This window comes from Pelodiscus sinensis, chromosome 13 (genome assembly GCF_049634645.1).
Source record: "Pelodiscus sinensis isolate JC-2024 chromosome 13, ASM4963464v1, whole genome shotgun sequence".
NCBI classification, from domain to species: domain Eukaryota; kingdom Metazoa; phylum Chordata; order Testudines; family Trionychidae; genus Pelodiscus; species Pelodiscus sinensis.
Genome location: NC_134723.1, coordinates 1494356 through 1562722, shown reverse-complemented (window position 1 = coordinate 1562722; position 68367 = coordinate 1494356). Strand labels below are relative to the sequence as shown.

The following is a 68367-nucleotide window of genomic DNA, read 5'->3' as shown; positions in this document are numbered from 1 at the left end:
GCCAGCGCAATTAGCAGCTCGCTTCCTCTGCTGGGGATTTGTGTCTGAATCCCGTTTTGTTGAAAATAAACATAAATCCAGGCCGGCCCCGACACTCCTGGTTCTGCTGTGCCCTGGCTGCTAAATCGGTGCCTAGCACAGCGAGGGAGAGAGCTGGGCCACAGGAACCATCCGATGCAAAGCTGCTGTGTGGCGCTCCAGACCCCACGTGCAGGTAGCCAAGCACCCAGCCGCGCAGACTGGATGACAGCGGCACCTTGCTGGGAAGATAATCACCAGGCCCCATTCCACTCCTCACAAGGAGACTGATGAGTCCTGCTGCATGCCCTTGCCAGTGGGATGCGCACCAATTAAAATCTCATTTATTTTCAGATCCCTGAGTTACGGCTAACAACTGAGATTCATCGAAGGAAAACGGTAAAATCGAATTTCCTCTTCACCTCTGATATTGTTTCTGCCTCGCTCCGCTTGCACTGTGAGTGATCCGTTTCTCTTTGCAATGAGTACAAATGTGATCAGAAACTCCCGTGATCAGGGCTCCCGGCACACTGAGGAGATGCTGACCCGCCAGTCGCAGGGGCATTAAAAATCAGGAGATCAAAAAAAACCCCACATAAATCTCGGGTTCTTGTAATGTCCAGTCCAGTGCTGGAGCCTGCAGACTGCTCGTGGTGCCTTACGCTTCCATTGCCTTTCTAATGTGTTTTCGTTGAAATCCAAAATGAAACCAACCTGCCGCTGCTTCCTCACCGGGGCCATTGACAACCCCTGAAACAGCAAGTGGCCATTTCGCAGGGAGCGTGTCCAGCAAACCGCCCCGCTTGCTTCTGTGAAACGCTCTGAGGCGCAGGGCTAGGTGCTGCGCTTGGGCCTGGGTGTCGGAGACGCTACCTCACTGTCTCCTGGGACCCCGGCACCTCTGGGCCCCCCTGGGCCTTTGCCATCCGGGTGCTGAGAGACGCCCTGAGCAGACCAAAGAGATGGCTCTTGTGAGCACCCCCCATCCCAGGGCCTGGGCCTGCTCTCCCTCTCGGCCGGGGGTGGCCGGTCTTTGTGACTGAGCCCTCCAGCCAAGCCGCGCAGTCGGTGTGTGAGACAGAGATCGACCCCCTTCGGGACGTACGGCCACGGCCGCTCTCAGGTCCTTTGGCCTGCAGCCCTCTCTCTGGGTCACTCCTTAGCCAGCCCAGCAGGGCCCGTCCCCGCATCTCGGCCCGAGCGGAGTCAGGCGGAGCCAGGAAAGCGGGACTCTAGCAGCCTCTCTGAGCGTCTCTGCTGGGAAACGGAGGGGCAGCTGCCCAGGGCAGGTCCGCAGGGCCCACGGCTGCAGTGTGCAGTGAGGAGCTACAAGAGGCACAGAAACAAGGACGTGGCTTCTTCTTGCTCTGCCTTCAGGCTCCTGAGGCCTCTGCCTGTCAGGTGGGGGAGCGCTGGGAAAAGTGGCCGCTCAACTTTATACGGCTTCAGAGGGAGCCGAGAGAGACTGGAGCAGGAAAAACAACCAATGGGCTGGTAGCACTTTAAAGACTCCCAAACCGCGTGGATGGGATCATGAGCGTTCGTGGGCACCGCCCACTTCCTCAGGTCACCGGAGTGTTGGGACTCCAGAGCCAAGAATAAAGAGAAGAGGGAAGGGGGGGAGAAGGACCAAACATTGAAGGGGAGTAAGAAAAAAAGACAGAGAGTTGATAAGCGTCAGAAGGGAGAGCCAAGCGAGTCTGTAACAGGAAAAACTGAAACAATTAGGCTATAGCTACACTATGAGTTTTCTCGGCCAAAAATATGCTAATGATGGACTCATTTGCATGAGTCCCAATCTCATTTGCATATTTTCTGCCGATCCATTTTTGACTGGCCGGCACCTTCTCGTACTCCCGTCGCTGTTGTGTTTGTAGCCCAGGTCCCTTGGCGTGGTCCCATCCCTAGGTGGAAGTGGACATCGGAAACACGCCCGCCAGCAGCTGAACGCCAGGCGAGGGATGGGCACTGAGGCTGGGCTCAGCTGAGACCCTGGCACGGTTTTAGCCCAGCTGCCTTTGCAGGACCGGCAGCTGGGAGTGACGCGCTTGGAGAGAGGTAACCCTGCCCCTGGCTCTTTGCACTCTGGCCTGGTCCTAGTGAAATGCAGCCAGGCAGGCTGGCCTGTTGGGAACACGCTCTGTGAAGGGGCACGGTCATGCAAGGACCTGCGGCCAGCTACCTGGTGTCCAGCGGGGCCAGGGGGGGCCCAGGACAGCCCCCAGTGGGGAGCAGACGGAGCATCACTGCACACTAGACAGCTCGGCGCCCAGCAGGAGGCAGAGGAGGGGCACTGTTGGGAGCTGGGGGTCACTAGCGCCCGGGGTTTTCCAGAACAGGGGCTGTGCCGCCTTCCTATGCCGAGAGCCTTCCTATGCACTAGTTAGGCCTCAGCTGGAGTACTGTGTCCAGTTCTGGGCGCCACATTTCAAGAAAGATGTGGAGAAATTGGAAAGGGTACAGAGAAGAGCGACAAGAATGATTAAAGGTCTAGAGAACATGACCTATGAAGCCAGGCTTCATGAACTGGGCTTGTTTAGTTTGGAAAAAAGAAGATTAAGGGGGGACATGATAGCGGTTTTCAAATATCTAAAAGGGTGTCACAAGGAGGAAGGCGAAAATTTGTTCCTCTTGGTTTCTGAGGACAGGACAAGGAGTAATGGGCTTAAAGTGCAGCAGGGGAGGTTTAGGTTGGACATTAGGAAAAAATTCCTAACTGTCAGGGTGGTCAAATATTGGAATAAATTGCCAAGGGAGGTGGTGGAACCTCCCTCTCTGGAGATATTTAAGAACAGGTTAGATAGACATCTGTCAGGGATGGTGTAGACGGAGCTTGGTCCTGCCTTGAGGGCGGGGGGCTGGACTCGATGACCTCTCGAGGTCCCTTCCAGTCCTATTATTCTATGATTCTATGAGCGGAGAGCACAGCGGTCCCAGCTCGGCTGCCTCTGCCCTGGCATGTTTGCAGCCTTCTCTTCCCTCCCGTCCCTTTGCCGCTCAGGCAGTTAATCACGCCGGGTGTTGGCGGCAAACACGGTTATTGGCGCCTTTCGTCAGGGAGAGACTATTCCTGTGTTGGCAGTTACTTAATTACCAGCGTCAGAGTGGCAGGCCACAGCCCCCCTGAGCAGAGGAGCTCAGACGTGCGCAACAAACAGCGTTCCAGCCCGGGGGTCCCACGGCTTCCCTTCCCCGGCACGAGAGACTTGCTTTTCGTGGGCGTGCAGGCCAGGGACTCACGGGGATTTGGGTGCCCGCCGTATCAATCAGGCTGATCTGGAGCACTGGCCTCTCCCCATTGCTCCTGCGGGCTGTCAGTCTTGGGGTCCTGATTTCTTATAGACCCTCCCCCTTCCTTTTAGCATGGGGAGCCAACCAACCGCTGCCCCCCTCCCTGTGTTAGTGAGGGGGCAGCAGCCCCCTTACAATAGGCTACTGTGGGGAAGCTGCCATAAATCAGAGCAAAAACGTAAAAACCAATGAATAGTCTGGTAGCACTTTAAAGACCCACACAACACGTCGATGGGATCGTGAGCTGTCGTGGGCACCGCCCACTTCTTATGACCGGACTGTGGGAAGTCCAGATCCAAGAATAAAGAAGGGAAGGAGAGAGGGGGGAGGAGAAGGAAAGAAAGAGGGAAGGGGGGGAGAAAAAAAGAGAGCGAGTGAGTGGATCCCTTCAGAGGGAGAGCCCAGTGAGTCTGTACCAGGAAAAACTGAAACCACAACAAATGGTCTAGTAGCACTTTAAAGACTAAACAGTCACCGAGGCTGGGCAGAGCCGTTAGCCCCTCCCTTGTTTTCTTGCTGGGTAAGTCATGAAGCAGCCGCTTTCACACTTTTTACGGTGACCCAGGTGAAGAAAATGTTTGCTGCAAGGACCCAGTATCACCTGAGTAGAGTGTGGGCTCCGGGGTGGGGCTGTGGAGGGAGCTTTGGGGTGCTGGAGGGGGCTCTCGCTTTGGGGGGGTCAGAGCTGGGGTAGGAGGGGCTTACCTTGAGTGGCTCGCGGGGGGGGGGGGCGCTAAGGCAGCTTCCTGCCTCTCCTGGCACCACAGACCATGCTGCCCCCAGAAGCAGCTGGCTGCAGGTTCTCAGCCAATGGGAGCGCAGAGCTCTTGCTCAGCGCAGGGGCAAGAGCCCTGTGTGCTCCCCCCCCCATCACACCTAGGTCTGCTGCCGGTGGTGTCAGCACAGGCAGGGATCTGCCTTAGCTCCCCCCCCCCCTCCCCGCTGCTCACCTGATCCCCCTGCAGCAGCGAGACCCAGCGCCCGACATCCTACCCCCAGTCCTGGGTCCCGATCCCTGGTTTGAAAACCCCTGAATTAAAGTGACCAGGGGCTGCTCTGGCCCGAGACAGCCCAGAATCCAGCCCAGAGGCAGGCCACCGCCGGGGCTGCAGGCACACGAGTCGCAGCTGTGTGCTGACTAGCCCAGGGCCTGCCAGCTGAGAGCCACTGGGAGAGAAGCCATTTTGGCATCCTCCTCCCCCACCCCTGCTCTGGGCTGCGCCTTGCTCTAGCACAGTCTCCCCGGCCGCCCAGCGAGCAGGCCGGGCGCTGACACAGACGGGGGAGGCGCTCCGACACGCTGGCTGGCGCTCAGGTACCAGTGAGAGGCGTGCGCCAGGCCCCGCTGCACTCCTACTCCCCTAGCGCCACGGCCCCTCTCCCCGGGTGGCTCCCGAGCGGTGGAATGAAGCTGGGAGGTCGGACCCGGCCTCTGTTTGTGGCGGATGGACTCGGGGGCCATGATCTAGCGCGTATGCTAGGAGATCATCGCGTCCTCCGGTCCGTGCCTTGCACTGACTCGCACGCCGGGAGAACGGGGGTGCACGGGTGGCACTTTTAGAGCACAGACTGAAAACCAGCCCCCGTCATGTCCCAGCAAGGAGATTATGGAACCGGCATGCTGTGCTGCCCCTTATCTCTGTACATAACGTTCCGATATTTTCCATTTCAGGTTTTAATAATGGGCTTGCTTTGTTGCCCTTCTTTTATTTGCGCCTGTAAATTTGTTTGAGTGAAATTATGGTAAAAAGATATTAAATCCCATGATGCGTAGCCGTCAGCGCTCCCAGCGTGGCACCTAATCACAACAGTGCGAGCTGAGCTGGGGCTTTGTGCTGTGAGCAGAGCAGGGGGGAATTGCTCATCACAGGATGTGGTCATGCTAGGTTAGTTTCTACTACCTCGTGGCACAGATTAAAGGGCACAACACCTCCCAGAGGTGCCTTGTTTGAACGCCTGTGCGTGCTCTGCTTTGGGGGTGAGCGTACACTCAGATAGGGTTGTGTTCTCAGGCCCGCTTGGGGAGGGGCAGGTCTTGGTCCAAACACCCATAGTTGCCTGTGAACAGCGTGTTGTGCATTCTTCACAGGCGCTCCTATTTCCCAAAGGGGAAAGGGGACACCCCAGCCGCTTGCCAGAGCACCCCTCCCACGCCCCGTGGCTCTCACCATATCCTGCCACTGAGAACCTGCCTGTTGATCTGTGGGCTCCGCTGCGGACAGAGGCAGCCAACTGGGGAGTGTCAAAGGGAAGTTAGGAAGGGCGTGGGAGAGGCCCCGTTCTACGTGGGAGTGCGAGGTGGCCAGCCGTGGAACAGTGGTGGCCACCTGCCACAGATGAGCCACGTTCCCTTTGCTGCCTGAAGCCAGAAGCAATTACGTTTTTCGCCCCACTGGCAGAGGTTCTTGGGCTGGGGGCAAGCGGAGACGCTGCTAAGAATCAGAGAAGCGGAGACATTCCTAGCCAGTAAGTTCAGGAAACACCAGCCCCCTGGGTTCAGGGAAGGGCGGAGCTGGCCACACAGGAATCAGTGTGAGAGGGTCAGAGATGGGGCCTGGTAGTTCATAACCCGCACTGGCAAGTGGTCATGGCAGCGTGCTACACAGCTGGACACAGCCTGGGACCACCAGAGAGGGGAAAGAGCAGGAGGAATTCCATGTCGCTGGTTCCCAGCTCTCCCCTGCACACTATGGAAGAGACCTTTCAAGATCCCACAGGCCCCAGGGAAGGGAGAGATGACAGGACACACGTGGGTGGCAGCTTTGCCCAAGCAGTAAGAAAACCAACCCCTCCCCTGCTCCCCAAAAGTGACAGGGGGTGTCAGCCCCACGACATTAGGCAACAGACAAAAGTAATTGGAATGGCTCATTTCTGAGGGTAAATTTGCTCTGGCTGGTGTGACTGAACCATGGCGGGGTGATGTGCACAACCGGAATGTGGCAATCAGAGGCTACAGCCCATTTAGGGAGGGTTGAGCAGGGAAAAGCGGAGGGGGAGGGGCCGTGGCATTGCCTGTTTCTGAGTCACAGATAACATGGAGAACAAAGACCCTGGATGCTTATGGATCAATGTTCTAACCGATCCAGCACTGCATAGCATGCTAGTTGGTGTCTGCCGCAGGCCTCCTGATCACACTAGGGAGCAGGATGGCCATCGCCTGAGGCACTCTTCTACAATGTGTAGGGGGAAAAATATGATCATGAGGACGTCAGGTGCTGGAGGTCTCGTGGTGTCAGTGCTAAAGCTTTCTTGGGATTGCGAAATGTTATGGACGGCTGTTTTCTAACTCTGCCAACATGGGGGATTTCTGTATCAGCCCGTCTCTTAACAGGCACAGAGCAACCAATGACAGAACCAAAAGTTTAAATACAAGTTATCATAACTTAATCACACGTATGGTGTGCAAGCGGAATCACTTGAAGAGCGGTAATATCTATACTTGGTGCTTTAATAGGGCTGATTTCTCAAAGCTGAGAGCAATTATGAGCCAAGTCAGCTGGGAGGAAGAATTTAATTAGCAACCTGTGAATGATAATTGTAATAAGAACACCTTGCCAGAAGCCCCAAAATCCACCATCCCACAATGGAGGAAGAAGTCTGTGCTAGTTACAAAACCAGCCTGCTTTAGCAGGGGAGTGAAGGCATCTGTAACTTTTTTTTTCAAAGTATATAACAAATGGAAGAAAGGAGAAGCTGACAGTAATTAATATAAATCATAAGTTAGGAATTGTAGGAAATTGATAAGAGAAGCCAAGGGACAGAAGGCAAATTCCATTGGTAGCAGAGTGAAGGATAATAGTGTAGAAGCCGTAGAAACCATTTTCATGTTTAGCTAGAAGCCATCTTGTATATCAGAAACGATTTCAGCTTTTCTCTCAAGCACGTAGACCAGAGTGAACTTTCTGTCACCCCGTGAGAAGAGGCCTACAGGATGGGCTATTGGTATGTGTTAATTGGGCTGGTTGGGACAGGAGATGTACTCCCTCGCACCTGTCCGCCATCTTGTTGATAAGGTTTGGTTTTTCCAAATTTAATTGAGGATTTCTGTAATTGGATGCCCTGACGTCAGACTGTTTGGCTAAGGGTATAAAGATACTAGGATTGATTGTATTAGCAGCCTTACTGGGTCTGGCTCTGCTGTGACCACGTTTGGCTCATGCTGTGCTTTATTAATTAATAAAGCTGTTTGTTAGCTGCCTAAACACAGAGGAGCGTGTTTTTGCTTCGACAATAGAAAGGGGCAGTTTAACCATACTGGGAACAAAAGAATCCTGACATTGGTGCCTTACAAGATGGAAATGGTAGAATTTCCCATAATTGTGCGGAAAAGGGAGAGGTTTTAGTAAACATTTCGCTTTGGTGCTTGGGGAAATGTCAGGTGATGTGGTTATGGCGATGTCAACACACCTTCCATTCCACTCATACCTGTGGAGAATGAAACTCAGAAACTCCTACAGTGCAGCATCCTTCAATCAGCAAACCCAGATAACTGGGACCCAAGAGTTTTCACTGAGCTGGCTGAGGGGTTCACTGCCCCCATTTAACATTCAATTTCAGTAATCCCTGGGGAAGTTCCAGAGGACTGGGAGAAAGCAAAGGTTGTACCAGTTTTTAAAGAGGGTAAACAGGCTCACCCAGGCACGTATCAGCTTGTCAGTCTGGCATCCATCTTGGCAAGATAATGGAGCAGCTGCTATGGGACTCAGTGAAACAAAGGCAAGCAATGTAATTCATGCAATTCAACATATGTTTATGGAAAACAAAGTCTGTCGAGTTAACACGATAGCTTGTTTGGACGAGATTACAAATTTGGCAGATAAAAGTAATAGCGTTGACATGAGCCACTTAGACGTCTGTAAGATGTTTGACTTGCTGTTTCGATAACAGACTAGGAGGATATCAAATAAACATGGCACGCATTAAATGGATTAAAAACTGGCTCACTGACAGATCTCCAAGGGAAAACTCAGAAAACAACCAATAGTCCGGCAGCACCTTAGTGACTCACAAAACATGTTGGTGGGATCAGGAGCTCTCATGGGCACAGCCCACCTCTTCAGATGACTGGTAGCTGGGGGATCATTGTCGACAGGGTCTGTTTCCAGTGCCGTCCTGCAGAGATCCGGTTTTGGCCCTCTGCTATGTAACATCTGTGGTGGAGTGTTAGTACCTTGTTGGTTACTGTGCTTGGCTGTGGGTTGCGGGTGACCCCCACTGGCAGCTGTCTGTAAGCACGGCCCAGCAGGGGGCGCCCTACCGCCCTAGGGCAGTGGCTAAAACCAGTTCTACAAGTTAAGGAAAGAGGCTGGACAAAGGAAGTGTGCGCTGGGGAAGGGGCAGTCTTGGGCTGGAGCCATGATGTAGACAGACTGAGGTTGCTGGGGCTGGGGGTGATAGACCCCTAACCCAAGGGGTCTGAAACACCCTGGCTCCGAATCCTGTAATCATGCCACGTCTGTGCTGGGCTGTATCCCGGAGAAGCAATAAACCCCGCTATTCTACGGCTGGCAGAGTCTGTTCTTGCTCCTACGGGGGTGCAGGGTTGGGGGAACCCCGACTGCGCCACATCTCAATCAAAGACCTGAACGAAACCCTAAAACCGTCACTGAAAAAGTTTGCAGTTTGCACACATTGGAGAGTGGTAAATAACGAAGAGGCCGCTCGTTAAGCATCACCTGGATCAGTTGGCGAAGGGGGCTCAGGCAAACAATCCGCAGTTGAATGCGGCTCAGCGTGAGCGTGGACATCTGGGAACAAAGCCCGGGGCCGTACTTTCAAGACGGGGGATTTTCTCCTGAGAAGCAGCGGCTCTGCCCGAGATGTGGGGTGCTGGTGGATAACCAGCTGGAAGGATTAGCACCCTGCCGCCCCGTGGTAGTCGCAAGAAACTCAGCAGAGAGCGCTTCACAAAGGTGGGGCTGCCTGGCTCGCAGTCCGTAAGTACTTACATGGGTGTGGGGGCCGTCTGCCCCACGCTGGCCTAGGAAGGGTTAAATCCCGCTCTGGGAGGGCTGGGGCTGCAGCTGTGGCAGGTAGCAGCCAATCAGGGCCCAGCTGAGACTGTATAAAGAAAGGCTCCTGAGAGGCAGACACTGACTAGCTCTTGCTCCAGCTGGGGAGCAGGAGGGGAGGCTTCCTGGGACAGAGCAGGGCTGGGGAAAGGCAGGCAGAGCGGGGGAGCCTGGCCTGGCCCCGCCCCACTCCCGGGCTGCAGGGGCTGAATAAGGCCTGAGGTAGCAGGGCTGCAGGGAGGCAGCTGGGGCAGGCAAAGGCAGCAGGTCCCACGCCCCCTGGCCTATGATGAGTGCCCATGTCACACGGCAGTTTGCCCCCACGGAAGGAGCTAGATGACGACTGGTCCTGGGTCACTGAGGCAAGGGGAGCAGAGGGGTTGGGGTTCCCTGAAGGAGAGGACCCCAGAGCGTGGGGAGGAGCCAGAAGGGAGGGCGGTGCGGGCTGAGAGGAACGCAGGTCCTGAGGGAAGGTGGCAGAACCATTATGACATAGTCAGGTAACAGTAGGTAGGGTACATCCACACTGCTCTCTAAAACCGAAAGAGGATACGCAACTCCACGCAAATACACAATTCCACGCAAATACGCAACTCCACGCAACTCCACGCAAATACGCAACTCCACGCAAATACGCAACTCCACGCAACTCCACGCAAATACGCAACTCCACGCAAATACGCAACTCACGCAAATACGCAACTCCATGCAACTCCACGCAAATACGCAACTCCACGCAAATACGCAACTCCACGCAACTCCACGCAAATACACAACTCACGCAAATACGCAACTCCACGCAACTCCACGCAAATACGCAACTCCACGCAAATACGCAACTCCACGCAACTCCACGCAAATACGCAACTCCACGCAAATACGCAACTCCATGCAACTCCACACAAATACGCAACTCCATGCAACTCCACGCAAATACGCAACTCCACGCAACTCCACGCAACTCACGCAAATACGCAACTCCACGCAACTCCACGCAAATACGCAACTCCACGCAAATACGCAAATACGCAACTCCACGCAACTCCACGCAAATACGCAACTCCACGCAACTACGCAACTCCACGCAAATACGCAACTCCACGCAATTCCACGTAAATACGCAACTCCACGCAACTCCACGCAAATACGCAACTCCACGCAAATACGCAATTCCATGCAATTCCACACAAATACGCAACTCCACGCAAATACACAATTCCACGCAACTCCACACAAATACGCAATTCCACGCAACTCCATGCAAATACGCAACTCCACGCAAATACACAATTCCACGCAACTCCACACAAATACGCAATTCCACGCAACTCCATGCAAATACGCAACTCCACGCAAATATGCAACTCCACGCAAATACGCAATTCCACGCAATTCCACGCAAATACGCAACTCCATGCAAATACACAATTCTACGCAACTCCACGCAAATACGCAATTCCACGCAACTCCATGCAAATACGCAATTCCACGCAAATACGCAATTCCACACAACTCCACACAAATACGCAATTCCACGCAACTCCATGCAAATACGCAACTCCACGCAAATACGCAATTCCACACAACTCCACGCAAATATGCGATTCCACGTAATTCCACGCAAATAGGCTATTTTGAAATTTGGTGCGTCTACATGGTGCCAAGTTTTGAAATAAAGTGCTATTTCAAGGCATCCCTTCCTCCTCCTACAGTGAGGTTTACAGGGATGGTGCGTTCCTTGGACACGGGGTAGCTATTGTGGGATACCAGCCTTGTAGTGCAACATACCCTGAGACAGTGGCCGGAAGGGGGCGCTCCAGCACTGAGCAGCGCTAAGTCCCGAGCGACCAGCAGGAGGCGCTGTGGCACTGAGTCAGGCCAGGTTCCAGGGGGAAGGAATATTTAATAACAAGCCCTGCAGCCCGGCAGAGGAAGGTCTCACACGACCAATGGCTGGAAGCTGAAGCCAGACAAATCCACGCTGGAGAGGTGGTGTGCGTTTTGAACGGTGAGAATGATTAACCATTGGACCAGGGTCGGGATAGATTCTCCATCACTGACAAGGTTCAAATTGGGACTGGTCCTTTTTGAAAAGCTCTCGCCCAGGAATTACTCTGGAGCACGTTTGTGACGTGTGCTCCGTGGGAGGTCAGACCACATGACTGTAATGGTCCTTGCTGGCCTTCCAGTCGCTGCATCTAGGCATTTCCTGGAGCGACGGGAGCCGAGGCAACCCTGTACCGCAGCACGTTTCGCTCCCCTGCTGCCTGCCGCGCTGACCCTGCGCTCTGCCCGAGACTAGGATGGGCAAAGCGATAATTAGGGAGGAGCGCTGGACAGCAGGGGCTGCGCGCGATGGAGGACCTGAAGACAGGCATCAAAGAGAAGCCCTGCAGCAGCCAATCAGCGCCCCAGCAAACCTATAATCATGGCTTGTCCCTTCAGACTCGCCGGGCGGCTCGCTGTGCATTTTAACACGGAAATAACCTCTCCTGGCAGGGCCAGCATCCCCAAGGCAGTTTCTGCAGCATCTTCCTGTGCACAGGCCTGCCCCCGCCCCCGCCCCCGCCCCCGCCCCCGCCCCCGCCCCGTGGCTTTCGTTTGGCCCAGGCTTTCATCTGTCACGGGACAGTTGCCTCATCTGAGAAGTTCAGTGCACAACAGTGTCTCTTTCTGGGGCAGCTCCGCCAGGCTCTCTTACACCCTCCAGGAGCAGGCCTGGCAGGAACGGGCGCTAACGAGAGCAGGGGTACCAAGCGACCCTTCCCAGAACTCGGCCGAGACCTGGGCAAATCCCCACCGTGCCCTGGGGGATTCCCAGATGCCAGTGTTTGTTTTCTGCCAAATCAGGGCGCACACCTGGTCCTGGATTTTTTTCCAAATGAAGGCGTCTGTCATTGTTCCCTTTGACGTCCTCATCCTGACTTCGGGGCTGGCTCTTGGCACAATAGTCCAAGCCACAAAGGCACAAGGAAACCCTCTGTCGGGCTCCAAACGTCCCAGCAAACAGTTCCGTTTCCGGGGATCAGCACTCTGCCACAGGAAAACTCCTCTGGCAGAAAAGCTTTGCAGCCACCTCTGCAGCTGTGGGTGTGCTGGCTCCCGCTGGAAACCCAGCCCAGCTCCTCCTCTCTTCCGAGACCCCAGCACTTTGGGCGACTTTCTGTGTCCATAGAGTGAATGAAAGAGCCATTTGACTCAACCCACTGCGGCTGCTGCTGCTAACGGAGCTTTAAAGCTTTTCTCAGGCAAAATCACGGCTCAGGCAGCTCTAAGAGACAGCCTAGAACAAGGTGGGCTTAAACTGCAGCAAGGGAGCTTTAGGTTGGACATGAGGAAAAACTTCCTGCCTGTCACGGTGGTTAAACACTGGAATAAGTTGCCTGGGGGGTTGTGGAATCCCCATCTCTGGAGATATTGAAGAGCAGGTTGGACACACACCTGTCAGGGATGGTCTAGACAGTGCTTGGTCCGGCCGTGGGGGCAGGGGACTGGACTCGATGACCCCTCGAGGTCCCTTCCAATTCTATTGTTCAGTGATTCTATGATTCTGTGCCAACGCAATTCACTGGTTCTTCCCACATTCCTAGGACCCACCAGCTGGTGCAAACACCAGCGCCTGCTGCCAGGGCTGTCTCATAGGGCTGCCTGAGCCGTGATTTTGTCTGAGAAAAGCTTTAAAGCTCAGTTAGGTACCTGAAAACAGCTCTCATGTCCCCTCTCAGTCTTCTCCTTTCCAAACTCAACAAGCCCAGTTCTTTCAGTCTCCCCTCATAGGTCATATTGTCTAGAGCTTTAATCATTCTTGTTGCTCTTCTCTGGACCTTCTCCAATTTCTCCACATCTTCCCTGAAATGTGGTGCCCAGATCTGGACACAACACTCTAAGGCTACGTCTAGACTGGCAGGTCGACTCCTGCACACCGAGAGGTGAGTGCCTCAGGCAGCCATGATGCGCCTGGGCCGGGCACAGATCGCGGGCATGGGGCATGCTGCTCTAGGGGCCCATGTGCTCTGTCTTGGGGCTTTGCTTGGGCAGGGGCTGGGTGGATCAAAGTCAGTGTCATTGGGGGGAAGCAATCCGATTGCATGTAAGTGTCTTTGCATCGTAATCTGGGGCGTCAGGGGGAGAGGCCAGTGTCCAAGGCCAAGTTGCACAAATATGGCCCTGTAGGCCTCATGTTCTATGAAAGGCTTGACCCTGTGGGGAGCCAGGGGAAGTGCTGCTGGGCACAAGAGGACTGGCAAACTCATCACAGGTGTTACGACCCTGCCTCTGACTGCAGGAGGCGCCTTCATGTAGCCGCCAGGATCCCCACACGAGGCCATCTCATACGCCTACTTTAATAGCTTCTCCCTACCTGAGCTCTGATTGGCTCGGTGTTCAAATCATGAATATTTATGACTCCACCCACCATGGAAACTCATTTTCCAGCTCATGGAAAAACTCTGAGCCGCCCAGTAAGTACCAGCTCTTGTTTCTGGGCCCCTCCCGTCCAGGGCTTTGCTCTGTCCCCTGGCGGGGGTGCCCGGCCCCCCGGGTGAGAACGCAGCAGGAGTGCAGGCCGGCGGCGGGAGCATTGGTCAGTTACACTTGCATTGGTAAGGCTGCACTTCTGAACCCAGTGTCACTGTTCACCACAGTCAAACATCCAGGTGGAGATTTCCTGTTTAAGAGTCGGGTTTTGTTTGGAGGCCTTTATGAATTTTAACATTTAAAAAGTGTTTTTTTTCCAAAGCTACTTGGTCTGTTGCTAGAGATAAGGGTTTAAATAAATTGAGAATCCTTATGATTTATTCATCGTTTCCCCTAGAAAACTGGGCTTAGAATACATTCTCCTTTAAACAGCAGGCTGAACAGTTGCGGCGGAGGAATCTGTCATTTACATTTGGGAGCACGGTGCGCTGAGGAATAGCGAGCGACAGCGACTTCTGTTCCAAGGTGCTCCGGGGGCCCAGGAGACATACGAAGTTTGAACGTCCGTCATCTGCAATGTCTGCAACTTCGGAGTCATCCACTGATCCCTCCAGCCGTGCGGCTAATAATCAGCCGCCCGCCAGCAAAGTACCTGGGCATGTTGGCCGGAGGGCTCAGGGATGTGGGGGCCAACGTCAGGGTGCGGAAGGGGAGCAGGGTCGCAGATCCCTTTGCTGGCCTGTTTCACCAGGGTCGTATAGGAGCCAGGACAGTTCCTCTCACTAGAAGGCCCATCCCCCACTTCCAGGATGGTCCCAGAGCTGTATTCCTGGATTGTCCCCAGCAGCTCCCTCCTCCCCGTGTGCCCCGAGAGTCCCACCACGTTTCTCGGGGGATACAGGCCTGGGCTGATTCCAGCCACGCGTCAGGGTGCGTTTGCATTGCAGCTGCTCCCCCGGCAGCCTGTGAAAACCCTTCCCCAGCCCTCTCCCCTTCGCCAGAGCTACCAGCCCCGGGCGACGGGAGACTGTGGCAAGGCAAAGAGCTCCGGGCCTCCGAAAGCCCCTCGTGGGCGGAGGCTTTCGCCCCCACCCCCACGCCAGGCTCAGCCAGGAGGGGGCTGCCAGCCCAGCAGCTAGCGGCTCAGTGCTGCCGAGCTGCCCCCAGCACACGCCTCCTCCGGGCCGTGAGCTGGGGCACAAGCCCCCCGGCTCCGCTCCGGACTCGCGCTTTGCTGCATGGGGCGGACACTGGGGCTGCGGGTGCAGGCAGGCCATGCATTAACCTCCCGGTGCTGCATCCTCCGGCTGGCAGTGGGTGAACCCTCCCTCCTGTCCCTCCCTCTGGGCTCTCCAGCCAGGAGTCACCTCTCCTGCGCCCCGGAGCCACTCCAGCTCCCCCTGAGCCAGCCCCCCCATGGCACCCGCATTTCAGCTCTTTGTCCCTGGTTTTGCTGCCGCCTGCTGGCTTCTCTCAGCCGTGCCCCTATTTCGATCCTGCTCCTCAGGAGCCAGAGCTGGCAGGCTGGGATTCCCCTCCCATTGCCCAGGCGTGTCCCAGCCGGAGCACCGAAACCGTGCTGGGGGCTGTGACGTGGCCTGGCCCTGCGCCGGGGCAGCACAACGCCGGCCAGGCGATGCTGTGACACAAGGGGACGCGTCCTCCCACAGTGTGACCGGCACAACGAACACGCTCGCCCACGGGGCAACCCTGTGACTCGGCCCTCTGGGGACAGGCAGATGCCGTAGTGCGCTTACACTCGGCTGCTCCCTCGGGGGTCCGCAGCGAGAGCTGGGGACAGGGGTCTGGCTCAGAGGAGGGCCACCCTGGGAAGTCCCTGTCACGTTACTGGATTGTAAAGGGAGCAGCCGGATCATCGCTGCACCACGCGGGGTGTTCGCTCCAAAATGGGTACAAAGGGGCCGTGGGAGGTGTCCAACGAAGCCTTGTGTTCTACTGACTCTAGCTACTCGGTGCCTGTGCGACACCCGTCTGTGGAGTTACGAATTCGGCTGATACTGGCCTGCACAGCTCGGGGTAAAGAACAATTGTTCCGTCAATGACTGTGCTAATTAGCGAGGCTCCAGGGGCCATGGCTCTCCAGGTGCCCAGTACACACCTGAGGGATGTGTCTGGAAACCAGCCGGGGCAGAATGGCCGTCAGCCTGTGAAGCAGAGATAGGTCACTCCGCCATGTGACCCGCTCCGGCCAGGACGACGCCAGGAGAGCTGTATGAGGCCATGAGGAGGACTCCATCTTGCCTTCCATTCTGCTACTGATCCCAGCTGCAGCCTTGGGAGGGAGAGCGCCGGGAGAATTGCTGGCCCATCCTGACGTAGGATGGACACTGGAGACTTTCAAGCCAGCAGTTATAACATCTCTGCTAGAGCCTGCACCGAAACTGGGAGACTGGTGCGTGTGACGGATTCTCCGCAACAGCCTCACTCGCCCCCTTTCCTTTCTCTTGTTAATGAGCCTTTCGGCGGTAGATTCTACAGGACTGGCCCGGCGAGCTCTCGCGGGTGAGATCCAGAGTGTGAACTGACCGGGGATCTGGGCTGATTCTTTGGGACCAGAAAGACCCGTTGGGGGGAGGTGAGCTGGGTTCTAGAACCCTCCTCTGTGGGCAGGCCCGGGGCTGATTGGGGCACAGGGAGAGCTGGGGTGTCCGAGGGGTTTGCTCGTGAGGTGCCTGCCGGCCGGATTGGAGCTGGAGCGCTCTGTGTGACTGGTGTGTGGCCTGTTTGGGAAGGTCTCCGGTCAGGGGCTGTACGGAGCCTGGTTTTGAGCCATTCGCCCTGAGCGGTGCCCAGACCCGGCCCGGTCCGTCACTATCCCCTAGATCTTTCCCTGGAGCGTGTCCCTGGGAAGGGGGCTGGATGGAGACGCTCATGCCTGGGAGCCCAGGACGGGTTAAAAAGACCCCCCCAATTCCTGGCCTCCTGCAAGAGTAAGGAAGGTGGCTCCCACGGCTCTTGCCGTCCCTGCGTGGTGTCATCATTTCCTGGTGCGCGGTAGCCAGGCCGTTGGGGGTTCCAGGCAGCCTGCCTGGTTCCAGACCCCCTGGGTCCAGGCTACATGGCCCAGGGCAGGGCATAATCACGTCGAAGCCGCAAACCCACTGGGCAACAAGGCGCGGCCGATGAGCGGGATCCCCTTCCCCCTGGAGCTTGGGGAGACTTGCTGGCTGCCCCCCGGCTCTTGTCTAACCCCCCCGGAGGCGAAGGAGGGACGGGGGCAGCCGTTCACCAACCCTTTATTTCTGGGTACGGTCCAGTGCGGCTCAGATCCCTCAGCCAGTGTGGCTCTGGGGCCCAGGGCCGGCAAGGAGCGGGGGAGACAGACAGACAGACAGAGCCCAGGGACACAGCAAGAGCTGCTGGTTAGACACACTAACCCCACCTAGCTCCGCCCATTCGCCCTGGGCCCACCGGCCCCAGAGTCACTCACGGCAGGGGGAGCACTGTGGTCAGTGGGGCTGGGAGAAGGCACAAGGTCAGTGCTGGAAGCGATGGGCACCCAGCCGCCAGGCCCTGCTGGCAAGCACCTGGGAGGGGGCGGCTGCCCTGCACTGGCCTAGGAAGGGCTCTGCGCTGGGGCAGGGCTGGGACTGTGGAGACAGCAGCTGTGGCAGGTAGCAGCCAATCAGGGCCCAGCTGTGGCAGGTAGCAGCCAATCAGGGCCCAGCTGTGGCAAGTAGCAGCCAATCACGGCCTGGCTGAGGGATGTATAAATAAGGGCTCCTGGAGGGAGGAGCTAGACACACTTGGTCCAGCTGTGGGGCAGGAGGGAGCTGGCTGAGAGGGAAGCTGGCGGCTTCCTAGGGCTGGGGAAAGGCAGGTGGGGGGGAGCAGCACAGGGTGGGAGGAGCTCGCATTAGCCCCACTGCGCAGAGGCCAGTTAGTGGCCAACCTCCCAGTCTGGCTGCAGGAGCCTCCAGCCAAGGGCACCGACTGGCTGCAGAGCTGGGCTTCCTGCTCCTCGCTCTGGCCAGAGGCGGGCGGCTTTTCTCTCCCTGTGCTCACCGGCCCGCGCAGGAAGGGCTCCTCCTACAAAGAAAGCCTGGTGGCTGAGGGCCGAGGCGGGGGAGCGGCCGTCCGTCCCGGGGGAGCTCTGCACGCCCCATGCTGCCTGTGGCCCTGGGGCTGGCTGCCGGGCCGAGCCCACGAGGGGAACACGCTGCGGAGCAGGCAGGCGGGCGCACTCTGCATTAGGCTCTTGCTTCCCCCCTGCAGGGACGCAGCCACACGCCCGGTTATCACCACCACAGGTGAAACTTTGGGTTGTTTCTCAGGCTGTTTGCTCGGCTGCCCCCCCCCTCGCCGGCCGGAGCCCCGCCCACACGCACGCTGCCAGAAGACCCGCGTCAAGTCCCACAGCGCCAGGGCGCTTGCCTTAGGCTTCCCTTGCCCCTCTGCAGCGCCAGGGCCAGTATCGTATGCACCTAGCAGGGAGCCTCAGCTCAGGTCACTGGGACTGTCGCTCCAGCTAATGCCGCCTGCCGTTATTTCCGGGAGGGAGGGAGGGAGGGAGGTCAGCAGCGGCTCTGTCAGGAGCATCGTTCTGTGACGCTCCTTGAGACGGGCGTTCGGCAGCCACTGCTGGGTGCTCTGGCCCGACAGCGGCTGGCGCTTGGCACGACATTTGCTCTTGTCACTTGCTGTCCTGACGGGCGGCGCAGGGCGGACTGGCGCATGGCGAGATCTGACCTGCCGGCCCCTTCCCCTCGGTGAGATTCCCCCGTGGGGCTGGGGCTGAGTTCAAGCCGCGTGATCCGCCCCAGGCAGATTCTGATTTTGATCCCACGGGGGTTCAAGGGGAGCTGACCCGAGCCGTGACTCCAGGCTGTTCCCCAGGTGGCTGGTTTCCCTGCTGAGCCCTGACGGATTCGGTGTGGGGCCATGAGCACTGGGAAAAGCTGCCACCGCACCGGCAGCCCCTGGGCCCTTGTGGCCGAAGTCAGGTGGACACAGGGCATAGCCTCTGTGCAGGAGAATGTCGCAAGAGGGCAAACCCTGGCTGCTGTTCCAGACTACACCCCGGCCCCTCGTGTCTGCCTCAGGCTGGGCTGGCGCCTGCGGAGAGGGGTAACAACTGGTTCCCAAAAGGATCAGCAGCCAAATACGTCGCAGCTGTAGCTCCATCTCCCTAGTGTGGTACGTTCCATGGGTGGGGTGGCGAAATGCTGCCCTAGCCATCCCTCTCCAGTGCTGATTGGAAGAGCGTTCTGTCCAGTTCAGTTAGCTCCTGTGCTACTTTAACATACTGCAACTTCTAAAGCCCCGCGCTCCGTGGTCGCCCACGTGGCTCTGTTCCGGGGGAGTTCGCAGGAAGCCTGCCCAGCGCGCGCGCTAATTAAAGGTGAAATTAAAAACAGCGCTGGGCCTGGTGCTTCTGTCTTGTTGAGAAATGAGAATATTGCCCTAAATTAACAAGGGCAAAAAGAAAGAGACAATTTCACACCTGCACACACAGAGGTGAAGTGCTGCTTGTCGGTCGCGCTGCGAGCGGTGCCTGCTTCAGTCCACGTGGTGTCCACGTTGGAAAGCAGTGAACAGCAGCAGGGACCCAGGCCACTAGTGACCGAATTACTGATTCCCTTGTCAAGAGACTCCAAAGCCATATTGACATCCCCAGCGTGCAGAAGCATTCTTGTTCCTGCTTCCCCTTGAGCACTGGACCAGCCTTGGCTTCTCCGACACATCTGTTGCTGGAGGATTCACAGGGGGCCTTGAGACGTCACTGCTTGTTGGCTATCAGTCAGGCACCTGCACTCCAACCTAGATCCTGTCCGGCAGCACCCTGCTGCAGTGTCCCAGAGTTCCGTTGTTATCGCCGTTAACGTCTTTACTACAGATTAACTGGTCAAATCCCGTGGGACCCTGTGACGTAGCGGGGGGTACCTTGCTGGTTGCTGTGCTGGGCAGTGGGCTGTGGGTGACCTCCACTGGCTGCTGGCTGCAGCACGGCCCAGCAGGGCAGGGGATGAGTCATTATGCAAGGGGACTCCGAACCTGTCCGACCAGTGATCTCCCAGGGAGCAGAACAATGGGAAGAAGGGGAGTGGAGCCCTGGCTGGGGGCAGGGCTGGGAGTGAGGGAGTTAGGGAGGTTTCTGGCTGGTATCATGGAGGAAGCAGCCTAGGCAAGGGGCTGGGATTTAGGGGCCCAGGCTCCCCCATCTCAAGGGGGGCTGAGGCATCCTAGACCTGCCCTGGAACCAGATTCCATCTGTGCTGTGCTGTATCCTGGAGAAGCAATAAACTCCCTCTGTTCTACTGGCTGGTGGAGCCTGTCTGTGCCATTACAGGGGTGCAGGAGACGGGGGAACCAACGCGCCGTCACAGACCCGCCTTCAGCAGCGCCTTCATCGAAGGTGTGGAGCGTGTCTGACAGCCGGGACATCTCTGGGGTTTCTCTGTGGCCTGCTCCTAGCTCATGGATCCTTTCACTCCAGCTCCCTGCTGGTGCGTGCATTCGGCCATGTCTGTTCTCACAGCTCCAGGAGCCAGGAGGAAGGGCACCTGTAGGGGTGCTATTGGGTGCCTCCGAACAGCCGTCCCAGCAACAGGATCGGTGTCCCTCCCAGGCCAGACCTGCCCCTCTGATGGAGTCAGAACAGCACTTCCCCAGGGATTCAGGTCTTGTCCTTCATTACTTCTTCTTAGGCCCCCTGGGGTTGAGTCCTGCCAGCCAGGCCTTCAGTCCTCAGAAATCATTTCCATTGGGTGCTGCAGGGCAGGGGGCTTGGGGCTTTATCCCTGCAGGTGCCAGGATGCTGAGCAGGGAGGTGCCAGGGCTGCTGTGGATTTGCAAATACCTACTGGAGGTCAGCTCCTGCCGCCCACCCGTCCAAGGGTCAGGCTGCAGACCTGGTCGCAGCGTGCAGGGCTCTGTCGTTACCACACTGCATGCTGGGCAGAGCCAGGACGGCCACAGGGGGCAGCTCCACACCCGTGGGAAGGTGTGGATGGGCCGAGCACTGGTGGCATGTCCAGGAGACTGCAAATGGAGCAGACAAAAGACACAGCAGAGATGGTGCCCCCCACCTCAAAATGCACAGCCCCTGCTCCCGACCTGCCTGCAGGTCCCATGGTTATTGTGGGCGTCTCGGTACAGGTTGAATCGCTCTGGTCCAGCAACAGCCGTGGGGCAGCCTGCTGTCAGTCAGCCATGGAGCGGCCTGCTGTCAGTCAGCCATGGAGCAGCCTGCTGTCAGTCAGCCATGGAGCGGCCTGCTGTCAGTCAGCCATGGAGTGGCCTGCTGTCAGTCAGCCATGGAGTGGCCTGCTGTCAGTCAGCCATGGAGCGGCCTGCTGTCAGTCAGCCGTGGGGCGGCCTGCTGTCAGTCAGCCAGGTGCCCATCTATCCAGGGTTCGGCCAAGTTTCCCGCGGTCCCACAAAGTTTGTTTGCAGCCCCCGGTCGTGGCGCTTGGTGCCCTGTGCCGTTATGTCGCTCTCCTTTGCCCCGAACTGTCTTCTCCGTGCCCGGCAAGCAGGGGCAGTGCTGGCGATGCTGCTGGACAATACTGACCTCCCGTGGGCCGGCAAATTCTCCGGCTCGGCGCCGGCCAGGTCCCGGGTGCCGGCCAAGAGAGGTTCCACCTGTGCAATGACCGTGTGCCTGCAGACACTGGAGTGGTGCCTCCAGCCAGGGCTCAGGGCCCTGACGCAGCAGCCTGGAGCACATGCACGGAGCAGGGAGAGATCTGAGAAGACCAGAAGCCTTGGGCAGTGGGCCCGTGGCCACCTAGGAAACCCCTCTAAGGAGGCGGCTTGTTGTTTGTGTTACCGCAGGCCTGGGAGCCCTCCCAAGCCTGCAGCAGGACCCAGCGTGCTGGGCACGGGGGCAGCCCCCCGCCAAGGCCTGGCAAAGCCACTGCCCCCCTGCAAAACAGACAGCACCCCCTTCCCTCCCTGCAGGCGGCCTATGGGGCCAGCGCTTATGCTCTGGCGCCATCCAGTGGTCGCCCACGGTAGCGCACCTCTCCCCCAGAGGAGCCCCTTGTCATCCGGGTGAGATGGGGCGGCTGTGCGGGGCGCAGGGGGAGACGGCTCTGCATGCGATTTGGAGTGGGCCCGGTTTGCTTCCACTGCTCTGCCGGCAGCCGGACCCTGGCAGCTCCCAGGAACTGCGCCTGTGGGGGGGCCCCCAGGACACAAGACCCCGTGGGGAGGCTGCCGGGTGGGTCAGCATTAAACCCCCGGGCGCCTGCTCCCGAGGCTCCAGCAGTCTCCGCGTTTGCTGCCCGCACCGAGTCAGCCCAGCGTGGAAGTGGCTGGGCCCGGGGAGGCCCCAGGACAGAGCTTGGGGCACAAGAGCCCTACCAAATTCACGGCCCCGGAAGATGTGTCCCGGCCCTGTGAAATCTGGCCTGTGGGGTGCACGGGGGAGACCAGCATTTCCCAAACCGGGGGGCCTGACCCCAAAGGGACTTGCAGGTTATTTTAGGGGGGCAGCAGTATTGCTGCCCGTATGTCCACACTGCCTTCAGCGGAGGCAGCAGAGCGGCAGCTGGTGCCAGGCACCCAGCTGTGACGGGTCGGGTTCCTCCGATCCTGCACCCCCGTAGCAGCAAGAACAGGCTCCGCCGGCCGGTAGAACAGGGGGGTTTCTTGCTCCTCCAGGGTACAGCCCAGCACAGACGTGGTGCGTCTACAGGAGTCAGGGCCAGGATGCCCCAGCCCCCTTGAGATGGGTCCCTGGGCCCCTAGATTCCAGACCCCTCCTCAGACTGGTTCCTTCATGATTCCAGCCCCAGACTGCGCCCCCCCCAACACTCACTTCCTGGTTCCCTCGCTGCCCTCAACGGTCAGACCAGCTGGGTCTTAGGCAGCCCACCTGCTGGGCAGTGCTCCAGACACCAGCCAGGAGGGGTCACGCACAGCCCACAGCCCACAGCCCAAGCATAGCGCCCAGCAAGGTACTGACACCACCTCACACCAGCTCCAAGGCAGTGCCCATCCAGCAGAGCACAGAAGTGGGTGGCGATCCTGCACCATGGCATCCTTGCTCTGCGCTGCTGGCGGCGGCTCTGCCTTCCGAGCTGGGCTCCTGGCCTGCAGCTGCCACTCAGAAGGCAACGCCACCGCCAGCAGCAGTGGCAAAGTGAGCGTAGCAATAACGTAGCTGCCCCGTGCTAACCTCACGACCCCCCCGGACCCACATGACCACCCGGTGGCACTTCAGAGGTGAGTAGCTGAAACGTGACGTTTCGGAGTTTTCAAATCCTCTGACCATGACATTGGTCACAGTGGGCTGGGCCGTGCGTAGGGCCCTGCTGATCCAGCCCCCTCCCAAGGCCTGGTTTTAAAGAGGCCTTATTTGCACGGAGCGGGGGAAATCCCTGGGCAGGAGCCAATGCATGGAACCTCTGCTGCTAAGCAGCTGTAGCGGGCACGGCCCAGTGGCACACGCACTCTCAATTCGGGAGGGAGGCTAGGCCGGCCCAGGCACCAAGCGGCTTGCCAGGGCTGTTTGCACCGACAGCGACAGCGCAGGGTGCACGGTGAGGCCGCCAGCGTGGGGGCAGGAGGGGATCCAGGCAGCTGGACCTGGCTGGGATGCCAGAGGGACTATGTGGCTGCAGGGGATACAGAAGCGTTCTGCCTGGGTCGCTCTTGCCCTGCCTTGCCTCCTAGTGCCTGGAGCCAAGGGGACCGAGCAGCAGGCTACAGCAGTCCAGGGGCCGGACCAGGCCAGAGGCACCCTCCCTATGGTTCTGCATTGGATCAAATTGCCATAAATTGGCCTCCCAGCAAATGGCCAGTCGCACTCTGCCCTCGCCGTAGTCACACCCGGACCACGCGGATAGCACTGTCCCACCCTACCGGGGCGCCTCGACGGGTCTCACGCCCCTTCCTCCATCGCTCCCCCCGGGGCACCTCTCTCGGCCGCCTGTCTGTGCCAGGCCCGCCTCTCCACGGCCCCCTAGGGGGATCCAAGCCACGCGCTAGCCGCTCACGGCTGGGGAGAGTGAGGCAGAGCTGCCAGGATCCAGCCGCAGCAGACAGGCAACATGGTGACCCCGGAAATCCCCGGCAAAATGGCGCTTGTGTTCGCCCGCTCCTGGCTGAGATCCCCAGACCCCTTTCTTGGGCCCAGCCTCCTCTGCCCCTGGCCAGTCCTGCACGAGGCTCTGCCTGGCCGGGGCTGGAGCACAGACTCCCCTCCTCCCTCTGGCAGCTTCCCCAGCCACGTGGATCCCTTCTGTGCTTCCCTATCAGCCCCATGCGAGTCCCAGGCACGACTTCTCCTCTGGGGCAAGGCCCCTCGGCTTTACGCCGCACGGGGCCCCTCCATGGGCTGCTTTCCCCTTGCCCCTTGCCAGTGCCCCCAGGACTCCCCCCTCCACGCCCAGCATCGCCTCCTCCTTTCTCCATTGACTACCCCGAGAGCAGAGAAACCCTAGAACAAACCCCCAGGTCCCTGCCCCCCATTGTGGATTCTGGGCGGGTGTGCGACATGGGGAGAGCCGTGGATAGCGGACGGGTGTGTGACATGGGGAGAGCCGTGGATAGCAGGCGGGTGTGTGACATGGGGAGAGCGGTGGATAGCAGGCGGGTGTGTGACATGGGGAGAGCGGTGGATAGCAGGCGGGTGTGTGACATGGGGAGAGCGGTGGATAGCAGGCGGGTGTGTGACATGGGGAGAGCCGTGGATAGTGGGCGGGTGTGCGACACGGGGAGAGCAGTGGATAGCAGGCGGGTGTGTGACATGGGGAGAGCGGTGGATAGCAGGCGGGTGTGTGACATGGGGAGAGCGGTGGATAGCAGGCGGGTGTGTGACATGGGGAGAGCCGTGGATAGCAGGCGGGTGTGTGACATGGGGAGAGCGGTGGATAGCAGGCGGGTGTGTGACATGGGGAGAGCGGTGGATAGCAGGCGGGTGTGTGACATGGGGAGAGCCGTGGATAGTGGGCGGGTGTGCGACACGGGGAGAGCAGTGGATAGCAGGCGGGTGTGTGACATGGGGAGAGCCGTGGATAGCGGGCGGGTGTGTGACATGGGGAGAGCGGTGGATAGCAGGCGGGTGTGTGACATGGGGAGAGCGGTGGATAGCAGGCGGGTGTGTGACATGGGGAGAGCCGTGGATAGTGGGCGGGTGTGCGACACGGGGAGAGCGGTGGATAGCTGGCGGGTGTGTGACATGGGGAGAGCCGTGGATAGCGGGCAGGTGTGCGACACGGGGAGAGCCGTGGATAGTGGGCGGGTGTGCTGAGTGTGACAGGCATGTGCCCACATAAGACCTAAGAATATTTCAACCCCTTGTCCATGCCCTGGGACCGACTCACCCCCTTAGCAGGGCACATGGCTAGGGTCATCTCCAGGGCCCGGCACTGCGGTTCGGGCTGTTCTGTGGCTGGTCGTCGGGGCTTTGGGGGCTGGATTGTTGTTGCAGGGGGGTGGCTATTTGCCCCAACAGAAACGTGCCTTGTTTTGGAAAGAGTCCTGCTTCCACCGCCGTCAAGTGTTCCCCTCTCACGCTGGGGCCAGAGCCAACGGGAAGGGATGGTCACAGACTGGGGAGACCCTGGCTCTGATTTCGGAGTGACACCCCTTCTCCCTCTCAGCCCGCTGCGGCCAGGCAACCCGACGCCCCCGCCGACCTTGCTTCAGGTCTGTTGGAGAGCCAAGTTCTCCCAGGCAGGAGGGCGTCTCCCGCACACACCCGCGCTCTGGGGCTGCAAATGCTCATAGGGAGCTGTTCTTGGGCGTTGGCACAGGGCCGGCCTCGTGACCTGGGTCCATCAGAGACAGACAGCTCAGACTGAGGGCCCCAGCTTGTGAGTAAAAGATAAAAATTCGTTGAGATGGAAGAGCCACCACTGACGAGCAGGGAGGGGAGCTCCTAGGAAGGTTTTCAGAGCCGGGGGCGGGCGCAGGGATGTTCTCCAAGCAGGGGCCTGATTCCCGCTGGGATGGTTTCGCTCGTTTGCCCAGCGTTGGAATGTTCCACCTGGTCAGACGGCAAACTCGTCAGGCCTGGGGCCCCGGCTGGCAGACGTCTGGACAGCGCCCAGCACAGCCATTCCCAACCCTTGCCAGCTGGGGACCCATTTTGCCAATTCAGGAAGACTTGGTGACCCAGGGTAATTCAAAAATGGGCGGAGGCGGGAGGGGGGGGGGGCAGAGCCACCTGGGGAGACACCCGGAGACCCTTTTGAAATGTAATGGCGACCCATAGGTTGGGAAACCCTGGCCTAGCAGCTCACCGGGCAGATCGGCCCCTTTGGGTGCTCCTGCAGCGCGTCAGGAGCAAGCAGGGTGCGAGGCCGAACCACTCGCTGAGCCGTGGGGCCGTCAAACCAAAGGCCGCAGCGGTGCCACCCTGTGACGGCGCCTCGGGGAGCCCCCGCCCCTGCCCCCGTCCGTCTGCGCCAGCCGGGAGAATGGAGGGGTATTGCTGCTCCGAGGTGCAGCACGGCCTGGGATGATGCAGGCGTGAGAGGACGGGCCGACAGCCCTCGTCCCCTTGGGGGGAGGGGTCACAGGCCCCTGAACCCCCCTACACCCTACACTGATTAGTCTGCTTCCTCCATGCTTCTCCCCCCGCCACTCTCCGTGCCCCCTCCCCAAACCAGACCCTTCCTCTGTCCAAGCGCCTCCCCTGGTCAGGTGAGAACCGGTTGGGCCATTGTCTAGGTGATGTGAGGGCCCTCAGGGCGACCCCCCCCCCACATGGGCTGTGCTTACAGACAGAGGCCAGCAGGGGTCACCCACAGCCCAAGCCTAGCGCCCAGTGACTGCCCAACCGGAGTGGGCCTAGGGCCACTAGAATAGACAGCCCCCCACTACACACGTGCACACACACACACGCACACACACACGCACACATGCACACACTGTCATTGCACACACACACACGCACACATGCACACACTGTCATTGCACACACACACACGCACACATGCACACACTGTCATTGCACGCACACACACACACACACTGTCATTGCACACGCACTGTCCTTGTGATGACAGGTCAGCATGCTGCAGCGATGGCTGGCGGCTGGAGAAAGGCCATTCAAACAGCGGCTCTCTCATTACATCCCAAATCCTTCTGCTAATGCGGCTGACAAAGGCGCTCAGATCCCCCGCCCAGCGCCCCTCTGCTAACTAACCCGCCGCACCCCTGGGCCAGAGAGAAGGCAGCAGGGCCAGGATGTTCCTGGGGCTGGTTTCCCGGGAAGAGGATATTTACCATCCAGCGGGCGTCCTGGGCTCAGCTGGGGGACGGGAGCTGGGCGCTGAGCGGGGTGGAGATGGGTAAGTTGCTCCCCCCATTTTGAACAGCCATGTCAGTCCTGGCCCCTCTGTGCCCCAGCCCTAGGCCCTGGGAGCCCAGGCGTGGCGCTGGCAGGGGAGCAGAGCCAGCAACTAGAAAAGGGCCCGAAGGGAAGCATCTAAAACAAACCCAGGTGCTGGCCCGGCTCACCAAACAGCGCAGCTGCAGCTGTGGATCCCCGGGGCTGGAAGGCACCAAGATCCTGGGCCAGGGATCTGGGGAGGCGCTGGGGGTTAATTGGCACCTAGGAAGGGGAGAAGGAAGAACCGCACAGTCGGAAGGGCCTGGCACATGCCCCTCCCGTGGGCAAGAGTCCCGGAAAAAGAAAGCAGGTGCCAGGGCTTGGACACAGCCAGTACGTGCCCACGCGCCGCACCGGCACCTCCCTGAGATCATGGCTCCTTCCCCACCGGCTCCAGTTTCCTGCTTTGCTTTGTTAAATCTCCAGGCCTTGTGGACTTGGGGAGCATGGACCCGTGGTCGCCTCTGGCAAAGGGGCTACGCCTTACGCCAGCCCCATTACATGGCGGGCTCTCAGGTCCTGTGGGGCTGGGCACTAGCATAGGGGGCAGCTGCTTGTGTCATGGAAGGAGCGGGACTGGGGGCTGCCAGGGTGTGGCGGCATGTCGGGTACCCTCCGATCCTGCACCCCCAATCCTGCACCCCCAATCCTGCACCCCCTGATCCTGCACCCCCTGATCCTGCACCCGGTCTACAGCAAGATGAGACTCCTCCAGCCAGTCGAATGGGGGGTTATTGCTTCTGCAAGGTGCAGCCCAGCCCGGGTTCTATGTGGGCATCCAAGTGAGGGCCAGGCAGCCTCAGGCCCCTTGGGGTGGGGTCCACAGGCCCCCAAAGCCCCAGCACTCCGCTCAGTCTCTTCGCTCCATGTTTTCCCAGCCAGGACTGTCTCTCCCACCCCGTTGTTCAGGTGAGAAGCCCTGCTGGCCATTGTCTACCTGCTGGAGCTCAGGAGTCACCCCCACTGGGCCGTGCTCACAGGAGGCCACTGGGGAGGGAGGCTAGGCTGGAGCAGGCGTTTCCGGGGTTTGTTTTCCGTGCCACTCACCAAGCTGAACTGCGCTGCCCAAGGCCGGGCGCTTGCTGGGGCCAGTGCAGAGCGGGCGGGGCGGGGAGCCGAGGTGGCTGCTAAGTTCGGGTGTGTGCAGGGTGGCCTGCGCCTGCGGGAGGGCGGGGGGCAGGGAGGAAGCACAGGGAGGGCACCCGGCTTCTGCAATTAAAATCTAGGGGGGCACCTGAACCTGCATCCCCCCATGTCACTCAGGAGCAGTGACTCCGAGTCCTGGGGGTGTCCCAGGGACCGGGGCCGGACACTCCAGGGAGATGCTCGGGCGGGCGCGGGCCTGCGAGGCCTGGAGCGGAGGGCGCTGACCCCGGGCAGGCTCACACAGGCTCCCTGTCGCTAAGGGAGGTGTGGGAGAGTCACTGCTGATGTTCCTCATGCCTGGCCTGCCCCCCAAGCACAGGCCTGCTGACCCCCCCTCGCCCTGCTGGCCATCCCTCCCGCTGCCACCCTGTGTGCGTCAGCCCCATTCCCCTGGCCACCGGCGCAGCCGCCCCCTGCCCTGGGATGGCTCTCTGGGGGCGGGCCCAGTGTGCTGGGGCAGGGGACCCTGTGCGTGCCCGTGGGCACCACGCGGAGGCCGTGGCTGTGCGGCTCCGGCATCGTGGACTCCGTGGTGCAGTGCCGGGACGGGGAACCCACACTTCCCAGCACTGGGACGCTCTGATCCCAGAGGAGTCGGGCTTGTGGGGGCAGTGCCCAGGGCCTGGGGCCCGGCTGCCCGTGTCCCCCCCTCACTCCTGGGGCCCGCCACACCCCAAAAGCTTCCAGGAGCCACACGGCAATGGGGACCGTAATGGGGCAGGAGGCTGAGGAGGGCGAGGGGACCCACTGTTGGGCAAAGGGCCTGTCGTGGGCTGGGCACTTGCCCCAAGAGAGACCCTGTCGCTGCCCCACCCCGTACTCCTGTGTCCGGGCTGGCTTGGGCAGGGGCAGGCAGCTCGGCTGGGGAGGGCAGTGGCCTGCGCCGTGGCCTGTTCCGTGGCAGGTAGCACAGGGTCCCCCCCAGTCTCTCGTGGCACCAGAGCCCATCCTGCCTGCCCCTGGCCCGGAACTTCTCCAGCCCTGCGGGTTCCAGTCTCCCTGTGGCCAGGCCCCCAGTAGGGCCCCACTGCCAGGGCCCACGGGGCTGCCAGGAGGCCAGCAGAGTCGTGGCGGGTGCAGGGGCGGTGACAGGCCCTGGGGGTGGCGGGCACCCAGGACAGGCCAGGCCCAGGGTAACGCCAGCGCAGGGGAGAGCCTGCTCCCATTCTGCCACTTCTGGGCCTGGCCACCACCCCCTGCTCCGATGGGGCCGCTGCATGATGCCTCTGAGCCCAGCAGGCTGGGGGAGTAGGTGGCAGAGGCAGGTGCCTTTAAATATCACGGCTGCTGACAGCTCCGGTTAATATTAGCAGCCAGTGCGGGCAAAGAGGGGGCTGGCCTGCTGGCAGCATCGCTAGGCCGGGCGCCCGCCGCGCAGATGGCACCATCACACAAGCCACACAGGAGGCGCCCACGGCGAGGCGAGCCAGGCAGGGATGGGCCGGAAATGCAGCTCTCTCGGGCTCACAGGCCCCCGTGCACCCACTGCAGACGTGGGGCCAGGGGACGCCTTGAACACACCCCACGTCCTTGCAGAGCCTGGCCCTGCCGCCCCAGACAGGGCTCGCCGCAGACAGAGCTGAGTGCCGGGTTGTGCTCACCACGGGGAGGGGGCAGGACCGAGCTGGGCACCAGACAGGGGGCTCTGACTGGCCCTGGCATCGCCACGGAGCACACCACGGGTGACATGGCCAGCCTGGCCGAGCTGCTCTGGGCTGAACGCCGGAGGCCTGGCCCAGAGCTCCGTTCGGATTGTGAGACCCTCTCAAAGGGCCCAGACCCGGGCGCCGTGTCACGCCCTGCGTGCAAACTCATCGTGTCACGGGGGTGATCGCTCCCGGGCCGGGCGTGGGGGTGACACCCCAGCACAGTCGCCGGTGATTGGGGCAGACGTTCCGAACCAGCCCTGTGGCCCCTCGGGGTTAATGTTCCATGACGGAGCAGAACCCGGACCTGGCCGTTGGGTTTTTTCATTATTTCAGTTTTTCTGTTAATTTTTGTCAATAGGACCCGAATGTGGACGGATTCCCCTCTCCCCCCAGTAATGGTCTCTGGTTTCCCTGGGGGTGATGCCCTGTACAGCTGGGAGGGAAACGTACATTTCTGGGGCAAAAGGGAAGCAAAATAGCCCCGCCCAGGCGAGAGGCTGAGGAAGGGGCGTCTGCCCATTGGCCGGCCTTCGGTGAGCTCTATTGCTGGCCCGTGTCTCAGACGAGAGGCCGAGCGGGTGCTCACCGTGGTCCCCCTGGATCCGCGCTGTGCGGTGCAATGGCTGGGTGTCTCCAGCCCACCCCCAGGAGGCAGGGTTGCAGGGTGGGAGGTGGTGCGGGAGTGGCGGCGGCTGCAGACGTTGCTGGCCACATGCTCGGCTGTCCGGGCGGGCTGCATCGTGCCCATCCGCCTGCAGCTGCAGCCTGGGTGCCAGGGCAGGCACGGGTGCCCCCGGCCCTTGTCCCCTGCCCGAGTCGGTCTGCGCTGCGGTCAGAGCCCTGGCGACCCGTGGTACTAGGCCCACGCTGGCTCTGCTCCAGGCAGCACCCAGAACGCTGGCAGCGATGTCCCAGGAGCACGGGCATCACCCGAGGGCACAGCCAGGTCCCCAGAGGGCTGGGACACCCCATGCCCAGGGTTCACGCCTCTGCTTGGCGCTAGCGGGGAGCGCGGGCTCGGGAACGTGCCCAGGAGCTGCAGGCGCCCTGAGGTAGCGGAGACGGTCCCAGCCCTCCGTGCTTATCAGGTTTGCAGAGCCTCCAGCCTCGGTTCTTATTGGCCTCTGAGACCCCGGCCCCCAGCCAGGGATCCTGCTGGCCCGTCAGACGTGGCCTAGGGAGAGCCTCGAGTCACAGCCCCCCCGGCCTGCGGACCCTCCCACTGATGTGGCGACGTGGTGCCCAGGCAGCAGAAGGCCCCAGGCCCCTGTCCCGGAGGCGCTGACTGTTCCTGCTCCGCCCAGCCCCGGGGGCCCTGGCTGCATCGCTCCTGCCCTGCAGAGATTCCCGGCTGCTTGCCATGGCCTGCAGGCTGCAGGGTCAGCCCATCACAGTCAGGATCCCTGGGCTGTGGGGCAGCACCAGGAGGCGAGGGGGGTCGAGCTATTTCTTAGGGGGAGGGGAGCCTGCCCCCCCCCGAATGCCCCTCCGTCTGAGAGCCCGCCCCAGCCCACGGGACCCGGGCCGGCGTCGGATCAGCTCTCTCCCCAAGGTGGCAGCAGCCGCCCAGGGCTAGGGCACCGTGCCAGGCTGCAGCCATCAGGCAGCCCGGCGTGAGCCCAAGCAGGGCAGTAGATCAGCCCCCCTCTCCCTGCGCCCCCGGCATGACTCAGGCCGTTTCCCTGCTCACAGGAACTAATGAGGGGAATTACAATCAAGCCACTGGGCTGCTAGTTCTGCTTGCAGGGGCCCCGGTCTCTCAGCAGCTGGCTGGCCAGCGTGTTCCCAGCGCACCCGCGCCCGGCCCCACACGCAGGACAGGCCCAGCTCGGAGAGCTCGGGGCGGTGGCCTGCTGCAGACGGCCACCGCGGGCCCACGCTGAGATAACACCACGTTGCCTCTCCTGGAGCGGCCGTGCGGGGCAGTGGGCTACTGGCCTTGATTTCTTGCAGAGCCCTGAGGGTCCAGCCTCCCCTGGTGAGTCCCTGAGCTCCAGCGCGTCTCAACAGCCCAGCGGGGGGTGAGCCGCTCGGACGCGGACCCAGACGCGACTGCCCCGTGGGGCGGGTGCGCATCCCTCGGCGCGTGGCCCTGTGCGTGTCTGGGGGTCTGAAACGTCTCTGGCATGCGCTGTGGGGCGGACAGCTGAGCTCGTGCGTGCCAGGCCTCTCTCGCCCCGTCTGGCCGGGGCTGAGAACACCTGTTCCCGCCCCCCCCCCCCCCCGCCTGCTTTAAACGTCGGCCTACGCTTGTCCCGGGGCATTTCCATTTCCTGGGGCCTTCCTCGCGGGCTGCCCCCCCCCAGGGACCTTCAGGCAGACACCACAAGCAGGGGGGGCTTGCTGTCCTGGGCCCCCCCAGAGGTAGGAAAGGCTCCGTAAGCGCCCCGCTGAATGGGAGTTTGTGCACGGTGTGGCTGCTACTGAAGCAGAAGGGTTTTGGGGGAGCTCGGGGGGCGAATGGGCAGGCACAGGGCTGGGGTTCAAGTGGGTCTGCATGGTCACGGGGTGCCCGGGGCGTGAACAGCCGTACAGAGCGCCTGGCCGGCTGCGTGCGTAGGGTAACGGCCCTCGAAACGCACGAGTTCATCTAGTGCGACCGCCTGGCCTCACGCAGGCCGGGGAACTGAACCCAGCCGCTCCGGCAAGGATCCCCGACCGTGTGCGTGGCCGCAGCAGAGCCCGCGGTGAAGAGCACCCTGCCCTGCTGATGGCAGCGGCTTGTTTCTAACGTGAGTGTGTCCGGCTTTAACCTGACTCCTGCTCTGCCTTTCCCCCCTCGCTGAAAGGCCCTTTGCACCCAGCGCGCTGGCCCGCCTCCGCCGAGCGCTCGCCACCGTCTAGGGCACTGACCGATGGAGCCGCCAAGCCTCGCCCGCCCAGCCTCTTCCGCAAGCCTGGAATCGTGGCCGTGGCTCTTCTCTGCGGACCAGAGCTGGACTCCGCCTCCCGGGATCCGTCTCACAAGTGCCGCGCCCAGAGGTGCAATCCCCTCCCGCCCGTTCCCCCCTGCGTGCATCCCAAGAGCACTCTACACCTCTGCCACAGCATCGCGCAGGGAGCTCGGGCTCAGCTCTTCCCCCACGTCACCCCGACCCCCTGTGCAGAGTCCCCGCTCTGCAGCGCCCCGCCCTGTCGGGACGGTTCCCATGCTCTGGGCCGGGAGGTTTGGCCTTGCATCTAGCTGCATTGAGACATGGGGTTTGAATAGGCCCTGCCACGTGCCCACGGCTGCCCATGGCTCCGCCAATCCCGATCAGCCACAAACATTCTTGGCCACGATTTTACACGCCCGGCTGCCCTGGACTTTACGAGGCTCCAGTTCTGACGAATGGCCCGTGCGGCGTTTAGAAATGGACCGCTCAGCTCCCAAAGCCGGCTTCCACTTCTCAGTTCACGGGGGCTGAGTTAGGACGTTTCAACTTAAGAGGCGATTTTCAGGACCCAATTGTGCATGAGCTGGAGGACTGCCTGTGCGCCCAGACTGGCCTGGCCCGATACCTACCTGCAAGCCCCCTCCAAGCACCCCCATCCCTCCTCCTGGGTAACCGCTTTGAGATCTGTTCACTGGCCAGCGCTTAATGAACCTGCCGTGGGTTTTATTGCAAACGTTTCAATCCAAACGTCAGGCAGCTCGATCAAATGCCGTTTGGAAGGCACTGGACTTAGCTGGGTACCCTACGGAGTTCCCTCTAGCGCCCAGACTCGTCATCCCATCAGAGAGAAACCCGGTTTGTCTGACATGGAACCACGCCGAGTGACAGTCTAGTCCTGGCCTGGAATTCTTTACTGTTTGGATCCCAGATTCGCTCGCCCATTGTTTTGCCTGGGGCTGGCTGTCCTGGAGGCACCTGGGTTCTCCTGCCTGCTCCTCTGAGTACTGACAGGACGTAAGCACTTTCCCAGTCGTCCGGAATTTCCCCTGGATTCCAAGTTTTATTAAAAATTAACATTAGGGAGCCGGAGGTCTCAGACAACCCCGTGCGCAGGCTGCTCCGTAGCAGAGATTAACACCCTGGAAAGTGCATCACCACCCTCGTGTCACACGAGTACCTCGTCCTCCTTGCCAAATGCAGAGCAGAACTGTGTACTGGGCCCTGCTGCCTTTTCCGCATCATTCGTACAGGGCCTAGCACCACGGCATCCTCACCCACAGGCACGGAGCCTCGGCACGCTGGACATACACATAAATAATCATCATAGAATCATAGAACACTAGGACTGGAAGGGACCTCGCGAGGCCATCGAGTCCAGTCCCCTGCCCCCATGGCAGGACCCAGCACCAGTGAGACCATCCCCAATAGACATTTATCTGACCTGCTCTTAACTATCTCCAGTGACAGAGATCCCACAACCCCCCTGGGCAATTGATTCCAGTGTTTAACCCCCCTGACAGGCAGGAAGTTTTTCCTCATGTCCAACCCAAACCTCCCTGGCTGCAGTTGAAGCCCATTGCTTCTTGTCCTGTCCTCAGAGGCTCTTCTCTGGACCCTCTCCAGTTTCTCTGCATCTTTCTTGAAATGCGGTGCCCAGAACTGGACCCAAGACTCCGACTGAGGCCTGACCAGCGCGGAGCGGAGCGGAGCGGAGCGGAGCGGAGCAGAATGACTTCGTGCATCTTGCTCACAACACACCTGTGAATGCAGCGGAATCACGTTTCCTTTTTTTGCAACAGCATCACACTGTTGACTCATGTTTAGCGTGTGGTCCACTCTGACCCCTCGATCCCTTTCTGCAGGACTCCTAGGCAGTCGCTTCCCATTGTGTGTGTGACACGGATTGTTCCTTCCTAAGGGGAGCACTTTGCATGTGTCCTTATTCAACCTCAGACCATTCTCCAGTTTGGCCAGATCAGTTTGACTCATTGTCTTACTATTACCCATTTCCCCAGAGCAGTCTGGTAACTACCAGTTCGGGGGTTTCCTTTGCTCCTCGGGGGGGGGGGCTGGCTGAGCTCGGCTTTCCACCAGTGCCAGTTTTAGCCATTTCGCCCTGGCATGGCCACGGCTCGGGACTCGAGCGGGTGTCTAGACCCCAGCACTAAGCCAGCGCCTCATCTCTGCTCCCGCAGTTCGGGGAGCTCCCAGTCCCCTTCCCGCCCCACTTGCTCACATTTGCCCCCACCCAAGTTGAACGCCCCCCGCGGACTCACCCAGGTCGCTCTGTGCCGATGCCCCGTTGCTGGTTCCCGGGGCATCTCCCGCTTGCAGGCCCCCTTGCTCCAACCTGCTCCCTTGTGCCTCTCGCTGGCGTCTCTCTCCGTCCGCCCCCGCGCGCTGTGGCCACGGGGGCCGGGACCTGCGGGCGCTCCCCGCCGCGCTGTGGCTCTCCTCCCCGGCCGCGGCCGGCTCTGCCTGTGTGCGAGCCCCCAACTGCGCCCCTGGGAGGCGGCTCCCTTCCCCGCTGCGCGCCGCCTGGCGCCGTCACTTCCCTGCACCGGGGCAGGGCGGCGGCCGCTAGCCCAGGAGCCTGCTGGTGCCGGGCGGGCGGGGGTCCCAGAGTCCCCCCCTCCCGCCCCCGGGCCCGCCCCCCGCAGCAGCAGGAATGTCCAGCCCGGCCGTGCGCGGGGAAGCCCGGACCCGCTCCGGCGGCGGGGCCGGGCTCGCCCTGTGCCCCGCCCGCAGCGCCCGGGCGCGGGGCCAGCGGGGCTCCCGGCTGGGTGCGGGGGGAGGGCTCTCGGGCTCCAGGCGCCTTCGCCAATCAGCGGCCCGGGCGGAGGAGCCGCTCCCGCGGCGGGGCTGGGCGTGGGCACGGGGCTGAGCCGGAGCCGGGGCCGGGCGGCAGCCGCTGCTATTCCCCTGCACTCCGCGGCGCTCGGGGCAGGAGCGGAGCCATGGCCGCGGAGGAGTGCCGCTCGCCCGTGGGGCTGGACTGCTGCAGCTGCTGCCTGGACCTGGCCAACCGCAGCGGCCTGGAGGAGGGGGCCGGGGGCCCGAACAACAACCCGGGCAGCCCCCCCGGGACCCACTTCCGGCAGCTCCGGGCGCAGCTGGCCTGCGGGAACCTGAACCAGGACAAGCTGAGCCGCATCATGCGGCAGGACTCGCTGGAGCCGGTGGTGCGGGACCCCTGCTACCTGCTCAACCAGGGCATCTGCAACCGCAACATCGACCAGACCCTGCTGGCCATCCTGCTGCTCTTCCACAGGTAGGCGCGGGGGCTGCCGCCCAAGGGAGCCCCGGCCCGCGGAGATGGGGGTGCCCTGCCCGGCACCTGCCGGGGCTGTGTCCGCTGGGCCGGCCGGGAGCGGGGCCGGTGCCCCCCAGGCTGGTCGCTGATCCGGCCCGGGCCCGGGACTAGCGCCGAGGAAATCCCCTCTGGCGGCGAGCCGGGAGGGCGGATCGGGGCCGGATCGGGGCCGGGGAAGCCCTGGGGCGGCGCCGTGTCCTGCGCCCTCCCACGCACTGGCCACCTGTGTGATTCCCGGCCGGCAGCGAGCGCCGCCTCCAGCCCCCGCCGCGCGGGGCTCGGTTCTCGGGTCCCGGGGGCAGGCGAGAGGCGCGCGGGGTGCTGCGGGGTTCGTGGTGGGGGGCCCGGAGCGAGCCCCGCCTGCCGCCTCCCAGCGTTGCTGCTTGGCCCCTGAGCAAAGCGCCCCCGGGCTCCGAAAGGCCGGTTCCCAGGCGGGCGTGGGCCCGGGCTTACAGCGCTCGCCCCCTGCGCCGCTGCCCCGGGGCTCGGAACCCGGCGCTTTCTCTGCTCCCGGACACGGGCTGGGGGTGCGATCCAGGGAGAGCCCCAGCGCTGCGCCTGGAGCCCAGGGAGGGTGATGGGGGCGGGGGTTCCGCCCCGCTATCTGCCTCTGCCGGGGCGGGGGAGCTGCCCACCCAGCCCTGGGCCTGACTCAGCGCGTCCTGGCAGCGCCCTAGCGCGGGGGCCCCGGAGGGAGGCAGGTCCCTTTGCCGGCGGCGCCGAGCACAGGTAGGGCAGGTGCCAGCTGGAGCCAGAGCTGGGCTGGCTCCATTAGCCAGGCTGCTGCAGCGGTCCTGGGCTGGTCTGTATGGCCAGGGCGCCTGCGGCCCCGGGGGCTCCCGGAGGGCATGGTGGGCGCTAGACGGCCCACAGCGGGTGACCTAGAATCCCAGAGCTGGAGGGGACCTCGGGAGGTCATCGGGTCCGGTCCCGGCAGGACCCAGGACCAGTGAGCCCATCCCCGGCAGGTGCGCGTCCAACCTGCTCTTCAGTGTCTCCAGGGATGGGGATTCCACAGCGCCCTGGGCAACTCATTCCGGCACTTGACCACCCTGCCGGCCAGGAAGCGTTTCCTAGTGTCCGACCTCAACCTCCCTGGCTGCAGTTTAAGCCCCTCGCTGCTTGTCCGGTGCTCAGAGGCCAAGGGAACGTCCCCCCCCCCCCTTCCGTGTAAAGTCCTTTCAGGTACTTGAAAGCTGTTGTGGGGGGGGGGGGACATTACAGCCCTCCCTCCCGACCTACAGGAAAGCTGTTGTGGGGGGGGGGGAGCATTACAGCCCTCCCTCCCGACCTACAGGAAAGCTGTTGTGGGGGGGGGGGACATTACAGCCCTCCCTCCCGACCTACAGGAAAGCTGTTGTGGGGGGGGGGGGGACATTACAGCCCTCCCTCCCGACCTACAGGAAAGCTGTTGTGGGGGGGGGAGCATTACAGCCCTCCCTCCCGACCTACAGGAAAGCTGTTGTGGGGGGGGGGGACATTACAGCCCTCCCTCCCGACCTACAGGAAAGCTGTTGTGGGGGGGGGAGCATTACAGCCCTCCCTCCCGACCTACAGGAAAGCTGTTGTGGGGGGGGGACATTACAGCCCTCCCTCCCGACCTACAGGAAAGCTGTTGTGGGGGGGGGGGGACATTACAGCCCTCCCTCCCGACCTACAGGAAAGGTGTTGTGGGGGGGGAGCATTACAGCCCTCCCTCCCGACCTACAGGAAAGGTGTTGTGGGGGGGGGACATTACAGCCCTCCCTCCCGACCTACAGGAAAGCTGTTGTGGGGGGGGGAGCATTACAGCCCTCCCTCCCGACCTACAGGAAAGCTGTTGTGGGGGGGGAGCATTACAGCCCTCCCTCCCGACCTACAGGAAAGCTGTTGTGGGGGGGGGGGAGCATTACAGCCCTCCCTCCCGACCTACAGGAAAGGTGTTGTGGGGGGGGGAGCATTACAGCCCTCCCTCCCGACCTACAGGAAAGCTGTTGTGGGGGGGAGGGAGCATTACAGCCCTCCCTCCCGACCTACAGGAAAGGTGTTGTGGGGGGGGGGAGCATTACAGCCCTCCCTCCCGACCTACAGGAAAGCTGTTGTGGGGGGGGGACATTACAGCCCTCCCTCCCGACCTACAGGAAAGCTGTTGTGGGGGGGGAGCATTACAGCCCTCCCTCCCGACCTACAGGCCTGCTTTGTGTCCACTCTGGGGTTGGGGGGGGGCTGCTCCCACAGCGACCTGGTGTGGGTAAGTCAGTGCAGGCTGAATGCACAGGGGTGCTCCTGCACGCTGGCATGTGGGTACCACTTCTCCCTGCGCTGCGGCAACCTCTCCCCCACACGCCTGCTTACGTCTGTCTGCACATGCATTCCCACATGCACACTTACAGCACACACACGTGTGTAATCGCGGAACCCTGCGTGCACAAACCTGTGTGCAAAGGTGTCCTTCAGGTGATGCGGGTGCACATGTCAATGCACACCTGAGCGCACTGAGGCGCACACCTGCCCGACGCGTGCAAGCAGCCGTGTGCACATTTGCATGAACAGCCCCCTGCCTCCGCCCCAAGCCCAGCACGCACGTGGCTCTCCATGAGTGTGCCGGTGCAGGCCCAGCGCCTCGCTGCCGCCGGGCGGGTTGGCAGGCAGGCTGCTTGTTCAGAGCGGTGGAGTCCCTCCTCCTGGGGCTGGCTCAGGTGGCAAAGGCTGGCGCTGGGCTGGGAGCCAAGCCAAGGCATTCCTGCCCGCGCCCCCCTGCCTGCGGGAGGGAGAAGCTGCCTCAAAGCCAGTCCAGGGGAAAGCAGAAGTGAAAGTGAGTTCCCTCTCCTAGGGACGCTGCCACCCGTCAATCTGCGGCACATCCAGCAAGCGCTGCCAGGGCCCCGATGCTGGCAGGGCTGAGGATAGCTCCCCTCGTGGTCTGGGCAGTGCCAGCAGCTCCTGGCTCCAGCAGCACCCCCCTCGCCCTGAATATTGCTTCTGCTCACTGCCGTGCACTGGGCGGGACGGTGTCTGGCTGGCGGCTGCAGGACACGCCCGGGAGCAGGTCTCCTGGGTCCCATTCCCGCTCGCTTCCTGGGCAGCCTTGGCCCCATCTCTCCCCCTTCCTGGTCTCTAGCAGGGGACAGTGATCTGGACTCCTCGGGGGGCTGTGAGGCTCAGCTGGTTCCTGTGTGTAGCAAGCGGGTGGCAGGAGAAAGCGAGGCCACGCAGACCGGTCCCCCCCCCCCCCCCCGAGCCCAGAGGGCTCCCTGCTGCATGCCGGCCCGTGGTTCCGCCGGCGCCTGCCTGCGCTTGCCCGGGAGACGTGCCCACGTGGAGCTGAGGCGCCGTGCCCGGTGCTTCGCCCTGGGGCGTCTGGCCCTGCGCTGGGGCCAGCGCCTGTTTGCGGCTGTTCAGCCAGAACTTTCTCCTCCGGCGAATGGGCACAGGGCGGCTGAGAAACCGCCCAGCTGAGGGCCAGCCTCCCTGGGCCCTTTGGCTGCCATCCCCAGGCCCTGGACGGGTTCCCATCCCAGCAGAGCACGGGAAGGCCTGTCGGCAGCAGAGGATCGTCAGTACGGGGCTATGGACACACGAGGCCCTTGGGCAGGGGAGCAGGGGTGCGGGCGGCGCGCCGCAGGCTCGGGAGTCAGATGAGGAGTGGAGGGGCCCCGCAGCAGAGTGGGGGGGCAGCCTGGGGTGGGGAGAGCCCCTGCCACATGCCTGGAGTGGGGCAGTCCCCTGCTAATGTGTGTCCCACCCATGCTTGGCAGAGCCCCTGGTCCAGGATGGCTCCGGGCAGGGCCCTTGGCCCGGATCCCCCAAGGCAGCGTGGCTTTGCGTGGGAGTTAGGGCCCCAGAGGGCAAGCTCCCTGGAGGCCCCAGCCTGGCAGGTGCCGGCTCGTGGCTCTGCGCTGCTGTTGCCCGTGTAGTGACAGGGCTAGCAGAGTCAGATGTGCGGGTGGGAGATGCATTCTGCCTCCCCAGGCCACGCACGTAGCCTGGCGCCCCGGGACGTGACGTGGGGCAGCAGGGTCCGGCATGGGGTGGCTGGGAGCTGACCATTGGCCATTGGCAGCAGCGTGGCCTGGACGGGGCTCTCGGCACGTGGGGCGCCTGGCGCAGGACCACGCATTCAACAGGGCGGAGCTGGGCGCTGATTGGCGGGCGGGGCTGCCAGCCGGCACGTGTGTGGCCCGCGGGCTGGGGAGATGGGGCCGGGCCGGGGTGCTGTGGTGCTGGGCATGACGGGATTCGCCCCCGCTGTGCTACTGGGGCAAATGCAGCCCCTTGCCCCCGCCCCTGGGGTCCCTGAGGCCTCCTGGGCGCTGAGCTCATTGTGCCGCGAGTGGCTCCCCGGAATAACCTGACTTCACCCCCGCAGGAGGGGAGCAGCGTGGGGGCCCTACAAAGGCCATTGGTCGCCAGGCCTCCTCTGCCAGGCCTCAGCTGGCTGGAGCCGCCCTCCCCCCCGCGCACCCCACCCACCGGCCAGCAGCTCCCCCAGGGAACCCCCCGACACCTGCGGGGCCTTCGGGCTGTATCCCCAGAGCGGGGCACAGCCGCCTGCGGGGCGGGGTACCACCGTGCCCCTTTGCACCTGAGCCAATAAATGACCTTTGTACCCCATGGGAGGGGGGGTGCTATCAGGCTTTTCTGGGCCCTGTTCACCTGGGGGAGCTGTGAGCAAGCCCTGCTGGAAAAGCCCCCCAGCTTGTACCCCCCGTGGAGACTGAGGACACGTAGCAGCTAGGAATGGCCCCCTCCCGCCTGTGCCGGCACCTCGCCCCGGGGCAGCCTTGCTCTGGGGTGGCCACCTGCGATGGGTTCCTTGCGTGCCGTTTCCTGGGTCTGGGAGGGGCGGCGCGGCGGGGTGTGGGTGCTGCACCTGGAGGAAATACAATGGACTACATGAATTACCCCTCCCTCGGCCACAGTGGCACCCAACTCCGCCTGGCAGCTCAGCTGGGCCCTGCTGTGCCCAGGCCCTGCAGCTGGAAGGCTGGCTATGGGTTGCAATTCCTGGCTCTGCCACGGACTTCCCTAGTGACCTTGGGCAAGTCACTTTCCCGCTCTGTGCTGAGCTCCCCCTATGTCAGCCATGACAAGGAGCTGCTCCCCTGCTGTGGGGATCTGGGGCAGGCTGTGACGTCTGCAGAGAGCCTGGGGCTGCTCCGGGCGAGGCGCTAGTTACCGGGAACTGAGGCGTGGGCGGGGGATGGGCGTGCTGTCGATTCTGGGCGCCTCGTCTCTGGGTACTTTGCCCGCACTAATGAGCCTGTCTCGCCAGGGTGGCGACCGTGGCAGAGCTCAAGGTCCAGAGGCCCCGGGCTGTCGCTGTCGCTGTCGCTGTCGCTCACTTCCTCGCTGGGCGGCTTGGGACAGCCCCTGCGCGGAGGGCACCCAGGCTGGAAGTGCTGGGCGGGGCCCTGGGTGCGTGTGCAGGGACAGGGCCTCCATGCAGATGGCAGAGGAGGGGATGGAGGCTTGGACTGCAGAGCGGGGGCCGGACACTCGGGTTTTGTTGGCAGCAGCAGCAGAAATCCCCTGGCCAAGCCACGCCGCTGTCCAGCTGGGTGTCTGTGAGCGTCCCCCACGGCCGCAAGGGCTCCTGGGACGAGGGGACCAGGGCTTGAGCCCAAGACAGCAGCATGCTGGGGAGCTGGAGAGAGCGTGTGTCCCCCCGGGCAGAGAGCGGTCCCCTTCTCTCCTGCCCCACACCCAGCGCAGGCCTGGGGGAAGAGCCCATGTGCTGCTGCATTTGCTGATCCTGCCGTGCCAGTGGGGCCCGGTGCGCCGCAGGGCTTCAGGGCCGCCGTACGACGGTGCCGGGCGCCGCCGAGCCTGCCCCGCACCGAGGCCCCAGTGCCCCCCCTCGGGAGCTAGGGTTTCACTTTGCCGGGGCCGTAGGGTCCTGCCACGGCCCCTCTCGGGGGTGCAAAGGCCCAGGCAGCGCTGGCCCAGACGTGGGCGTGGGCCCCCGGAAAGCAGCGCAGAGGAATTTCCACCCTGGCCCTGGGTCCCTTGGCCTGTCTGGCTCCCAGGGCTGGAAGGAAACGGCTCTGGGATGCCTGCTCCAGCTGCGCTTTGCCCCTCCCCCAGCCTTGCATGGGTGGGGCAGCCCTAGGACAAGCCAAGTGACCAGGGGTGGGACATTTGTATCAGTCAAGTGCGACCCGCGTGCCCGCTGGGGGCGTTGTGCTGTCCCACCCACCAGAGCGCGGGATGAGCCTGCTCGCCAGCCTTGGCTGCCAGCTCCTGCGCTAAGCTCCACGGGTCCCAGGTTCGGTGCTGCCGGCCTGGTGGGTGTCACCAAGCCCGGACCAGCTCGCTTTAGCGCCAGGGATAGTTTCCTGGAGGAAGCGGAGCTGCCCAGCCCTCCCGGCAGCAGCCAGCAGGGACCAGGCGTTTGGACCCCCTAGCTCTGAACTCTCCTTGGCCAGTCGTGGGGGGGGGAGGGGGCTAGAGCGGCACCCACAGCATCCTTGCTACCCTGCAGAGCGGGGGCCGGACACTTCAGTACTGGGCAAATTAGTCAAAGCAATAGTAAAGAATAAAATTGTGAGGCATGTAGAAGAAGATAATTTGTTGGACAAAAGTCAACATGGTTTCTGTAAAGGGAAATCCTGTCTTACTAATCTAGTAGAGTTCTTTGAAGGGGTTAACAAGCATGCGGACAAGGGGGATCCAGTAGATATAGTATACTTGGATTTTCAGAAAGCCTTTGACAAGGTCCCTCACCAAAGGCTCTTGTGTAAAGTAAGTTGCCATGGGATAAGAGGGAAGGTCCTTTCTTGGACTGAGAACTGGTTAAAAGACAGGAAACAAAGGGTAGGAATAAATGGTAAATTTTCACAATGGAGAGGGGTAACTAGTGGTGTCCCCCAAGGGTCAGTCCTGGGACCAATCCTGTTCAACTTATTCATAAATGATCTGGAGAAAGGGGTAAGCAGTGAGGTAGTAAAGTTTGCAGATGATACCAAACTGTTTAGGATAGTCAAGACAGAAGCAGACTGTGAGGGACTCCAAGAAGATCTCACCAAACTGAGTGACTGGGCAACAAAATGGCAAATGAAATGTAATGTGGATAAGTGTAAAGTAATGCACATCGGGAAAAATAACCCAACTATACGTACAGTATGATGGGGGCTTATTTGGCTACGACAAACCAGGAAAGAGATCTTGGAGTTATCGTGGACAGTTCTCTGAAAACTTCCACACAGTGTGCAGCAGCGGTCAAAAAGGCAAATAGGATGCTGGGAATTATTAAGAAAGGGATAGAAAATAAGACCCAGAATATCTTACTGCCCCTGTATAAAACTATAGTACACCCACATCTTGAATACTGTGTACAGATGTGGTCTCCTCACCTCAAAAAACATATTTTGGCCTTGGAAAGGGTCCAGAAAAGGGCAACTAAAATGATTAGGGGTTTGGAACAGGTCCCATATGAGGAGAGGTTAAAGCGACTGGGACTTTTCAGTTTAGAAAAGAGGAGACTGAGGGGGGATATGATAGAGGTCTATAAAATCATGAGTGGTGTGGGGAGGGCTGATAAAGAAAAGTTATTTATTAGTTCCCATAATAGAAGAACTAGAGGTCACCAAATGAAATTAACGGGTAACAGGTTTAAAACTAATAAAAGAAAGTTCTTCTTCACACAGCGTGTAGTCAACCTGTGGAACTCCTTGCCAGAGGAGGCTGTGAAGGCTAGGACTATAACAGAGTTTAAAGAGAAGCTAGATAATTTCATGGAGGTTAGGTCCATAAAAGGCTATTAGCCAGGGGATAAAATGGTGTCCCTGGCCTCTGTTTGTCAGAGGCTGGAGAGGGATGGCAGGAGACAAATCGCTTGATCATTGTCTTCAGTCCACCCCCTCTGGGGCACCTGGTGCTGGCCACTGTCGGCAGACAGGCTACTGGGCTAGATGGACCTTTGGTCTGACCCAGTACGGCTGTTCTTATGTTCTTCTGTTCTGCCCCAGCCTGCTCCCAGAGCTCTGCTGATGCCCCTAAATCCTGCCCCGCAGCCCCCGCAGTTCCAGCCCTGACGCCCCCCCAGCCAGCTTGGCTGGCCACCCCCAGTCCCGGCCTGCTGCTGCTCATGCTGGGCCCCCTGCAGACTCCTGCTGCCCTTGGTCCCAGCCCCCCGGCTCACACTGGCCCTCAGCAGAGGATGCAGGCCCTGCCCCGGCCTGTGCACAGGCAGGTGTAACTGGGACGAAGGGGAGGCTCTTTGCAGAGGCTGTTAGCCCCCGGGTGCAGGGTGAAGGCCCTTTTGGGGAGGTGAGGCCACCAGCCCCGCTCCTTCCACCCGCGGCCCCAGCCCCTTAGCCGGAGGAGCCCCAGCCGGTGTCACCTGCCCATCCCAGATACACCTGGCTGAGCCGCTGGCCTGGCCGCAGCACTGGGCAGAGTCCCCCCTCACTCCCGCCAAGCGCAGGCCGAGCCACTGGCCCCCCTACCCCTGATCCCTCCCAGCTAAGCTGCCGGCCCCCCGAGTGCCAGGTCGCTGCTCCAGGCTAGGCTCAACTCCCCGCCCCCCGCCCCACACACACCTGTCAGAGGTGCGAGCGACTGGCCCCCTGAGCTCCAGGCAGGCTGAGGCGCCTCCCTCCCCCGCCAGAGGCCCCCCTGCCTTGCTTCGTCCCCGGGGAAACTGAGGCGGGTGGGCGAAGGGACGTGTGCAAGGTTGCACTGCAGCTCAGTGGCGGGGCCAGAGCGGAGCTTGGGAGTGCCGACGGCCAGCCCTGTGTGCTACGGCCACACTCTGCCTGGGGAGCTTTTCTTGAGATGCTGCAAGAGCCCCCCTCCTGCTCCTACGGTGCCGCTTGGAAACCGCAGCCAGTCCCCCCGCGCAGCTGGGCCGTCAGCAGCAGCCCCCAGGGCAGGCCAGGGTGAGGAGTTGCCCTGAATGGAGGCTGGTGCCAGCAGCCGGCGGGTGGGGCGGTGGCTGCTCCTGGATCCCGTTGGGCTGGGGGGCTGAGGGTGCCCCACCCCGCCTGGGCTGGAAGCATGACTGGCGGAGAGCCTTGGCCGTGTGTCCCGCCGCTCGGCACCGCTGGCAGCCGCGGCCCCAGTCCCGCACGTGCCCCCCGGGTGCCCTGGAGGAGAGCGGGCGCGCTCCCTGCTGAGCGCCAGAGGGCCGATGGAGCAGGGCAGGCCGGAGAGCGGTGCGGGAGGGAGACCGAAGCCGAGACAGGCTGGTAAACGTCAGGGCCTGGCCAGGCGGCGGGGTGGGCGCACGAACCCTGCCAGGCTCGGGGAGACCTCGGCCAGGGGTGCGGGGGCTGATTCCTGGCTGCGCCCCAGACTCCCTGTGGGATCCGGAGCCCGTTACCAGGCCCCGGGGACCATCTCGAGAACCTCGTGTCCTCCCCCAGCTTGAGCCCTGGCCCTGCTTGGCCCGTCTGGGGGGCGCAGGACTCGCTCTCCCCGGGCGTCCGGCTGGGAGCGGCGCTCCCGTCCCCATTCCCAAGGATCATGGGGGCAGGGCGTGTGCAGACGTGTTCTCCCCGGGCACTGTCGCACGTGCACGCCCGGGGGCTGGGGGCCTGCTCCCAGGACAGGGCCGGCACAGCGGGTCATGGGGGGCTGCTCTGGCAGGACTCCCCAGAGAGCTGAACGCTGCGGCAAAGCTGGGGCCCTAAGAAGCCCCTCCATGTTTGCTGGGGCCCCCGACTAGCGGGCAGCGCGGCCGCTAGTCACTGCGGTGCCACCTCTGAGCGGCTCACGCCCAGGCACTCGGGTCAAAGTGCCGGCCCCTGCTGTGACCGTGACAGTATTTGGGAGCCAGCGTCCCTGCTCAGGCTCTGTGTGCAGCCGTGCGAGCCCTTCAGGGGCTGCCTCACTGGTGCATGCACACCCGTCAGTGCTCGCACGGGGGTCTGCGGAGGGCAGAGCTGGGGGCCAGGGCCCCTCACCCTGCAGCTGGGCTGTTCTGTGCTGCCTGCTCGGCCCCTCTCGTGTGGCGATCCCCGTGCGGCGGGTGCCTGGGCGTGCGTGGCAGTTGCTGCGGGTGCTGATGTGCGTGCCGTGGAAATGGTGCGGTGTGCACACGGGGGGGGGGTGCGCAGGGCGCGTGTGTGGGGCCCTGCAGCGGTGTTCTCCCTCGGGGCGCAGCAGGCAGTAGAGGGCCCAGGGGAACAGGCCTTGTCCTGGAGCCCCCCCGACGTTTGCTCCGTGTTGGAGCAGGCGCCCGGCAAACTGCAAAGCTGGCAACTTCCCTGCTTCCCACGCCCGGCGCCGAGGGGCCGCCCGGCTAGAAGAGAAGCCGTGTCCTGGGCGCCTCCAGCTTACGCTGCTGCGGGCCCTCTGAGCGCCTCTCCGGGGAGCAGCGGGGCCCGGCTGCCCGTCCTCTTGCCGTGGGATCACCCGTTAATCCGGGCTGGGTCCAGCCTGTGCTCTGTCTCGGTCAGCACCCGGCCCGGGGCCCCGGGGTGGCCCAGCAAGGCGCATCCCTGGGCCGGCGCTGGCGGGACCCGGCGGGGCGAGAGCGCACACCCGGGAGAGGCTGGGCACAGGGCGTCCCCGCGGTCGGTCCGTGTGGGGGCGGGGGGGGGAGCCGGTTGTGCTGCTGGGGGTGGAGGACCCGGGGCGGGCAGACGAGGGGAAGGCCTCCCTGGCAGCTGGCAAAGGTCCGGGGCCGGGGCCAGACACTCAGCCCCTCAGGCAGGTGGATTGTCCCAGAGCCCAGGGAGCGCTGAACCTGAGCAAGGATCCAGCGTTTGCCTTGGTCGGGGGCTCCAGCCTTTCAGACTCCCTGCTGCGGCCACTTGTCTTGCCGAGGCCTTTCCAGAGGCCCAGCCCAGGTAGCAGGCCCAGGGTCTGTGCTGCCAGCCGGGGAGCCAGGGGGCCAGCTCCTCCTCCGCTGGCGCTGGCGGGAGAGGGCGTCAGCCGGCGTCGGTGCCCTGGGAGCGGAGGGGCGGCTGTGCCGTGGGGACACCCGGGGCTCACTTGGCAGGAGGCTTCGCCGGGTCCCTGGGGTCAGAACCCAGCCGCCCTCCAGCCCTGCCCGGAGCTGTGCAGGACCGTGCCCGGGTCAGAGCTCTCCAGGAGCTGGAGCCAAGCCCCCTGACTGGTGTGCCTAGCGTGCCGCCCCGGGGGCCCTTCCCAGGCTCCCTTGTGCGAGGCGGTTGACCGTTTATGGGCACAGATGGCCGGGCTGGCCACGGTGGCCCTCCCAGGGCGCTGGTGGGGGTGGCCCGTGGCTCTCTGCCCAGCCCAGGGCTTTCCGGCGACGCTGCGCGGCTGGGGGTGCAGGCGCAGCCGGCGGCCCCGTGTCGCGGTGGTGCTGCTGTTGTGAAATGTCAGCGAGGGAAGGGCTTTAGCACCACGTCCCGGCTCCAGCATCCCCAGGATTCCTTGCAAAGGCCGGCTGGGTATTAATAACCCGCTCCGCTGTGGTGCACGCAAAGGGGAAGTGGGTGCGTGTCCTTGGCTGACCTCATGCAGCAGACTCAGCCGAGCGGCCTGGGCAGCGGCCGGGGCCCTGCTGACTGACCGTAGAGCTGCCTCCATTTCTGGCCTGAAGGCTCGGCCGGTGGAGCCCGCGGGCGCTAGGAGCGTGTGAGCCTGGCCCAGCCTGCGCAGGGCAGCTGCCGGGACAGGCTGCCGTCGGCGACCAGCGAGGCTGCAACGCTCAATATGGCAGCCGCCAGCCTCTGGCCAGTGGGGGCTGCCTGGGCCAGGCCTCTTGCCTGCCTCTGTCCTGATCTGCCCCTCTCCTCGGCTCTCCCTGCACAGAGGGGATTGCGGGCCCTGCCGGGTGACTCAGCCAGGGCTGGCAGCGGCCCAGGGAGCCGCCAGCCAGACGTTATGCAACCGGCGCCCTCGCTAACACCCCCCTGGACATACACCCCGGGGAGGCGGCACGCTCTGCCTCGCACCTGCCCTCGTCCCTTCCCGACCACTGGCGCCTCCGGGCTGGGTGTGCCCTGCCGCCCGGAAAGGGGCTCTTCTTGCAGGCTGTGCCAGCGATCGCGAGGGCATTCCCGGGTGCCCGACCCGCGCTTGCTGCGTGGAGGGAAGTGAAACGCGCCTGGGGAGCCTGCTCCTGGTGCCGGGGGGGCTGCCAAACCGGAGGCCCGGGCTGGGATGCAGGGTGTGGGGAGAAGGGGGGGCTGTGGGTGGGGTAAGGAGCAGGGACAGATCTGTGTGTGGGGGGGGCACTGAGCAGTACGGGAGGGGGCGGCGAGGTGTCAGCAGAGCAGGGGGACCCCAGGGCTGCCGCACGGAGGGGGGCAGGGAGCTGTTGCTTTCCCCGCACAGCCTGGCACTGCTCCCCGTCCCCCAGGCACCGAGCTGCTGCTGGGGCTCGGCGCTTGGCCACAGGCTTTGCGGAAAGGAAAGCGCCGGGATGCAGGGCTGGCGACGCAGCCACCTGGGCCTGCGGGCGGATTTCACTTCCTTGTTCTCTCCCTGCGCTGGCAGCTTCCTGGCCCCGCTCCCCTGGTTAGATAACAGGCCGCCCGTCGCTTAGCGGCGCCGCTCCCCACGCTCAGAGCGCTGAGCCCGGCTCCTGGGGCCTGTCGCCCGCTCCTGCCTGGCCCGGCTTCCTCCGCGGCAAACCAGGCGGCCCAGGGCCGTGGGCTGCGACCCCGTCACTGGCGGGGCAGGGGCCTGCCTGCGAATCCCTGGGTCTGAGCAGCACAGCCGGGCGCTGGAACTTGGGCACCATCCAGCCCCCTGCTAACCTGCCGCTGCCCCCCGCCCGCCGGGAACGCCACCCTGGCCACGCGGGCGAGTCGCTCGCTAGCATCGGCCTCGGTCTGTGCCCAGCCCCCAGTGACCCCTCGGAAAGCGGCTTCCCGTGGGCTGCAGCGGGCTCCGGCCTGAGGCCTCTTTGGGGCGAAGCGCCCCCCACGTTAACCCACTCGGAGCTTGATGTGACCCCCCCACTCCCGTTGCTGCCCAGCTGTTAGGGGCAGAGCACCCTGCCCCGGTAGGCAGGGGCTGGTGCCACTCCTGGGGCTGCCGGCCGGAGGCAGAGGGGCAGGGCTGGGGCGAGGCCCCATCTCAGGGCCTGACCCACTTGTGTGGTGGAGCCGGCACCTTCCCTGGTCTCGTTACTCGTCCCCGATGGCCCGGGGCCTGTTCGCCGGGACGGTGCCTCGGGAGCAGGGCTGGGGGCAGGGCCGTGCTCGGACGGGCAGCTGGGCAGTGCAGCGGGCAGCGAGGGGCCAGGGTAGGCGGGACTTGACTCGTCCTGGCCCTGGGAGCCCCTGGGAGCTGGGGGTTCGCCGCCTCCTGGCCTGGCCCACGGCAGAGACTCTGGTACTTAGTTGTGGTTTGCATCTGGGGGCTGGGCCGGGGTCCAGCGTCCTGGTGCAGGGGCCTCCCCAGGGGTCTGCAGGAATCTAGATATGGAAGGGCCGAGAGACCAGACCCTGCGCCATGGGGCCCGGCAGCCTCTCCCCATGTGGGGCCCGGCTCTGGCGTGGCAGGTCAGGGCCTGCTGCCGTGAGAGCCCAGCAGATGCGGGCAGCGTGAAAGGGCTGTGTGCTAGCAGGGCCATTGCCATGCCAGGCAGTGCAGGGTGGCGGAGGGAGGACGTGGGGCGCAGCCCCAAACACGGGGAAAGGGGCTGGGGGGAGGAGCGCTGCAGGGCTCGGCTGGCACGGCCCCCCCGCCCCATGGGCAGCAGGGCCCCCGGCGGCGCGTGCACGGGCAGGGGCCGCTGGGAAAGTGGCGAGAGCAAAGGCGCAGCTCTGTGCAGGGCTGTTCTGTGCGCACATGCCAGAAAACACAGAACTGGGAGTTCTGCCAAGGGCTTTATCAAAGGAAGCAGCCTGCCCAGCAGCTGGAGGGGGGAGCCTGCCAGCTGTCCCGCTCCCCCCCCCCCCCCCGCAGCCTTGCAAGCGCAGCAGGTTGGAGAAGCCCCTGGCCGACCCGCACCCACCCGAGACAGAGCTGCCTCTGTGTGCTGGGCGGGCAGCCCCCGAGGCACCGGCGCCTCTCCCAGGAGACCCCGGCCTGCACGGTGCCTGTTGCGTCAGCCAGCGCGGGGGGGGGGGGGGCTGCTCCTCCCGTAGGCCCCTGCTAGGAGCTCCTGAGCCCCTTTGCTGGGCCGCAGCTGTAGGAGGCGGCGGGTAATTAGTGAATGAATTTCAGTTTGTTGGGGAATGTCTGGCGGACAGGAGCATCGGAGCCCGGATTTGGGGTGCTCTGGGTTGCAGGGTCTCCTGGCCCCACTGCAGGTCTCGCCAGGAGTGCTGGGGGCTCAGAGCCCCCCCGCCCTGCCCCTTGGCCTCTATTCACACTGAGCCCCCGCTATGGGGCTGGGATCTGCAGGGGCCAGGAGCAGAGTTGCCAGGACTGGCGAGCGGTTGATTTGGACACAGCTGGCCCGTGGCCCAGCCCGCAGCGTCCCAGTCACCGGGGCCAATGCAAAGCGCCCCCGCGCGGCTCACCCCAGCGCCACGGACCCCGGGCTCGCCGCCAGGGGCTGCTGGACACCTGTCGCTGGAGGCGGGTTTGCAGATCCCCGTCGGCCTGGAGCCCTGACCAGCGTGGCCCCACGGGGACACCCCTCCCCCATCCGGGCCCGGCTCGTGCTCACGTCGGACATTGGCCCAGAGCCTCGGGGCGGCTGGCGGAGCCGGGGGCTGGAATCCCCTGGGGCGGGGGCTGGGGGTGGCTCTGGAATTCAGCTCGGGGGGGGGGGGGATCGGGCTCCAGTTTACAGTAGGAATTTACATCAGTGAGGCCAGGGCTGTGGGAGGCAAGAATCCAGGCGCTGAGCAACGGGCTGTCCCCCCCCCCCCCGTGCGTAGCCCTGGGCAACGGAGCACTCCCTCCGGGTACCGCCGCTGGGGGGCCGTCTGCCGTCGGGGGGGCTGCAGCCGCTGTCCCGTCTGGAGGGAGACGAGCTCCCGCGCGCCCGTCTCCCACTGGACGGAGGAAGGCGCCTGATGCCCGGCACCGGGCTGTCGCGGGAGCTGCCCCGGGTGGGGTCCCCGCCGGCGGGGTCAGGGCCCGGCAGCTGGCTCGCAGCGGCCTCGGGGTGCTCTCCCGGCATGCCCGGCCCAGGCACTGAGCACACAGCCCACGCTGTGCCGCAGGCTGCTGTGCCACTGGCGGGGGCTTGGCACCTGGCTGCCCTTCACGCTGGCCCCGCACCGGGCCGGTCTTGCTGGCTGCCTGGCTGGGCACAAGGTGCAGCAGGGCTGGGACGGCCCCGGGCACCCCGTGCGGTCTGGCCCATGACGGTCGGGGGTCTGGGAGCTCTGGGACAGGGGCTTGGATCTGGGGGGAGCCCCGGAGCAGTGAGCAGGTCCAGCACTGGGAATCGCTGCCCTCCTGGTCATGCGCCCTGGGGCAGCTCTGCCCAGCCTGCGGCTTGGCCCTGCTCAGCCCACGCCCTGGGCAGCTCGCTCGGAGGGGGGAGGTGGGAAGAGGGGGCCTGGGGGGCAGGACTCCTGGGTTCCGTTTGGGGCCCTGCAGCGGCTCAGCGCTGCCGGGACAAGCCACGGATTCAGCCCGGCCCAGCAGTGCCATCCTGGGACGCCACGGGGGGCACAAAGCAGCGGGCAGAAGGGGTGAGCTGCTTTCTGCAGCCTCCTGTACTTCACTGCTCCCTCCTGCCTGCCCCTTGGCAGTATCCTCCCCCGGGGGCCCAGGCAGTCCCGCCCAGCCCGACTCCTGTGAGGGTCCCCAGGGGGGCACTGATGGCAGGCTGAAATCCCCCCCCCCCCCCGTGCTGGTCTGCACAGAGCAGGGAGGTGCACCCGCACAGGCCTAGAGACGTGTCGCATGGGGACCCGTCCCTGCGGTGCATCCCCGGGGCCCTGCCCCACAAGGGCCGAGTTCCCCTAGCTGCCTGGGGGCTAGTACCAAGGCCTGGCCAGGCAGGTGTTTCAGGGCCACTGTGGGGCGTGGGCTGCCCACGGCTGGGTAAGATTCCACGTGCATTTGTGGTGATTCTCACCTGCTCCAGCAGCCAGGAAAGCCCGTGCCAGGGCCAGAGATGCCAGGCCACAGGCTCAGCCACGCCAGCCACTCCCACACGCTCTCTAGGGTTCCACAGCCACGCCCCTTGGCTCCGGCTCCACCCACGGCTCCCACCCCGGCAGAGCGGCCCTGTCCCATGAATTCCATCCCCCGCTGGCTTGCTGCTTGCCTGCGGCGCTGCCCTCCGGCACGTGGGGCTGTGGCCGCCTCGGCCTGGCACGTGGCCGGCGCGTTCTGGCTGCTGCTGCGATGCTCAGCCAGTGCTCGCGCTAACACCGCCTTGTGCCTCTGGGACCCCCGGGGATTCGCAGCTGGCTCCGCAGGCCCACTTGGGGGGTGTTAGGGTGGCCCAGAGCCCCCAGCATCGTGCTGGGCGCTGCCCAGAGAGCACCCAGTGTAAGCACCAGGCCAGGGCCACAAAGGAAACCTGCGCCAGGGCCCTGGCGGAACCCAGCTCTCGTGGGCTCCACCCCAGCGCCCAGCTCCACCAGCTTCCCTGGCACCTGCCCTTTCCAGCTCTCTGCCTGCCCTGGGCGCTCGCCAGCCGGGCTCCAGGCCCTTAAAGGGGAATTTTTCTTTGGTGGCTTCTCCACTCCCCTCCTCCATGACCCTCTCAAGCTGGAGACTGGCTCGTGGAGCTGCCAGCATTTGCTTGGCTTCAATTCTTTCCTTTATTGCTCTCCAGCGGCTCGGAGGAAATGCAATAACCATTTCCCACGCCTTGGGCCCTCCGGAGACTTTCCTGCCATTGAATCGGGCCCTCGGAGGGGAACAAGCCAGAGCTGCTGCCATGAAGCGCTTGGAAAGGAGGGAGCCTCTGCCGGGTGGAAAGTTACCCTGTCCCAAGGATCCCCTGAGAGATCCAGCACTCCCTGTAAGCTGAGCACTTGGGCAGCCACCCAGGAACGAATCAGGTGCCACCCTGCTGATGGACAGAGTGCTCCCAGCTGCCCGCAGCTGGCAGCATGTGTTTCTATAGGTGGTGCACACTGCACATGCCTCGGTGCATGTAACACAATTTATTCCACACAAGCATTGAAAATATTCGAGGGAACATTGGTGTGCGTGTGTGTGCGTTAGGTAGCGCGCTCCGGCCCGAGGTTTGGGCTTTCTCGGTCGTATGTGCTCTCCCGAGCGAAGCGTGCGGTCTCTGCAGCCGCCTCTCAGATCTGGCTCCTTAGGGAGGCCTTTTCTTTCTGGCGAGATCGACAACCCGCGTCAGGCTTGCGTTCCTTTCCATCTCAGCTGGCGCGCTTGTTCCCAGAATAACAGCAGAGCGCCCCGACTGAGCACAAAGCCGCCTTGGCTGACAAATCCAGGCAGGTTTGACACTGCAGCCGTGGGCGTGAATTTATGTGAGCTTCACGAAGCGATGGCAAAGTGACTCCCAAGCACGTCTGCCTGTCCTGCCGCCTCTAGCCTGTCGCCACAGCACCTTGCTTGGGGAGATGCACCGGCCGGGTTGTCTGTGGCAAGAAGGAGACTTCTGTGCCTCAAGGCAGGGGCTTTGCACAGGGTGTTTTTCACGGAGCCACCGGCACGGCACATCACTCGCCGTACGCCGGAGCGTGTGCACCTACAGGTCCCTGGGACTTGTCCTAACAAAGCAGGGACTGAGTAGGAATGGCATGGCTCCCCGCCCAAAGCGTCGCAGCTGCAGCCTGCGCACAACTCAGGGGCTGCTGCTCCCACAGCCTGGCCTGCTTGCTCTGGAGCTTAAAGAAAATCGCCATTAGCAGTGGGCAATATAGATGCTATGACACACACTCAAACCATCCCTCTGACTGAGATCAGTGGCACATCCCAGCGCTGTCTCTGTCTCAGGTGTTTGCCTCTGGGGGAATTTTTGGCATCTGGGCACCCTAACCTGAGCCAGCCATGCAGGGAGATGGGACTTTTCTCAGGAGGGTCGGTACATCTGGGACATCCGTGGGTGAGTCCTGGAGCCGGCAGTAGTAGCTCTGACTGCTCGGCTGGCCCCAAGCAGAGAGACGGCAGCCAGGGGCCAGGCAGCGTGTGGAGTTAGCCAAGGACCCGGCAGTTGGAAAGAGGAGAGAGGCCTAGGAGAGGGAGTCTTTCTGGGAGCAGCGAAGGATGGGCCGAACCCAGGGGAGGAGGGGTGTCCGTTAGAGCACCACACTGCTGTGTGCGCAGGAGCCTGGCAGGCTGGGGGGCAGGGCAGGCGTGGGCTAGAGCACCCGGGGGTGATGGCGCAGGCCCTGTATGCCCGCTGGGGAGAGCCACAGCTGGATTGGAGTTGAGCGGAGGATCACGCCACTAGCCTGCCCCAGCCAGAGGCCCAAGACAGCTTGTTTTAAATGAAAACGGGCGCTAGTGACATTTGCAAACAGGCCACCAGCCCTGCGGCGTGGCCCGAATCTCACAGCGGGGGCTAGCTCCCTTCTGCAGCTCCCCAAGTCCCGCCTGCTTCGGAAGGCAGCTCGGGGGCGCTGCCCCGTGTCTCAGGTGGGGCTGGAGAGGCCCGGAGGGAGGACTTGGCTCAGGTTGGTGTGGGAGGTGGGAACAGAACCCGGGTGTCTGAGTGCCCAGAGGCCCCTGGTGCACCATCAGGCAGCAGAGGTTCGGTCCGTTCTCGCTGTGGCCAAACGGTGCCGTCCGTGCGTCCGTCTCGCTGTGCGTCTTGCTTGTTACTGTGTTTGGGCCTGTTGCGGCCACGTCGCTCGTGAGCCCAGCAGGTGTCTCCGCGTGGGCAGAGCACCGTGCCCAGCAGTGCCCAGCAGGACGGGGCGCTCAGGGCAGAGCTAACACTCGTGGCCTGTCTCGGGCCCCAGCTGCTGTGCTCTCTGGGGTCCCGTGGAGTTTGCCGGAAACAAGTCAAACTGCACAGCAAAGCAGGAAACCCCGCAGCAGAGGGGGGTGTCAGACCCCCCCCGGCTCAGAACCCGTCGCTTTGGGCAGTAGCCCTGCCCCTGCCCATGTCCCCACCCTGGCCTCCGTCCCCGGGGCCTGCTGGGGCTGGTGGAGTTTAGTGATCAGGATCCCGGTTTTCCTTGTCGTGGTTGGACAAAGGGGCTTAGAAAGGGAGCGACGCCCTCGACGCAGGTCCGAGCGCTCAACAGAGGCAGCTCTCATTGCCCCCGGGTATTGGTGGGGAAACCGAGGCACAGAGTCCGGGTTGGGAACAAAGCCCAGGTTTGCAAGCCTGTGGAGCTGGCAGTGCCGAGTCCGGCTGGTCGCTGCATTTCCTTGAGGGTGTGTCCGAGGGATGCACAGCGAACTGCCTCGGGGGGCCCGGCACCCACAGGCACCTGGGCAAACTGCAGGGTTGGGCCCAAAGAAACCTGACGAGTGCAGAGCGCTGCCCTGGGGCCGGAGGATCCCAAGCCCTGTGACAGGCCGGGGACCCACTGGCTAGGCAGCAGTCCTGGGGATTGCAGTGGGTGAGTGCCCAGCTCCTCAGAGCCCGGCCCGGGAATCCGGTCAGCAGGGCTGCTCTGAGGGGATTAGGCTGGGGCAAAGCAGCCAGCTGCCTGCCAGAGCCTTACCCCTGCCCACGGCAGAGCCCTGTGCCGGGCCTGGGCTCCCTCCCACAGCCCCAGCCTGGGCTCAGCCGGCCGTGGGCGTCTCCCCGGCTTACACAGGCCCTGCGCTGGGGGCTGGCTGCAGAAAGCAGAGTCAAGGGCCCTGGGAGGACCCCAACGGCTGCTGCTGCGGCTGTGCGTCCGCGGGGGGCGGTGCTGGGGTGGCTCTCTGGGCTGCGGGGGGGGGGGGTCGAGTGCGCCGAGGGGCATCCTGGAGCCTGCTCTCTGGTGTATGGGGGAGCAGGGAGGGCAGCAGAGGAGGGCTCTGGGCTTCGCTGGAGCCGGCAGGTTTTGCCCCAGCTCCGAAGAGGGCGGCTGCCCAGCCACACCCAGTGCTGAGCGCGCTGGGCCCCCAATCACAACCCGGTCTCCCTGGCCCACTCCAAGCAGGGCCTGAGATCAGCGCCCCGCTGCCTGTCCCCGATAACGCCCCAGGCGCTGGAATCCAGCCCCCGGGCCCCACAGGCTGTGCGCCAGCTGAGCCAGCCAGATAAGGCGTCCTGTGTCCCGGAGGTGCAAGGCTGCCCCTCCATTCGAGGGAGATAGTGCCCGGGGTCCCCGTGCACAGCCCACGGGGACGCTTATCTCCCAGGGAGCCAGCAGCAGCCCCCAGCTGGGCTGGGGAGCTGGGCTGCGGGTGGGTGCCGCGCTTGCTGAGCCCAGTGTGATGGGCCCAGGCCCTGCTGCCTTTCCCCTCCAAGTGACCTGCCAGGGCGGCTGTGGGGCAGGACCCTAAGCAATGAGGGCTCAGTTTATGAGGAGAGGGCCGGCCCTGACTCCCGGGCTGGCCGGGCAGCACCTGGCTGGGAGTAGCCGACAGCCGTCCCGGATCCTGCCCCATGCCCAGCACCGGGCGCACGAGGAACTGTGACCCCACCGCAGACACCCCCTGCAGCTGGCTGCCCTGTGGGCCACCCCAGCAGAGCACCCTGGCCTGGCCTGAGCCTGAGCGTGGGCCACCCCAGGCCTGAGCACCCTGCTGAGCCCCAGGGGGTCCCCCTAGGGCAGGAGGAGGCCCAGGGGCTGCAGGCAGTGAAAGGGAGGCTTCTGCTGCTGCTCTCTGTACCGGTGGGGACACGAGGCCTGCAGCCCCAGGGATGCAAAACAGCCCAGGGGAACACCAGTCCCACTGTCACAGGGAAGTGCAGGGGTGTGATATGTGCGTGCACATGTGTGCACACGCCTGTGATAGGTGTGCATGCGCGTGATAGGGGTGTGTGCAGTGGGCATGTGCCTGTCTGCCTGCACAGCTCTGCCTGTGTGATGCCGAAGGGGGCTGCTACTGGCCGCAGGACCACTTGGTGCAGCCTTAGGGGAGCAGCCTCCCCCCAAGGCGCCTCCTCCTGACCCGTGCCGCGGTCAGCCGCCGGGGGGCGCCCTGTGCCCGCGCTGGAGCCGCTGGGCCGCGACGCGCACATTCACGGGGGGGGGGGGGGTTGTTATGTAAGGCCCAGGGGCGGGTGCCTGCTGCCGGCTGGGGCGCTGCGGGACCGGGGTCCGCGCCGGCCTCCAAGCTGCTTCCGTGCGGGCCGGGGCCGGTTGCTCTGCGCGCTGCAGGGACCCCGGGGGCCGCGTCTCGGGGCGCAGGGCGGTGGCACGGGCCGGGCCGCGCTGCCGAGCCGGGCACGGGGGCCGGGGCGGTGTAGCACGGCCCCGCTGCAGCGGCGGGTGAGCAGCGCGGGGCTCCGGGCAGCGCCTCTCCCCGCGCGCACCGCGCTCCAGCCCTGCGCTGCCCGGGTGCGGGGCGGGCCCCGGCGGGAGGCGAGCCCGGCCCCGCCCCGCCGCAGCCTGACACCATGTGACGCCAGCCGGAGCCTCCTACATAAGGCGGCGGCGCCTGGAAATAGCCCCAGTGCGGCTACAGCCCTGCCCCAGCCCTGCGCCGTGCGCCCGCCTGACCGCGCCCTGCGCCCCGAGCCCTGCGCCCCCGGCCCCGCCATGAGCACCGGGCTCTACCAGTCCGCCATGGAGGTGGCCGTGTACCAGCTGCACAACTTCTCCATCTCCTTCTTCTCCTCGCTGCTGGGCGGGGACGTGGTGTCCGTCAAGCTAGACAACAGGTAGCGAGGGGGCCGCGCGGGGGGGCGCCGGGCAGGGGGTTCCGGGGGGGGGCCGGGCAGGGGGCGCCGGGGGGGGGCCGGGCAGGGGGCGCCGGGGGGGCGCGCTGCGGAGCGGGGCTCGCTGCTAACCGGCCGCCGCCTGCTTGTGTCTTCCAGCGCCTCCGGAGCCAGCGTGGTGGCGATCGACAACAAGATCGAGCAGGCGATGGTGAGCGCGGGGCGGGGCCGGGGACCCCAAAGCGCAGGCGGGGCCTGGCGCCCTGCAGCCAGAGAGGCAGCGCAGGGCCCCCCTGACCCCGGGGCGCCCGCTGGCATCGCTCCAGCCAGCCTAGGGCCCGGCCCTTCTAACTGCACAATGGCTTTAAGCAGAGTGGGCCCCGGGGTCCCCCTCGCCGTGAGCTGGGGGGCGGCTGAGCGTGCACGGCCACGGAGCACTGCTGGGCGGGGCAGAGCCGCACCAGCAAGCGCCAACAGTCCAGATCTGCTGCGTGGTGGGGGCTCTGCATGGCGCCAGGCGGGCAGTGCCCCATCTAAACCCATCATAGCACCCTGCTTCCAGCTGGGGAGCCCCGTGCCCACTGCCCCTGCTCCGGTCAGGCAGCTGGGCTCAGCTGGCTTGCAGGGGGAAGTCAGGCTAGCCCAGCCCGGAGCGCAGGTGGTCCTGGCCGGCAGCCCGAGTGGTTTGGTAACAGCCTGTCTCTGGTTCCTCTCCAGGACCTGGTGAAGAACCACCTGATGTACGCCGTGCGGGAGGAGGTGGAGGTCCTCAAAGAGCAGATCAAAGACCTGGTGGAGAAGAACTCCCAGCTGGAGAGAGAGAACAGCCTCCTGAAAACCCTGGCCAGCCCCGAGCAGCTGCAGAAGTTCCAGTCCCGGCTGCCGGCAGAGGTGCTGTCGGCAGAGGAGCAGACGGGCGGGGCGGCTGCCCCGGCTCAGCTTGCCAGGGGCTCTGCGGTGTAAGGTGGCTCTGTCCTCGGAGTGGGCAGAGCCACTGAACTCTTTCTACTTAATCTCCTGCAAAGTTGTTTCCTCCCTTCTCTCGTGGAGACCTTTCCAAGCTAGCGTGAGCGCCGCGGCGCGCTGCCCGGACACTGGCTCTGAAGGAGCGAAGTGTCGTGGTGGGACACTGCACAGCCGGACAACCCGTCGGGGGCCTCCTCGCACCCCGGCCAGGGGACGAAAGCTGCACGGTCGGAGACGGGCCCTCGCTGCACGCTTCAGCAGGGCCCCTGCTCGCTTGACACAGCCTGAGCTTTGGAGGAAGCCGGTTGTTGCAGAGAAGAGACACGCCTGCCCCTGCTGCTGCCTGGAATGGGCCTGGGGCAGGAACCAGACACTGACCTAGCCGTGGCTGGGCACTACAAGGAAAGCTTTGGGTTGGTAGTGCAGGGATCTTTGCATCCTTAGCCCCCTGCAGGGCGCATGCAGCCCGCACCCAGGCTGGCTGCGGAAGCCAGGGGTGCATGGGGAGGCTCTGTGGATGCTGCTGCGCGGCCGGGACGCTTGGATGCTGTTTGAAAGGGGTGACTGGAGCTGCCTCGCTGTGGGATGGATTTTTATACGCAACTGTCTGTGCACAGACCCCCGCTCGGGGGGAGACTCTCCCCTCTGGCCTGCCCAGCGCAGGGCCGGGGGACTCCCCCCGCAGAGACTGGATCATGGACCGTGCCAAGGAGCCCCATTTGGCGGCCGCGCAGCAGGGCGAGAGCCGAGGTTATGTGCTCCGTGAGCGCCCCCACAGCTCTCGCCGAGGGCGGGGCCTCGTGCCGGGTCGGAGCATTGACGGGACTGTGACTCCAGCTACAAATGGCAATAAACTCTACTTTGGATATAGCCGCGGAGAGGCCTGGCTTTGTGGGGGGAGGGTGTGGCTGGGAGAGGAGCAGTGCCCCAGAGGGGCGGGGGTGGGGCAACTCCAAACGCTTTGGTGGGATGTGGCCTGAGAGTCAGGCTGTAGTGGGGCTCCCCAGCCCCTGTGTGCAGTGACTGCAGTGGGGGTCTGCCCGGGAGCTCACCCCTGCCCACACCCGCGCACTCCTGAGCTTCACTGCACAAGGACACAGCAGCCCATGCAGGGACATAGTGGGCAGGGACGCAGCAGGCAGTGCAGGGATGCATCCGGCCGCACAGACGTGCAGGGATGCTGTGTGCAGTGCAGGGATGCAGCAGGCCGTGCAGGGACAGAGCGTGCAGGGATGCAGCAGGCCGTGCAGGGACAGTGTGCAGGGATGCAGCAGGCCGTGCAGGGACAGAGCGTGCAGGGATGCAGCAGGCTGTGCAGGGACAGAGCGTGCAGGGATGCATCCGGCCGCACAGACGTGCAGGGATGCTGTGTGCAGTGCAGGGATGCAGCAGGCTGTGCAGGGACAGAGCGTGCAGGGATGCATCCGGCCGCACAGACGTGCAGGGATGCTGTGTGCAGTGCAAGGATGCACTCCGTGCAGGGACAGAGCGTGCAGGGATGCAGCAGGCCGTGCAGGGACAGAGCGTGCAGGGATGCAGCAGGCCGTGCAGGGACAGAGCGTGCAGGGATGCAGCAGGCCGTGCAGGGACAGAGCGTGCAGGGATGCAGCAGGCCGTGCATGGATTCAGTGTAGGGATGCGGCCGGCCAGGCAGGGACACAGTGCAGAAGGCAGCACCTTGAGGAAGTTACTCTGGAAAGTCCCTGGATGCTGCTGCCTTGCCAGGGGAGGAGCCTGGCCGCTGGTGTTCCCAGACACTCACCCTAGCTATCTGTCCACCCCCGCTTCCTCAGTGTCTCTACAGCCACAAACCCCTGCTGTCCATCGGTCCAGAGACATGCTCAACTCAGCTATCTATATGTCCAGCCACACACACAGTCTCCTGCTGTCCGTCCGTCCAGCCACACGTGCCCCAGCTGTTTGTCTGTCTAGCCACTCACCTCCATTGTCCATCTTCCGGCCATGCGCCCGCACACACTGTCCGTCTGTCCAGCCCCACACCCCTGCTTTCCATCAGTACAGCCACACACACCCTAGCTGTCCCTCTGTCCAGCCAAACAACTCTATTCTCCATCTGCCTGGCCCCCCCCCCCCCACACACACACACACTGTCCATCTGTCCACACATCTCCACTCTCCATCTTCCTGGACCAGCTGGAGCCCGCCTCACAGGCCTGGCTGCCTGGCTCACCTGGGGGCCCAGGGATTCAGGGCTGCCAATGGAGCCAGGCTGCTAACTCCGGCTCTGAGGGGATGCGGCAAAGCCACTCGGAGCCTGTTCCTTGGGTATCACCAGCGCATCCAGCTGGGCAGTGCTGCCCCCAGCACAGCCGCCAGCCCCAGGCAGGGCCCCGCTCTCCACAGGCACCCGCCGGGGGGTTCCTCCTGCCCTCCAGGCCTGGGAAGCTGCAAGCTGGTCCCCACGAGGCCTGCCCAAATCACACCTGTCTTTGAGTGGTCCCATGAGTGGGGGGGGGGGGGTCTGCTCTCCCCCGGGGATGGCTCCAAGGGAGGCTTTGCAGCACGGCCAGGTTCCTCCCTCCCGCCTGTGCCAGCTCAGCCCCCTCCCTGCCCTCTCGCCAGCACCAGTGCTGGGAGACCCAGAGCTCCGGTAGTGCTGCGAAGGGTCCTCCTGCCTGTTCGGGGATGGCTCAGAAGTGGCTCAGTTTAGAAGCGGCACCATCCCCAGCGCCTGGGCACCGTTCTCCAGCCGGGTGTGACGTGGTGCCCACCACTGGCGCGGAGCTACGGAGCACACGGCCCTCCCACGGCCGCACGTGGGCCCCCATGCGGCTGTGTGCAGCTGAGCGCTGGCAGCCGGCTCGGGCTCCCCCAGCAGGGCTGGTTTGTCAGAGGTGAGCCATGGGCAAAGCGCAGGGGCCAGGGGACCTAACCCGGCGAGGAGTGGCCCCCCCATGCTGTGGGCAGCACCCTCTCCCCAGGCAGCACTGCCCAGTTCCCAGCCAGCCTGCGCCTGCCGAGGTGGGTCAGGGACCCATGCACAGACCCACGGGACGGATCTGCCTCTGCCCCGTTGCCAGGGGCCGTGGCACCAGGTGGGGTTAAGGCCGTGCCCAGGCAGCGCCCAGGCCCCCAAGGGTTAATCTGCCGTGTCTGGCTTCTCAGAAACGGCTTGTTTGTGAGAACACATGTACCCGCAGCTTTGTTGCTATTTTCCAGGCGTGGCGTGACTCGGTGCCAGCCAATGGGCCGTGGCGCCGCGGGTCCCGTGACTCCCCTGCTGGCTGCACATGTCTCCCCACGCGGGTGCCGCCCATTGGGAGCTCAGCGCCCGGAGCAGGAAACAAGCGAGCTAAGCGACAGCCAAAGGAAACTAGGTCAGCTGCCTCGCCCCGTGCCCCGCTGCTCTGGGCTCAGCACGCCGGGGCTCCGGGCCTGGCTGCCAGGGGTTAATCGGCTGCAGCTGGAGGATGTGGCCGCTTTGGGAAAGGAGAAGTTTGCCCAGCATCAGCATGAGACTTTCCGGGCATGACGTGCCAGGGTGCCAGGCACACCACCCCCCTCCTGCTGGCTGCACGTGTCCCCCACGCGGGGGCCGCCCGGCGCAGCCCCAGGGCCGGACCGCTGAGTGCTCCCAGCTGCCAGCTATGGGCCTGGCACAGGGCAGAGGGACAGGGCGAGGCTGGGTTGTTAGCTGGGCAGCCCTCTCCTGTCCCTCTGCCAGCCCCTGCTCGTGTCCCCCTGCCCGCCTGTCTCCCTCTGGCCACTGGACCACCCCCCCGCGGGTACTGCCCGCTCACCCCCGGGCAGCCTGCCACCCCCTCGCGTGTGCATGGCTGCCAAGCACAGGGCACCTGCTGCGCAGGGCATCTCCTCTGCCGCCAGCCACTCGGGCGGGATGCTGGGCCAAGCTCCACGCCCGCTCTCCAGGCAGCTTCCCTGGCGCGGTCCCCGCGGCTCGTTCTGCCAGCCAAGCCTGGCTCTGGGGATGCCGTGCAGGGGGAGGGCTCCAGGGACACGCCAGCACCCCGAGAGCTCTTTCCGGGCTGCAGCCAAACTCTGCCCCCCACCAGAGCCAGGGCCAGCCCCTGGGCCAAGCAGGGGGGCTTTCGGAGGGCAGGTGCTAGTGCAAGGGGGAGTAGAGGCAGGCCTGGCACACGGGGGCTGAGGGGCAGGAGTGAGGGCAGGGCTGGGGCAGGTACACCTGGCGCGTGCACGCACACACACACACACACACAGAGCCTGGGGCAGTTACACCTGGCACACACACACACACACACACACACACACACACACAGAGCCTGGGGCAGTTACACCTGGCACACACACACACACACACACACACACACACAGAGCCTGGGGCAGTTACACCTGGCACACGCACACACACACACACACACAGCCTGGGGCAGTTACACCTGGCACACGTGCACACACACACACAGAGCCTGGGGCAGTTACACCTGGCACACGCACACGCACACACACACAGAGCCTGGGGCAGTTACACCTGGCACACACACACACACACACACACACAGAGCCTGGGGCAGTTACACCTGGCACACGCACACACACACACACACACACACATACACACACGGAGCCTGGGGCAGTTACACCTGGCACACGCACGCGCACACACACACACACACACACACACACACACGGAGCCTGGGGCAGTTACACCTGGCACACACACACACACACACACACACACACACACACACACACAGAGCCTGGGGCAGTTACACCTGGCGCACACACACACACAGAGCCTGGGGCAGTTACACCTGGCAGGCACACACACACACACACACGGAGCCTGGGGCAGTTACACCTGGCGTGCACACACACACACACACACGGAGCCTGGGGCAGTTACACCTGGCACACGCACGCACACACACGCACACACACAGAGCCTGGGGCAGTTACACCTGGCACATGCACACACACACGCACACACACACACACACACGGAGCCTGGGGCAGTTACACCTGGCACACGCACGCACACACACACACACACGGAGCCTGGGGCAGTTACACCTGGCACATGCACACACACACGCATGCACACACACGCTCACACAGAGCCTGGGGCAGTTACACCTGCACAGAAAGACCCAGGATCACTACACACAGGGGTGTTACCCCCGCTCCCTGCACAGCTCAGGGGCTGTCACACAGTTGCCCCTGGCTGCGCTGTGCCGGGTATGTGCAGTGAGGTGCTTTCGTACCAAGTGTTGTGTCTCTGGTCTATAAGGGCTGGGAGCCGGCCCAGCGTGTGCACTGGCCACCCCGCACCTGACTGCGCGAGCCTGGGCAAGTCCCTCAGCACCGCTCCCCTGTGCTATTTAGGCTCCTCCTTAGGAGCCTAATCCCCTTTGTGGGTCTGGGCCGTAGCCACGTGTTGTCCCGGGGTTCCTGTTATCTGGCCTGGCAGGTGTGCGGCGGGCGCTGGCTCCAGGCTGCTGCAGCGGTGTGTGGCGAAGGCCAGCGCTGACGCTGCGGAGGGCGGGGCGAGCTGTCCCAGCCCTTCTCGGGGACGTTGCGTGCGGCTGGCTCAGCAGTGGGAGGCCCCTGTGGGGCCTCGCACCCAGTCCAGAGTCTGCCTCCCTCAGGAAGTGAAACAAACACCGGGTTGCTACGCAGCGCGCCCGCAAGCAGAGCCTGGCTCCCTGTAGGGCCCCGAGCGCGCGGCCCGCGGCCCAGGGCGGCTTCGCTCTCCGACGCAGCACAGGGCGCAGGCTGAGCACCCGGCGCCCCGGCCTGCACGTCGCTTTCGAAAGCACAAACCTTGCTTGAGCCCAGCCCTCTATGCTTGCAAATTGAGCTCTGGCCGGACTTCTGGGGCCTGCAGTGCCCGGAGGCCTGGGTAGGATGCCTGGAGCCCTGCCGTGACTGGCTGGGAGACTGGCACAAGCCATGAGGGGCAGCCGCCCACCAGTACTGGGGGGCAGCGAGCTCATTGCCCTCTGTCTCCATGCCCCCCACGTCTCAGCTCCAGGCCGGAGGGGAGGGGATGGGGGTGGGGTGAGTCCAGGCCAGAGGAGAGGGGAGAGGGCAGAGTCCAGGCTGGAGGGGAGGGGGGTGAGTCCAGGCCGGCGGGGCCTCGGGCTGGCCAGAGCTGTGTGTTTTCCTGCAGCTCTGGCAGGACGTTGTTTTGCCTAGCGAGGAACAAACAGATGAAGGCTGGTGCCTGCGTCATTGGCCCTCAACAAGTGACCCCAGCCTGGCCCCCCCAGGCCCTGGGCTGCCATGCCGTCTGTGTTCAGCAGGCAGACCTGGCCCTCCGCTCTCCGCTGCCCTGCGCCAGGCCGGGCCCTCCCCTCTCCGCTGCCCTGCGCCAGGCCGGACCCTCCGCTCTCCGCTGCCCTGCGCCAGGCCGGGCCCTCCCCTCTCCGCTGCCCTGCGCCAGGCCGGGCCCTCCCCTCTCCGCTGCCCTGCGCCAGGCCGGGCCCTCCGCTCTCCGCTGCCCTGCGCCAGGCCGGGCCCTCCCCTCTCCGCTGCCCTGCGCCAGGCTGGGCCCTCCCCTCTCCGCTGCCCTGCGCCAGGCCGGGTCCTCCCCTCTCCGCTGCCCTGCGCCAGGCCGGACCCTCCGCTCTCCGCTGCCCTGCGCCAGGCCGGGCCCTCCCCTCTCCGCTGCCCTGCGCCAGGCCGGGCCCTCCCCTCTCCGCTGCCCTGCGCCAGGCCGGGCCCTCCGCTCTCCGCTGCCCTGCGCCAGGCCGGGCCCTCCCCTCTCCGCTGCCCTGCGCCAGGCCGGACCCTCCGCTCTCCGCTGCCCTGCGCCAGGCCGGGCCCTCCGCTCTCTGATGCCCTGCGCCAGGCCGGGCCCTCCCCTTTCCGCTGCCCTGCGCCAGGCCGGGCCCTCCGCTCTCCGCTGCCCTGCGCCAGGCCGGGCCCTCCGCTCTCTGCTGCCCTGCGCCAGGCCGGGCCCTCCCCTCTCCGCTGCCCTGCGCCAGGCCGGGCCCTCCGCTCTCCGCTGCCCTGCGCCAGGCCGGGCCCTCCCCTCTCCGCTGCCCTGCGCCAGGCCGGGCCCTCCCCTCTCCGCTGCCCTGCGCCAGGCCGGGCCCTCCCCTCTCCGCTGCCCTGCGCCAGGCCGGGCCCTCCCTTCGCCGCTGCCCTGCGCCAGGCCGGGCCCTCCCCTCTCTGCTGCCCTGTGCCAGGCTGGGCCCTCCCCTCTCCGCTGCCCTGCGCCAGGCCGGGCCCTCCCCTCTCCGCTGCCCTGCGCCAGGCCGGGCCCTCCCTTTGCCGCTGCCCTGCGCCAGGCTGGGCCCTCCCCTCTCCGCTGCCCTGCGCCAGGCCGGGCCCTCCGCTCTCCGCTGCCCTGCGCCAGGCCGGGCCCTCCGCTCTCCGCTGCCCTGCGCCAGGCCGGGCCCTCCCCTCTCCGCTGCCCTGCGCCAGGCCGGGCCCTCCCCTCTCCGCTGCCCTGCGCCAGGCCGGGCCCTCCCCTCTCCGCTGCCCTGCGCCAGGCCGGACCCTCCGCTCTCCGCTGCCCTGCGCCAGGCCGGGCACTCCGCTCTCCGCTGCCCTGCGCCAGGCCGGGCCCTCCCCTCTCCGCTGCCCTGCGCCAGGCCGGACCCTCCGCTCTCCGCTGCCCTGCGCCAGGCCGGGCCCTCCGCTCTCCGCTGCCCTGCGCCAGGCCGGGCCCTCCCCTCTCCGCTGCCCTGCGCCAGGCCGGGCCCTCCGCTCTCCGCTGCCCTGCGCCAGGCCGGGCCCTCCGCTCTCCGCTGCCCTGCGCCAGGCCGGGCCCTCCGCTCTCCGCTGCCCTGCGCCAGGCCGGGCCCTCCGCTCTCCGCTGCCCTGCGCCAGGCCGGGCCCTCCGCTCTCCGCTGCCCTGCGCCAGGCCGGGCCCTCCGCTCTCCGCTGCCCTGCGCCAGGCCGGGCCCTCCCCTCTCCGCTGCCCTGCGCCAGGCCGGGCCCTCCGCTCTCCGCTGCCCTGTGCCAGGCCGGGCCCTCCGCTCTCCGCTGCCCTGCGCCAGGCCGGGCCCTCCCCTCTCCGCTGCCCTGCGCCAGGCCGGGCCCTCCCCTCTCCGCTGCCCTGCGCCAGGCCGGGCCCTCCCCTCTCTGCTGCCCTGTGCCAGGCTGGGCCCTCCCCTCTCCGCTGCCCTGCGCCAGGCCGGGCCCTCCCCTCTCCGCTGCCCTGCGCCAGGCCGGGCCCTCCCTTCGCCGCTGCCCTGCGCCAGGCCGGGCCCTCCCCTCTCTGCTGCCCTGTGCCAGGCTGGGCCCTCCCCTCTCTGCTGCCCTGCGCCAGGCCGGGCCCTCCCCTCTCCGCTGCCCTGCGCCAGGCCGGGCCCTCCCTTCGCCGCTGCCCTGCGCCAGGCCGGGCCCTCCCCTCTCTGCTGCCCTGTGCCAGGCCGGGCCCTCCCCTCTCCGCTGCCCTGCGCCAGGCCGGGCCCTCCCCCCTCCGCTGTCCTGCGCCAGGCCGGGCCCTCCCCTGTCCGCTGCCCTGCGCCAGGCCAGGCCCTCCGCTCTCCCCTGCCCTGCGCCAGGCCGGGCCCTCCCCTCTCCGCTGCCCTGCGCCAGGCCGGGCCCTCCCCCCTCCGCTGTCCTGCGCCAGGCCGGGCCCTCCCCTGTCCGCTGCCCTGCGCCAGGCCAGGCCCTCCGCTCTCCCCTGCCCTGCGCCAGGCCGGGCCCTCCCCTCTCCGCTGCCCTGCGCCAGGCCGGGCCCTCCCCTCTCCGCTGCCCTGCGCCAGGCCGGGCCCTCCCCTCTCCGCTGCCCTGCGCCAGGCCGGGCCCTCCCCTCTCCGCTGCCCTGCGCCAGGCCGGGCCCTCCCCTCTCCGCTGTCCTGCGCCAGGCTGGGCCCTCCCGTCTCTGCTGCCCTGTGCCAGGCCGGGCCCTCCCCTCTCCGCTGCCCTGCACCAGGCTGGGCCCTCCCCTCTCCGCTGCTCTGTGCCAGGCCGGGCCCTCCCCTCTCCGCTGCCCTGCGCCAGGCCGGGCCCTCCCCTCTCCGCTGCCCTGCACCAGGCTGGGCCCTCCCCTCTCCGCTGCCTGGGGCTTTAAAAATGGCGGCGCCCGGGAAGATGCAAATGAATCCCGGGATATTTAAATCCCGGGCTTCATTTGCAACTTCGGTTGCCTACATTAACCACCCTAGTTCGAACAAGGGTGGTAGTGTAGACATACCCTAAGGTGCCACAGGGCCACGCACTGCTTCCTCACCCTCACTGCGCAATATCGCTGCTGGCACTGCGCCTCTGGGGCTGCTTCCACTCCAGGACATAAAGTACCTGAGCCGGGCCGTGCGAGCGGGGCAGGAGAGGGGGGTGGAATTGATTCGGGCCGTGCGAGCGGGGCAGGACAGGGGGGTGGAATTGATTCGGGCCGTGCGAGCGGGGAGGACAGGGGGGTGGAATTGATTCGGGCCGTGCGAGCGGGGCAGGAGAGGGGGGTGGAATTGAGCTGGGTCGTGCGAGCGGGGCAGGACAGGGGGGTGGAATTGATTCGGGCCGTGCGAGCGGGGCAGGACAAGGGGGTGGAATTGAGCTGGGCCGTGCGAGCGGGGCAGGACAGGGGGGTGGAATTGATTCGGGCCTTGCGAGCGGGGCAGGACAGGGGGGTGGAATTGATTTGGGCCGTGCGAGCGGGGCAGGAGAGGGGGGTGGAATTGAGCTGGGCCGTGCGAGCGGGGCAGAAGAGGGGGGTGGAATTGAGCTGGGCCGTGCGAGCGGGGCAGGACAGGGGGTGGAATTGAGCTGGGTCGTGCGAGCGGGGCAGGAGAGGGGGGTGGAATTGAGCTGGGCCGTGCGAGCGGGGCAGGAGAGGGGGGTGGAATTGAGCTGGGTCGTGCGAGCGGGGCAGGACAGGGGGTGGAATTGAGCTGGGCCGTGCGAGCGGGGCAGGAGAGGGGGGTGGAATTGAGCTGGGCCGTGCGAGCGGGGCAGGAGAGG

The 68367-nt window shown here is 64.2% G+C and overlaps 1 protein-coding gene and 1 long non-coding RNA gene across 3 annotated transcripts; one reads left to right on the top strand and one right to left on the bottom strand.

Annotated features, from left to right (window-relative positions):
* Positions 1-33418: 33418 nt before the first annotated feature.
* Positions 33419-35126, bottom strand: LOC142818247 (uncharacterized). Its single transcript, XR_012895623.1, has 2 exons — positions 34993-35126; positions 33419-34474 (listed from the first exon to the last, which is right to left on the bottom strand). It is a non-coding gene; the product is annotated as an uncharacterized LOC142818247 (long non-coding RNA).
* On the top strand, positions 34988-59379 carry TSC22D3 (TSC22 domain family member 3). Of its 2 annotated transcripts, none has more exons than XM_075896583.1 (3): positions 34988-35987; positions 57703-57754; positions 58261-59379. In XM_075896583.1, the coding sequence occupies exons 1-3, from the start codon at positions 35011-35013 to the stop codon at positions 58504-58506; spliced, it is 1275 nt and encodes a 424-aa protein (XP_075752698.1). In that variant the 5' UTR covers positions 34988-35010; the 3' UTR covers positions 58507-59379. The 2 variants fall into 2 exon arrangements, with proteins under 2 accessions (XP_075752698.1, XP_075752699.1); XM_075896584.1 differs by lacking the exon at positions 34988-35987 and adding an exon at positions 56982-57546.
* Positions 59380-68367: the final 8988 nt, after the last annotated feature.

Coding starts and splice junctions, on each gene's coding strand:
- TSC22D3 (XM_075896583.1), top strand. CDS start 35,011: ATGCCCCGTTGCTGGTTCCCGGGGCATCTCCCGCTTGCAGGCCCCCTT. Junction 35,988..57,702: donor ATCCTGCTGCTCTTCCACAG/GTAGGCGCGGGG, acceptor TGTGTCTTCCAG/CGCCTCCGGAGCCAGCGTGG. Junction 57,755..58,260: donor ACAAGATCGAGCAGGCGATG/GTGAGCGCGGGG, acceptor GTTCCTCTCCAG/GACCTGGTGAAGAACCACCT.